This window comes from Pseudophryne corroboree, chromosome 5 (assembly GCF_028390025.1).
Source record: "Pseudophryne corroboree isolate aPseCor3 chromosome 5, aPseCor3.hap2, whole genome shotgun sequence".
NCBI lineage: Eukaryota > Metazoa > Chordata > Amphibia > Anura > Myobatrachidae > Pseudophryne > Pseudophryne corroboree.
Window position 1 is genome coordinate 832,645,978 of NC_086448.1, and position 72,089 is coordinate 832,718,066.

Sequence of the window (72,089 nt, forward strand, 5' to 3'; positions counted from 1 at the left end):
CACTTAGTACTTCAGTCCAAGTCGAGAAAGTTCCATTTACCACAACTCACTGCTCCCTATTATCTAACCAATTTTTTTATCCAAGTGCATATTGTGCTCCCTAACCACAGTTCTTGTAACTTATAGATAAGTCTCATGTGTGGTACTGTGTCGAAACTTTAGCAAAGTGTAAAAAGATTACATCCACCTCTTTACCCTGATCAAGGTTCGCACTTACTGTTTCATAAAAGCCTAATAAGTTTGTTTGACATGATCTATCCTTCACAAATCCGCGTTGGTTCCTATTAATAACCTTATTCACTTCAAGGAACTTCTGTATACTACTTACTGGTCTATAATTACCCGGTTCAGATTTACTTCCCTTTTTGAATATCGATCGGTACAACTTCTGCTATACGCCAGCCTTTGGGAACCATGCCTGATGTGAGTCACTGAAGATCAAAAATAGGCTTACATACCAATTTTATTTTAGCTACATTTGCAATACTAGTTTTAGTAATCAGTTTACCACTGGTGGTACTGGACGCTATTCTCCTAACTCTCCCAGTCACCAGTGTACTGCAACAGTCAGGCTTCCCCTCCTGCAGCCTGGGTAGTGTTACAGCACACCGGGGGTTAACTGTCTGACTTGCAGCACTGGGAATTGGCTTTCCTGGTCGCCCTGTGTGTGACGCTCAGTTCTGCAGCAGTCCACACAGGTCCTGGCTGCAGCAGATTTTTGTATACAGTCCCCCCAGTGCAGCCACAGAGGTGATCTGGGGCTGTGGTGCATTACACATCTCAAAATACATTTCTACATATTTCTGCGTCTTGCTGAGAAGCACCAGGGCTTTTACCATTAACTAGCATCAGTCGCTGGAGGCGGTCTGGGCTGTGGCACACATAAGTTTAATTCATGGCAAGACCCACCATCAGAGGGGAACTGATGGGATTGGAACCCCGGGCCTGGACAGAGAAGGGGGCCTGCCCCAGCTTCCACAACTGAGTGAAATAGAATAGTCCCGTCTTACCAAACTCCAGATGTACTCTTCATGCCCCTGCAATCTTGCTTCTGCTGTCCAGCAAGAAACTCCAAGTCCCAGCAGCACCTGCTGTTACAGAACCAGACGGTAGTATAAGGAGGCCTGCTGCAGCTCTTGTAATCATCAGGTGCTCTGGACAGGATTAGAAGAGTCCTGTTGGAAGGTGGAGGAGGAGGAAGAGGACCCAGCAAGATACGTGGATCTAAAGAGGACAATCGTAGAAATGGAAAACAGTGCAAACAGGACCACCCACTCAGCCACCCACCAAGGTAAGTAGAATTCTCGTGTATTCTAGTCAGGGCGTGGTCATGGCGCTCTCTCTCCCTCTGTTCCTCCTCTCTCTCTGTCTTTGGTGTCCCCCTATTCCTTTTCTCTCTCCCCATCTTACCCTATTCCTCCTCTCTCTCATCTCCCCCATTCCTCCTCTCTTTCATCTCCTCCTATTCCTCCTCTCTCCCATCTCCCTCTCTTCCTCCCCTCTGTCTCGTTTCCCCCATCCCTCCTCTCCCTGTCTCCCCATATTCCTCCTCTCTCTCTCCCCGTCTCCCCTTTATTTCTCCTCTCCCTCATCTCCCCTTTATTTCTCCTCTCTCTCCCGTTTCCCATTATTCCTCCTCTCTTCCATCTCCCCCTATTCCTTCTCTCTCTTTCCCCCTATTCCTTCTCTCTCTCTCCCCGTCTCCCATTATTCTTCCTCTCTCTCCCTTCTCCCCCTATATCTCCTCTCTCTCCCGTCTACCCCTATTCCTCCTCTCTCTCTCCCATCTCCCCCTATCCCTCCTCTCTTTTCTGTCTCCCCCTATTCCTCCTCTCCCTGTCTCCCCCTATTCCTCCTCTCTCTCCCCCATCTCCCCCTATCCCTCCTCTCTTTTCTGTCTCCCCCTATTCCTCCTCTCCCTGTCTCCCCCTATTCCTCCTCTCTCTCTCCCTGTCTCCCCCTATTCCTCCTCTCTCTCCCGTCTACCCCTATCCCTCCTCTCTCCTCTGTCTGCCCCTATTCCTCCTCTCTCCCATCTCACCCTATTCCTCCTCTCTCTCCCTCTTCTCCTCCTTTTCCTCTTCCCCCTCTCTCTCTCTCTCTCTCCCATCTCCCTCTATCCCCCCTGTCTCTCATTGAAATCTTTGCATACACACTGCCGATGTCGGACCAAGCCGAGTGATTTTTGTCTTCTGCACATGCATCTAGATATCTCGCCAGATTGAGGAGCATGGGTTTGAGGCGCACAGGTGGCACCTGGTCTCAGAAATATTTTGAAAATGTATTGGGCGTTCCTGGGCGGTGACTTAGCGCATACATAGAGATTGTCAGCCTTACATGAATGTTATGGGAGTGTCGCAGACATGTCGGTGAAAGTGGTTACGTACACAGAGGCTCACATAGGAGTCCGTACTCAGATGGAGAAACTGCACTTGCCATTAGGCTGCTGCAATTTCTGATGGTGCGGCCGGTGGTGGCGTCTAAAGACGCCTTAATCGCTATTTCAGCGTTTCTGGATGCTGTGACCGGGCGTCTCAGCCCCGGAACATTTGGACGCACAGATGTATACCAGGGAGGGGCTTAGTAGCCGCAGTTATATAAAGCCACAGACGGATGGCCGCCAATTGATACTGACATTGTCTGTGTCCGGGTCAGAATAAGTTCCTTTACATCTGCCCCACCTGCATGGCAACATGGTCTTACCAAGTGTATAGTAATTTGCTTTGCTCCCATCTCAGAATCAGCCGCAGAACGTAATTACAATAAGTGAAGACTGAACAAGGTGGTCAGTATTTTATAGCTATATATAAGAGAGGTATGAGAGACCTATATGGACTATATAAAAATAATTACATTTACTTTATTAATAAATCATATCTGCTGATAAAACAGGGAAATATGCAAAGAATAAATTCAGCCGGAAATAATAAATATAATACTTTAATTACTCACCGGCTAACTCCTGGCGTGCGCATTACCCTGGAAACCAGCAGTTGGAGAGTCGCTAGGGAGCGATGGCAGCTGGCACTTACCAAGTAAGAGATCTTGACAAAATACAGTAAGTTCTATTTTTATTCCAAAATGTCAAAGGAAAACTAAAAGGAGTAAATTAGAATATTTTTTAAAACTCTGAAAACATTTGAAATTTTTTTTTTTTAAATATGTGAGCGGGAACCATGGCAACCAGATATAGGGCGGGATGTACTAAGCATCACATCTACAATGCGATTGATCCCGCCGCTAATCGTTAATGGTGTGTACCTATAAATGTGATTAGAATTCCAGAGGACATCTCTCCCGATAAGAGCTGTCCTTTGCGATAGAAGAACTTCCGGGTTTCGGACCTGTTGGAGGTGCGGGTCTGCCTGTATTCTTAAAACGGCAATCATATTTACATGCCAAAACCAACCTGGCTATTACAGTTAGCCCATTATTTGTCATATCTTCAGCCCGGTCAAGGACCAAAGCGCAGAGGCACAACGAGACTAGCCAGTAGCAGTATAGCTCTGGGCACTAGGGTCATTAGGGCACCCTAGCGCTTAAGGTGTCTTGATTTATTGTGATTACCTTTGCATAACCATTAAGCTAGCTTATCTTACTAAAATAAATGACACAGACACAATAAGACGCGCACAACAACTGCGTAAGTTTTAAAAGGTCATTCATGTATTTATTAAGTGGAATGACCCTTCTGGTAAGGGATGGCAAGGAAAGCGCTTGATGACCAGCTCTAGCCAACTGATGTTATATAACAATGGCGGCCACTTAAACGCCTCATCTGGCCAAAAGCATAACCTGTATTGATAAGGCAAACACTACCCTTTACTATGGCATAGCGTGACCATTTCCTACGAAAATGGCCATCATCCCCCCGTCCGGGCAGAACTCACTAGCCGTCCTTGGAAAGGTTAGTTGCCCCTCAAAGACCATTTATGCCCCATGTGGCCGCTGGTCAAAAGCGCCTTCCCGCCGAAAGCCAAATCCGAGAGCATCATCAAAACAAAAAAGGGAAAAAGGGAAGGGCGGGCGGGATTTCCAGGTACCCAAGAGGAAGTGCTGCTGCTGTCTCCCTATATATATACCCCCTTAATGTTACCTCCCCTACACACCCTGATAGGCTAATGCAAACACAAACCAAACCCCTCAAGGGGGAGTCTAATCTAACTAGCAAAGCTCTCTCATTAACCCATCACAAACCAAAGACCCTTTATATAATTTCATGCCTATGCAGCCTTCATTTACTCTTCTCAGTGTGTAGTGCGCATGCGCAGGTCTCTGGGAGAATGGCCGCAGCACCATTTTCCTGGTGATTTCTGCAGTGATGCTGCTGCCGATGTGGCACTCTGGAGGGCAGTTATTGATAAAAAAAATGGGTGCAGGGTGTGCTGCGTGGGCCCCCTATTATGAATACGCCAGTGCGCAGAGGCCTGTTTACTGTTTTTACAAATGGTGGGACTTATGGGGCTCATACATTCACAACTTGTGATTAATCATGTCCTGATAAAACCTATGTTTTGTTTTCTCTCCCGAGCGGCCATAAACCAGACATGTGACCAATGCTGCATAAGCGGGGAAATGCCTTATATTTGCAGAAAGGGCTTAATTCAAGGTTGATTGCAAAACATAATTTTCCTCTAATGCAGGTGGGGCAGATGTAACATGTGCAGAGAGATTTAGATTTGGGGGAGGGGTGTTCAAACTGAAATCTAAATTGCAGTGGAAAAATAAAGCAGCCAGTATTTACCCTGCACAGAAACAATATAACCCACCCAAATCTAACTCTCTCTGCACATGTTACATCTGTCCCACCTGCAGTGCACATGGTTTTGCCCATTAGTGGATAATGTTGTTTTGCAATCAACCTTGAATTAGGACCAAAGTATTTTATATTTGCAGTTACTGATTCAGTGTATTTATGGCACCACGGTGACCCCTCACTGTGTGTCACCCGCTGACATGAAGGAGCTGGGTTACGATGTCATAGCCCAGCGACACCCACCCATGAGGAGACATCTCCTATATATTAGGCCAAATCTGTGACTCTGTGCCTGGCCGTAACGCTGGGTGGAGTCACAGCGGTGGGCGGAGTCAGCAAGTCTCTGCTCCTGCTGCCTGTCCATCTCTCTCTCCCCCCTCCCCCCACCCATCAGCAGCTCTGACTCCCCGGCCGCGGCACCGGGCCAACAACAACGGCTGATGCCGCCCCCGGCATACACATTAGGAGGGATGGGTGGCGCAGGAGAAGGCTTTCATAGCCCTCCCTGCCCCCCGTACACAGACCCGCCGCCTCCTCCGCACACATCCAGCTGTCCGCTCTCCTGCTGTGACAGGGGCCGAGTGCTGCAGTGACGTCATCTCCTGCAGCACTCTCCTCCTGTCACACAGCCGGTACACACTCTCCAGTCTCCGGGGGCTGCCAGCATCTACAGGCAAGCTGGAAACATCCCCGGAGCGAGAGAGAACATACCCGCGGTGGGGGGGGGGGGGGGGGGTTGAGAGATGTGTGTAATAGAACAGACTGCGCTCCGACACCCAGTGACGCCTCTGGACACTACTGTTTACCAGCCTGCAGCAGCCGCCCACAGCCTCAACGGTGAGTCCCTCTGGCCATCCTACCCACTGTATCTGTGTTTGGTCGCCACTTTACACAAGTCTCCCCTTCTGGTGCCCTCCCCCTCCACTACTTTCCCCCTCTCTTCATCAGCTTCCTCACTGGGGACCCTCCCTGCCGCCGCACGTCTCTATATCCCCTCCCTACCGCCCCGCGTCTCTCTATCCCCTCCCTACCGCCCCGCGTCTCTATATCCCCTCCATACCGCCCCGCGTCTCTCTATCCCCTCCCTACACCCCCGCATCTCCATATCCCATCCCTACCGCCCCGCGTCTCTATATCCCCTCCCTACCGCCCCGCGTCTCTCTATCCCCTCCTTGCCGCCCCGCATCTCTCTATCCCCTCCCAGCCGCCCCGCCTCTCTGTATCCTCTACCTGCTGCCCCGCGTCTCTATATCCCCTCCCTACCGCCCCGCGTCTCTCTATCCCCTCCCTACCCCCACGCATCTCTATATCCCATCCCTACCGCCCCGCGTCTCTATATCCCCTCCCTACCGCCCCGCGTCTCACTATCCCCTCCCTGCCGCCCCGCATCTCTCTATCCCCTCCCAGCCGCCCCGCCTCTCTGTATCCTCTACCTGCTGCCCCGCGTCTCTGTATCCCCTCCCTAACACCCTGCATCTCTGTATCCCCTCCCTACCACCCCACGTCTCTCTATCCCCTCCCTACCGCCCCGCGTCTCTGTATCTCCTCCCTACCGCCCCGCGTCTCTCCGTATCCCCTCCTTCCTACGCCTCTGTATCCCCACCCTACCACCCCGCGTCTCTCTATCCCCTCCCTACCGCCCCGCGTCTCTATATCCCATCCCTACCGCCCCGCGTCTCTCTATCCCCTCCCAGCCCCCCTGCCTCTCTGTATCCTCTACCTGCTGCCCCGCGTCTCTGTATCCCCTCCCTAACACCCTGCATCTCTGTATCCCCTCCCTACCGCCCCACGTCTCTCTATCCCCTCCCTACCGCCCCGCGTCTCTGTATCTCCTCCCTACCGCCCCGCTTCTCTCTGTATCCCCTCCTCCCTACGCCTCTGTATCCCCACCCTACCACCCCGTGTCTCTATCCCCTCCCTACCGCCCGCGTCTCTCTATCCCCTCCCTACCGCCCACGTCTCTCTATCCCCTCCCTGCCGCCCCGCGTCTCTCTATCCCCTCCCTACCACCCCGCGTCTCTGTATCTCCTCCCTACCGCCCCGCGTCTCTCCGTATCCCCTCCTTCCTACGCCTCTATATGCCCACCCTACCACCCCGCGTCTCTCTATCCCCTCCCTACCGCCCCGCGTCTCTCTATCCCCTCCCTGCCGCCCCGCGTCTCTCTATCCCCTCCCTACCGCCCCGCATCTCTCTATCCCCTCCCAGCCGCATCGCCTCTCTGTATCCTCTACCTGCTGCCCCGCGTCTCTGTATCCCCTCCCCAACACCCTGCATCTCTGTATCCCCTCCCTACCGCCCCGCGTCTCTCTATCCCCTCCCTACTGCCCCGCGTCTCTGTATCCCCTCCCTACTGCCCCACGTCTCTGTATCCCCACCCTACCACCGCGCTTCTCTCTATCCCCTCCCTACCGCCTTGCGTCTCTCTATCCCCTCTCTGCCGCCCCGCGTCTCTATATCCCCTCCCTTCCGCCCACGTCTCTCTATCCCCTCCCTACCGCCCGCATCTCTCTATCCTCTCCCTACCGCCCACGTCTCTCTATCCTCTCCCTACCGCCCCGCGTCTCTCTATCCCCTCCCAGCCGCCCCGCCTCTCTGTATCCTCTACCTGCTGCCCCGCGTCTCTGTATCCCCTCCCTATCACCCTGCATCCCCTCCCTACCGCCCCGCGTCTCTGTATCCCCTCCTCCCTACGCCTCTGTATCCCCTCCCTACCGCCCCGCGTCTCTGTATCTCCTCCCTACCGTCCCACGTCTCTGTATCCCCTCCCTACCGTCCCACGTCTCTGTATCCCCTCCTCCCTACGCCTCTGTATCCCCTCCCTACTGCCCCGCGTCTCTGTATCTCCTCCCTACCGCCCTGTGTCTCTCTATCCCCTCCCTACCGTCCCACGTCTCTGTATCCCCTCCTCCCTACGCCTCTGTATCCCCTCCCTACCGCCCCGCGTCTCTGTATCTCCTCCCTACCACCCCGCTTCTCTCTATCCCCTCCCTACCGCCCCGCGTCTCTGTATCTCCTCCCTACCGGCCCGCGTCTCTCTATCCCCTCCCTACCGCCCCGCGTCTCTGTATCCCCTCCCTACCGTCCAACGTCTCTGTATCCCCTCCTCCCTATCGCCCCGCTTCTCTCTATCCCCTCCCTACCGCCCGGCATCTCTGTCCCCTCCCAACCGCCCCGCGTCTCTGTATCACCTCCCTACCGCCCCGCGTCTCTGTTTCCCCTCCCTACCGCCCTGTGTCTCTCTATCCCCTCCCTACCACCCTGCGTCTCTCTATCCCCTTCCTACCGCCCCGCGTCTCTGTATCCCCTCCCCAACACTGTGCATCTCTGTATCCCCTTCCTAACACCCTGCATCTCTGTATCCCCTCCCTACCGCCCTGTGTCTCTCTATCCCCTCCCTACCGTCCCACGTCTCTGTATCCCCACCCTACCACCCCGCTTCTCTCTATCCCCTCCCTACCGCCCCGCATCTCTGTATCTCCTCCCTACCGGCCCGCGTCTCTCAATCCCCTCCCTACCGCCCCGCGTCTCTGTATCCCCTCCCTACCGTCCAACGTCTCTGTATCCCCTCCTCCCTATCGCCCCGCTTCTCTCTATCCCCTCCCTACCGCCCGGCATCTCTGTCCCCTCCCTACCGCCCCGCGTCTCTGTATCACCTCCCTACCGCCCCGCGTCTCTGTTTCCCCTCCCTACCGCCCTGTGTCTCTCTATCCCCTCCCTACCACCCTGCGTCTCTCTATCCCCTCCCTACCGCCCCACGTCTCTCTATCCCCTCCCTACCGCCCCGCGTCTCTGTATCCCCTCCCCAACACTCTGCATCTCTGTATCCCCTCCCTAACACCCTGCATCTCTGTATCCCCTCCCTACCGCCCAGCGTCTCTGTATCTCCTCCCTACCGCCCCGCCTCTCTGTATCCCCTCCCCAACACTCTGCATCTCTGTATCCCCTCCCTAACACCCTGCATCTCTGTATCCCCTCCCTACCGCCCTGTGTCTCTCTATCCCCTCCCTACCGTCCCACGTCTCTGTATCCCCTCCTCCCTACGCCTCTGTATCCCCACCCTACCACCCCGCTTTTCTCTATCCCCTCCCTACCGCCCCGCGTCTCTGTATCTCCTCCCTACCGGCCCGCGTCTCTCTATCCCCTCCCTACCGCCCCGCGTCTCTGTATCCCCTCCCTACCGTCCAACGTCTCTGTATCCCCTCCTCCCTATCGCCCCGCTTCTCTCTATCCCCTCCCTACCGCCCGGCATCTCTGTCCCCTCACTACCGCCCCGCGTCTCTGTATCACCTCCCTACCGCCCCGCGTCTCTGTTTCTCCTCCCTACCGCCCTGTGTCTCTCTATCCCCTCCCTACCACCCTGCGTCTCTCTATCCCTTCCCTACCGCCCCGCGTCTCTCTATCCCCTCCCTACTGCCCTGCGTCTCTCTATCCCCTCCCTACCACCCCGCGTCTCTCTATCCCCTCCCTACTGCCCTGCGTCTCTCTATCCCCTCCCTGCCGCCCCGCGTCTCTCTATCCCCTCCCTAGCGCCCTGTGTCTCTCTATCCCCTCCCTACCACCCTGCGTCTCTCTATCCCCTCCCTACCGCCCCGCGTCTCTCTATCCCCTACCTACTGCCCTGCATCTCTCTATCCCCGCCCTGCGTCTCTGTATCCCCTCCCTACCGCCCTGTGTCTCTCTATCCCCTCCCTACCACCCTGCGTCTCTGTATCCCCTCCCTACCGCCCCGCATCTCTGTATCCCCTCCCTACGCCCCGCGTCTCTCTATCCCCTCCCTACCGCCCTGCGTCTCTGTGTGCCCTCCCTACCGCCCTGTGTCTCTGTATCCCCTCCCTACCAATCTGCGTCTCTGTATCACCTCCCTACCGCTCTGCGTCTCTGTATCACCTCCCTACCGCCCCGCGTCTCTGTATCACCTCCCTACCGCTCTGCGTCTCTGTATCACCTCCCTACCGCTCTGCGTCTCTGTATCCCCTCCCTACCGCCCTGCGTCTCTGTTTCCCCTCCCTACCGCTCTGCGTCTCTGTATCCCCTCCCTACCGCCCCGCGTCTGTTTCCCCTCCCTACCGCCCTGCGTCTCTGTATCCCCTCCCTACCGCTCTGCGTCTCTGTATCACCTCCCTATCGCTCTGCGTCTCTGTATCACCTCCCTACTGCCCTGCGTCTCTGTTTCCCCTCCCTACCGCCCTGCATTTCTGTATCCCCTCCCTACGGCCCTGCGTTTCTATATCCCCTCCCTACCCCTCTGTATCCCATACACGGTCCATACCACTGGCTCCTTGATACCTCCCTGACAAACCCTCACCAGGAGTACAGGAGCCATAACCCCCAGCGGTGCCCCCCCTAGTTACCGGTATATCGGTGATGCTCCGCTCTGCCGCCTCCTCCCTATCCCTCACACAGCAAGTGCAGGGCGCAAGCCCAGCACCGAGCACATGACCGCACTGTCCATGCCCATTGGCCCTGGTACCAGCTCCAGCCATCGCCCCCTCCTCCTACTGCACCTGAGGGAGGCGCGCACATAGCGCATGCAGAGGGGACTGGAGCACCTGCGGCCGCGTGGAGACCTTGCGTGCGCAACATGTCCGTGTTGCTACACCTGAAGGATGGTACGGTGTAGAGAGAGGACACAGCTGCCCCTGCTCCGCATTGTACCAGCACTTCCCTCTGTGTCTAATGACACCATTTACCTCTTCATGCGGGTATGTCTATATCACATACATCCTTATCCGTGTCCTATATATTGTTACAAATAAAATGACATAGGTATAGGTCCCGCACCCCCCTCCCCCCACCTGCATCCACCTCCCCCTCCACTCGCAGCATCTACATACTCCCTGCCTCATCCGCGGTCCCCCCTGCACCCGCTACATTCTGTACATCGTGCCCTGCAGGCACTGTTCACGCCATCGCAAGGGGCTACGCCCCCTTCACCATTGGAAGCACTTTCGTCGTGCAATATTTAACCACTAACAAACCTAGGAATGCAGGTTATACTCATACAAATATTGAACCGCAGCAAGGCGTGCAGGGGTTAAGGGGGCATAGCCCCTTTCGACGGTGTGAAGAGCGCCCATAGGGCGCGATGAAGCACCTAGTTTTAAAATATTTAGCATATAGGTATTTTGCAAGTGCTTTTTTTAACCATAATTTACACCCATTTTGTCCCTAAATATATATAGGAGAGTCTGGGGTTACATGTGGTCTATATGCGTTACTTAGTACTAAAGGATTTGCGCCCCGTTCTGCCATCACTGAATGCTCTCACGCAGTTCCTTCTTGTACATGTTCTATGTGTTAATCTCTCTCCAGTTCTCCATTATTACCTTATCCTCAGCCTGCTGTACAGGATGCTAATGAGGGCACTTACCCTGCAGCCACCTCAGCCCCATTAATATTGGCACCCAGGTTAAAACGTTCATTTTTGCAGCTTCATCTCCACGTGGCTGACCTACTGCAGCGGGATAATTGCTCTGAGGCTCCCCGAGATCAGAGACGCTCCTGACAGCTGTAATTACACTTTATGGGAACAGTGAGATCCGGCAGCTCCTGTGATCTGAATTCATTACTCTACCGTGTGCTGCAATACTCCCGGAGTGTTCAACAATATTTACATGTTCAGCAACTCCTATTTTAATCTTTTTCAGTAGTTTTTCTATAAGAGTAAGGGGTCTATTCATGATGTTATTATTATTATTATTATTATTATTAGCATCAGTGATACTTTTGTATCAATTTCCCTGCGAGTAGCAGAGGAGGATACAAAATCGCGAGCAATTTAACATTGCTCCGGAGCAGGGACAGCGGACCCGCAGATCAGCTACGCACACGGTGCCTATCACTGGCACAGCACTAATGGCTCCAACTCGGCAGTGCTAGTGCAGCAGGCAGCAGAAGGAGCCATACGGAAGGCCGAGAGAGCGGGAACCTGCTGCATCTGAAGATGGCAAATATTGTCACAGTCAAGCTCCACAAATACAGTATTTTCAGAGCTTGAGGAATTTTGACCCCACACAATAGTATTGGGGCAGCGGGCCAGATTGGGACTAAAAGGTAAACATGAGATATCCCCTGTATTACAATTATAATGAATGTCCCTGAACTTCATTTCTACAAAAGTAGGTCATAAATTTCATTTTCACTAGAGAGGTGCGCGGACCCTCTATTTTTTTGTTTTGCCAAAACCACCATTATTCTGGTTTTGGTTTCCGGTTTTGGCAAAAAAAACCTCAAGTGTTTTGGTTAGTATTTAGATTTATTGAAAATTGATAAAAAAAACAGCTTAAATCATGTCATTTAGCCCTACAGTATTATTATCATCAATAACATTCATTTCCAGTTCATTTGATCACCTCACAGCTCACAATATTGGGGGGTGATTCCGAGTTGTTCGCTCGCTAGCTGCTTTTAGCAGCAGTGCACACGCTAAGCCGCCGCCTACTGGGAGTGAATCTTATTTTAGCAGAATAGCAAACGAAAGATTAGCAGAATTGCGAATAGAAATTTCTTAGCAGTTTCTGAGTAGCTCCAGACTTACTCCTACACTGCGATCAGTTCAGTCAGTTTCGTTCCTGGTTTGACATCATAAACACGCCCAGCGTTCGCCCAGACACTCCCCTGTTTCTTCAGACACTTGTGAGAGGTGGGACGGCGGGGTGCGTGTGGGCTGCTGCTGTGCAGGTGTAGACTCGGTACTCACCAGGCGCCGCTCTCTCTCACCTTCAGGTACCGGAACCTTCAACGGACCTGGAAATCTTCAGTCGGATCCGGACACAGCAATTCCCTCTCGGAGCTGACCGACGACCGAGCTGAGAAGAGAATAATATACCTTAAAGGGGGGTATCGACCCTTCTTCCTCTGGAACAGGGGATACCCCAGCGGTGACCGCGACCTTCACCGGTTGGGTGAATGGTCATCACCGGCACGAAGCCTCAGCCACCCAGATTTCACACACTCGCGCTCTCGCACGTAGTGTGATGAAAAGGGATTCTCACGTCCGTGAGCAATCCCGATTCCGGCGCTCGGGGACAGACAAGGGACAAACGCACACAGATGTTACTCACCGTCAGTTTCGCACTGCGAACGTCTTCTTCTCTTACAGGTCCCTGTAAGGAGATAAACAAACAAGCAAACAGCCGTGCAGGGCCTAACTCCAACCTAGTGTCACACCCTATACTAACTACAACGGCAGAGCCCTCAAACTAGCTCTGTGGGTGTGGTGCAACAAAACTAAACACACTTAACGAGCTCACACTTTGCCCCGCACGGTAACATACATCACGATACACAATGCAAGCGACGGTACGGTCCCTTTAGTTACCCGACTCAGAACACCCAGTAGTGGGGGCCGCACAGCTCACCCACCTACCGTACTCTCTCCTTAGGGCTCAGGCCGAGCGGGCCTGCCTACCTAACACCTCAGGGTGGCCTGGGCCTAGTTCCCGGTGCCACCTTTATTCACCTCGGGGGCACTTGTACACTGGGCCTAGCGCCCCCTAACTGCACACAGGCCGGAGGCCTGACTTCGCCCACGGGCCTAGCGCCCGCCTAACATGCTGCCCATTGGGTGACCTGGGCCTGGTGCCCAAGGTCACCTTATCGTATCCCTAATGGCCAAAAATACACTAGGGCCTAACGCCCTCTAACGCCCACAGGCCTATTGCCTGATTTGCCCCCGGGCCTAGTGCCCGCCTAACTGCGCACAGGGATAGGGTGGCTTGGGCCTGATGCCCAAACCACCTCATCAAATATTGGCCACGGGCCTGGAGGGCCCGACTAAATGCCCCCACGGGCCAGGAGGGCCCGACTATGTGCCCACGGGCCGGGAGGGCCCGACTACGTGCCCACAGGCCGGGAGGGCCTGACTGTGCCCACGGGCCTAATGCCCGAACACCCGGTGTTCTAGGGAGGAGAGAAGGGGGCACCTCAGAAGGGCCTACCTGCGGTGGAGAAGGAACTTCACAGCTCAATTGCTTCCCACCACTGCAGCGATTCTCGGCCAGGATGAATTCTTCTGCCGCTGGCCCGTCCTGGCCAGCGGCGTCGCCGTCTCCTCGCCGCGTCCAGCCGCCGCTGGACATCTTCCCGGAGCCCGACGTCTTCCGGCCTCTTCAGCGGCCACCGGAGCTCCTCTTCCCACGGCCGTCGTCTTCTTCTCGGCGCCGGACTATCTTCTGCGCTCCGGCGCGCCGACCATCTTCTCCGCTGCTCCCGCCCGTCCCCTTCGCCGCTCTTCGGCGCTGCCTTTTCTTCAGGCTCCCGCCCGGCGTCTGACGTCAGACGCCGGGGGCGGGGCCTGTGACGCGGCGAGCACCGATTGGCTCGCCGCGCCCCTCGGTGATTGGCCGGCGCCCCGCGAGCCGCGATTGGCTCGCTGGAGGCGCCGGATTCAAAAAGCCGCGGGCGGCGCTTCTGATTGGCTCCCCGCCGCCGACAGCCTGGTGCAGGGAAACATCCGATCCCTGCACCAGACACCCGCCGCCGCACACTCCGCGCTGGGGACAGACAAGCTGCCCCAGCGCTGCCCCCAGCTAGGGACAGCAACATGGATGTGCCCACAGGGCACATCTTTACACACTCCCGCATTTTTCCCAGAAACGCCAGCGTTTTTCCGCACAATCCCAGAAAACGGCCAGTTTCCGCCCAGAAACACCCACTTCCTGTCAATCACACTCCGATCACCAGAACGATGAAAAAACTTTGTTAGGCTGTGAGTAAAATACCAAACTTTTGTGCTAATTTACTTGGCGCAGGCGCACTGCGAACATTGCGCATGCGCAGTGTGCGACTAATCGCTCCGTAGCGAAAAAAACTAACGAGCGAGCAACTCGGAATCACCCCCATTGTTCACCAATAGTTGCCAAAGGCTGCAGTGAGCCGGCTAAACCAAGTGACAAAGCAGCGGCACAAACACACAGCAGTTACTTTAAAAGAATATAGCGTGTCTGTGAAAACACTGCGGCCCAGCAATGGCAGACAGAGCAGTTTAATAAACGATACGACTTCTTAGAGTGTTTTCATTAATCAAGAAGTAGATGAGGGCAGGACAGGGAAATGGAGCTGTAGTATGTAATGGAAGGAAGGGTAAGAATCAATTGATTGATTGAGTGATTGATTAATTGATTAAAAAAGGAAAAATAAAAGAGATCTGAAGCAATTTTAGTTTTTAAGAACAAGCATCTGTATGTGAGATTTGATTGCTTCATTTTGATTGAGTAATTCTGGCTGTTTAATTGCTCAAAATTGATTAATGAATTTTGATTTATTATTCATGAAAATTTAAAAAGAAAATTTAGGGAGAAATTTTTAGAAAATGTAAACAAAAAAAACACAAATCCTAATGTGAGGTTTGATATCTCTTGTCATTTGAATTGATTGATACATTTTGATTTATTATTCATTAAAACTGAAAAAAGAAAAAGAGAATTAAGGAAGTTAAAAATAAAAAAAAATGTCAGGCAAAAACTTTGGATGGATGGCCAACACCAGTGGTGCAAGTAGAAATGTTTTCCAATGTGTACTCTGAGCGTGCACCGAATGTCACACGTCACATCACCGGGGCCTGGCCGCGTGATACTCCCCCCCCCCTTCCCCCCATTGCCCTTTCTCTGCACTCAGGAGGCCAAACTGATTATCCATTTCCTGGGGCCTATTTACAAACTGCGTTATGTCCTCAGAACATTCACAACAGGCTGTTTGCGTAGTACCTGTGGGGTTATGTAATTGTAGAGAGAGAGAGCAGAGCGATGAGCTGCAACACAAAGGAAGTCATCTGTGGAATTGCTTTCCCACATCTTTGCAGCTCATTGGACTCTCATTCTGCAATTCCAACACCCCCGCACACAGTATGTACTATGGGGGGGCATTCTGACCTGAACGCTCGCTGCAGTTCTTCACATACGCCGGTGCCTGCTTGGCGATCGCCTCTGCCTGATTGACACGCAGAGGCGGTCGCTGGGCGGGAGGGGGCGGCGCGGCAGCGTTCGGACGCCGTTTTGTGGGCGCGGTCCGGCCAACACAGGCATGGCCGGACTATGTGGGGGTGGGCCGCTGTGACCCGGGCAGCGGCGAGTAACTTCCGGCCAGCCGCAGGTGCTGCGCTGGCCGGGAGTTACTCTACAAGTACAAAGGCATCACTGCTGTGCAATGCTTTTGTACTTGTGCTAGGGGGGGGGGGGGGGGCTGACATGCGGGGCGGACTACCCCTGTGCTGGGCGTGCCCCCGCATGCCTGGGAAGATGATCGTAGCTGTGCTAAATTTAGAACAGCTACAATCTGGTCGGAATGACCCCCTGTGTGCAATTGTAATATATTTGGCACAGGCAGCTTTGGCATGTTATCCTGGCGGCCGGGATGCCAGAAGTCACATGACCGACTGTGACATCCCAACACGGATGATCCCAACACCAGACAGGGTAAGTATTCCATGCCTCCCGGGTCACTAACCCTCACCCTCTTGGGGTGGAGGCTATTGATAACCCTTCAGGGGAGGTGGATATGGCTAACCCACGGAGGGTAGTGACTATGGTTAATCACCCCCCTCGTGCCTAACCCTCTTCACCCGAGCCCTGATCCATACCCCAATACTCCCCTTCGGGATGTCAGCTGTTGGTGTTGCAGCACTGGTCTCCTGAATGGTGGCAGGATATTGGCTCTGGTTGCATGACCGCTACCATCCTGACTACCGGGATGCAGAACGCATCCCAGCACAGGCACAGCATGTGTGTACCAAATAGAAATACACCTTACCTTTATGGTGGTTTCTCTGCGATGGGGAACCTCTGGAGAAATTGATCCTCTCTGGGCAGATGGTGTCTTCAGTCGGTAATCACTATTCATGTAGGAGATCCTATGGTCTGGAAGATGCATGTTTGTGTAGGAATATAACCAATGTCATCATCATACAAGTGAGGCTCAACCATGCCCTCTGTGTCTCCTCCAGGCTCCTGTCCTCTGTGTCTCCTCCAGGCTCCTGCCCCTGTGTCCCCTCCAGGCTCTTGCCCCTGTGTCCCCTCCAGACTTCTGCCCTCTGTGTCCCCTCCAGGCTCCTGCCCTCTGTGTGTCCTCCAGGCTCCTTCCCTCTGTGTGTCCTCCAGGCTCCTGCCCTCTGTGTGTCCTCCAGGCTCCTGTCCCTGTGTCACTTCAGGCTCCTGCCCCTTGTGTCACTCCAGGCTCCTGCCCCCTGTGTCACTCCAGCCTAATGCTTTGAGTCCCATCCATTCCTGTGTCTTTCCAGCTACATGCCCCCTATGTCACTCAAGCCTTGTGCCCCTTGTGTCGCAACCAGCCTCCTGCTCCGTGACACCTCCAGATTCCTGCATCATTCCAACTTCCTGCCCCCTGTGTCGCCCCCGGCCTCCTTCTCCATGTCCTATTAATCCCTGTATCTTTTCAGCTGCATGTTCCTGTGTCACTCAAGCCTTGTGCCTCTGGTGTCACCTCCTGCTCCTTCTGTCACCTCCACATCCCTGCATTCCAGCTTTCTGTGCCCTGTGTTGCCTTCAGCTTCTTGTGTCACCTTCTGCCCCATGTCCCCTCTAGCCTCATGTATCTCTCCAGCCTTCTGCTCCCTGTGTCACATCCTGCCCCATGTCCCCTCTAGCCTCATGTATCTCTCCACCCTTCTGCTTCATGTGTCACCTCCTGCCCCATGTCCCCTCTAGCCTCATGTATCTCTCCACCCTTCTGCTTCATGTGTCACCTCCTGCCCCATGTCTCCTCCAGCCTCATGTATCTCTCCACCCTTCTGCTCCCTGTGTCACCTCCTGCCCCATGTCTCCTCCAGCCTCATGTATCTCTCCAGCCTTCAGCTTCCTGTCACCTTCTGCCCCATGTCCCCTCTAGCCTCATGTATCTCTCCAGCCTTCTGCTCCCTGTGTCACCTCCTGCCCCATGTCTCCTCCAGCCTTTGTCCCTCCAGCATCCTGCCCCATGTCGCCTCTAGCTCCCTGTGCCACCTCCAGCCTCTGGCTCCCTCTGTTACCTCCTGCCCCATGTCCCCTCCAGCCTCCTGCTCCCTCTGTTACCTCCTGCCCCATGTCCCCTCCAGCCTCCTGCTCCCTCTGTTACCTCCTGCCCCATGAGCCTCTCTTACCGTAAATCTCATAGTTAAGACGAGTCTGTCTGGTTTTTTTTAAAATAATAATTAAAAACTGTAGTTGCTCTGAAAACAGATATTATAATACATATAGATTACTTTCGCCAACATTCCACATTAAGATTCCAGCATGGGCCCTCATTCCGAGTTGTTCGCTCGCTAGCTACTTTTAGCAGCCGTGCAAAGGCATAGTCGCCGCCCACGGGGGAGTGTATTTTTACTTTGCAGCCGAGCTGCACAAACACATTTTGTGCAAAACAGGACCAGCCCTGTAGTTACTTACCCAGGCCCTCATTCCGAGTTGTTCGCTCGCAAGCTGCTTTAAGCAGCTTTGCATACGCTAAGCCGCCGCCTACTGGGAGTGAATCTTAGCTTATCAAAATTGCGAACGAAAGATTCTCAATATTGCGAAAAGACTTCTCTGTGCAGTTTCCGAGTAGCTCGAGACTTACTCTTCCAGTGCGATCAGTTCAGTGCTTGTCGTTCCTGGTTTGACGTCACAAACACACCCAGCGTTCGTCCAGACACTCCTCCGTTTCTCCAGCCACTCCCGCGTTTTTCCCAGAAACAGTAGCGTTTTTTCAAACACTCCCATAAAACGGACAGTTTCCGCCCAAAAACACCCACTTCCTGTCAATCATATTACGATCACCAGAACGAGGAAAAAACCTCGTAATGCCGTGAGTAAAATACCTAACTGCATAGCAAATTTACTTGGCGCAGTCGCACTGCGGACATTGCGCATGCGCATTAGCGACTAATCGCTCCGTTGCGAAAAAAAAAATAACGAGCGAACAACTCGGAATGACCACCCCTGTGCGATGATTCTAGCGACGGAGGTCCCGGAATTGACATCAGACATCCGCCCTGCAAATGCTTGGACACGCCTGTGTTTTCCCAAACACTCCCAGAAAACGGTCAGTTGACACCCATAAACGCCCTCTTCCTGTCAATCTCCTTGCGATTGGCTGTGCAAATGGATAGATCCATTGCACAGCAGCGATGCTCTTTATACCCGTACGAGGCACGTGCGCATTGCGGCGCATACACATGCGCAGTTTTGCCATTTTTTTACCTGATCGCTGCGCTGCGAAAATCAGCAGCGAGCGACCAACTCGGAATGACCCCCATGGTCTTGATTTGAATACATCGGCACAACGTGACGCTTCTCATGATAAATACGAGTAGCCAGAAACGCTGCGTTATTAATGTTTCCTCGGGTTAATTACAGAAGCGTATGGCTCTTGTCGTCTAATCAGGGAGAAAACTATAATATATGTAAATGTATTCATAGATTCACAGTTTTACTTTCTCCTGCTCTCACCATAATCTTTGTGTTTCTTTATTGCCTTATTGCTTTCTCCAGATTACCGCTGAATAATTCATCCGCTCTCAGGGCCAGTCATACGTTATCTTCCATATTAACTCCTCGGCTGCAAGGGAAATCCAATAGGGAAATCATCATGGATGCCTACCGAAAGCATGCCCCAAGCATGCCCCTTAAACACACATGGCAGGCGGTACACGCAGACGCTGCATGGCAGATATTTTAGTGGCATTTAACTGACGTCGTTTTTCCCTATAAATTGAATTGTTTGGTTTATTTTTACATTTTTGTGATTTTTTTTTTAAAGTTAAAGTACCTGTTCCATGACAAAACCGTAACCCCACGATGACCGCTACGCAGAGTTCACTGATAATAAGCGGGAGACACGTTTCTTCCAACAGGAGAAGAAGCGTGTCACACATCATGTTCAGAAGAACCACGGGACAAAGCAGGACCCCCAAATGAAATACAAAACAGACCATGGAGTTTTAGGTGTGTGCCAGGGAAAAGATAACTTGGGGTCATTATGTCGGCATCTTTGCCCTTATGGTTGACACCAACTAACAGCTCTGACTTGCTATGTCTAAGAAAGGGCAGGAGGAGGAGCAGGTCTGCACCTACAAGAACTGGTTGGCTGGCTTCTATGTATTTGCAGCCTGCTATTTGTAGACGCACCAAGAAGAGGCTATAAATATTCTGAAAATACCTCTATTTGACTCATGGCATGTACTGGCAGTCCAGGGGTGCCATGTGGCGTCTTTATGCTGAGCAGTTCCGGCGGCAGTAAGACTCCCTGTTATCACATTTGGTTGCAAAGATGTGGAGGTTTGGCTTGAGGTCACACAACCTCTGGTTGTTGGCCCTGATGGTCAGTTGGGTAGGAAAGGCATGCACCAGTCCCCTCCTGCATTAAATGGGTCAGTCATCCACCCTTTTCATAAATGTGAGGCTGTTCTACTGCCAGTGAGCCTGCGGTCAGGACTGGGCCTCGTGAGGCTTCCTCCCTCGTCAAAATGGATACCATGTCCAAATGGCTGGCTTGTAATCCCAATAAAGGTGTCACAACCTTTTTGTATAAAGGTTTTTGCATGGATTTTGCCCACATAATTTAGAGCTCACCGAAAATATTCCAGACGCGGTGCATGCTAAGGTGTTGAATGGGATCTTGTAGGGATGGATGAGCAGCCTCTTTGTTACAGAACCCCATCCATATAGAATCTTGTTCTTTCACCAGTTTGGGTTGTTTCTAAGAAGGAACGGGGAAAGTTTAGGCTCATACAATTTGTTCCATTTCAGAAACAGCAGACAGAGAGGGCACCCCTTTCATATACAGCAGACCGAGAGAGCACCCATTTCAGATACAGCAGACAGAGAGAGCATCCATTTTGTGATGTTAGTGTATTAGAATGCTTAATATTTGTAGACACTCCCTTACAAATATGTGTAAGCCTGAATCTTCAGTGATGGTCCCTAGGACCAGGGGGATGCTGGGAAGTGGGTGGTCCAGTGTGCAGTGTGCCTGGAGTTGGTGATGGAATAAACAGCACAGCAGTGAACTCACATGTCTCTGTGTCCTTATGACTGGATTTACAAACATATGAACAAAACATGGTGTCAGAAGAAGTTTAACTTGGACTGCTAGTGCTCTCAGAATGTGAAAGAATCCTGCAGCAGTCTGTGGCTGTGATACTCAGTGTCTGCAAAGCCTACCGTGTGCTCCTCTCTTCAAACAGTGAGTAACCATGGATAAACTAGCTTCTCCAACCAGCATGCTGATGTCTGGTAACTTGTCTGAAAACTGGAAAAGATTTAAGCAAAGGTTTAATATATATCTTGCTGCATGTGGAGCTGATACAGAGGCTGACAAAACTAAGGCATCCATTTTCCTCCATGTGATAGGAGAGGATGTGCTGGACATTTATAATAGTTTTCAGTTTGATGAGGGGCAGAATGTGGTGCTATCTTCTATAATGCAATAGTTTGAAGATTACTTTGTGCCAACGAAAAATGTGACATGTGAAAGATTTAAGTTTTTCACATGTGATCAGAAGTCTGGAGATGGCTTTGATCAGTATGTTACAGAGCTGCAATCACTCAGTAAAACCTGTGAGTTTAGTGATTTAAAGGATTCACTAATTAGAGATCGTATTGTCTGGGGAATACCTGATAATGGACTCAGAGAGAGACTGCTGAGAGAGCAAGACCTAACACTAGAAAAGGCAGTGACTATGTGCAGATCTGCAGAAATAACTAGATTTCAAGCCAAAACGTTACACAAGGAAGTTGATGGTACTGTACATGTAGCGCAGAAGACAGAGCCAAGCAAACCTCCATCCTCAAGAATTAAGCCGTCTAAGCCACAGTCCAATAAGGAAATTTGTAGTAGATGTGGAAATGCTCACAATCCTAAAATGTGCCCTGCTTATGGTAAAACCTGCATGAAATGTGGTAGACTTAATTACTTTGCCAAATGCTGTAAAATGAAAAGTGTAACAACCAAAGTGCATGCTGTTAAACAAACAGAGGAATTCTTTGTGGATTGTATTGAACTTTGCAGTGCAGATAAGAAAGAATGGATTGTCCCTTTAACTGTGAACGAGATTGTCATTCCCTTTAAGCTTGATACTGTTGCGCATGTGAATTTAATATTGTTTCAAGACTATAAGACTTTTAGAGTAAAATCTAAAATTCATCCAGCCAAAGTGAAAGTTGCAGGGTACACTGGGGAGGAAATTCCTGTGAAAGGTACATGCTTAGTGACACTGAAATATAAGGGACAACAGTTTAATACATCTCTACTGATTGTGGATAAAAATGTGCAACCGATTCTAGGATTAAGTTCCTGTGAGAAACTAAGCTTGCTAAAGAAAGTTTTTATGGTGACATCACAAGTAGAAGATGACTGCAAATCAATGTTTACAGAATACAAAGACTTGTTTGAATGTCTAGGTTGTTTGCCTGGAGAGCATAAAATAAATATAGACACGCAAGTTTCTTCAGTGATACACCCCTGTAGAAAAGTGCCATTTGCGCTGATAGAATAACTGAAACAAGAGTTAAATCGTATGGAAGCCTTGGGTGTGATACAGAAAGTTGATGAGCCTACTGAATGGGTAAGCTCCTTAGTAATTGTTGAAAAGAAAAATGGACAACTCCGAATATGTCTAGACCCCATAGATTTAAACAAAGCTATTAAACGAGAACATTTGAAACTACCAACCAGAGATTAAATCATGTCGCAATTTGCGGGAGCAAAATGGTTCAGTAAATTGGACGCATCATCAGGATTCTGGCAAATGAAGCTAGATGAGGCCAGCTCAAAGCTTTGTACATTTAATACACCAGAAGGTCGATACAGATTTCTTCGACTACCATATGGAATATTGTCTGCTCCAGAACTATATCACAAAAAGATACACATGATTTTTGAACATATTCCAGGTGTTGAAACAATGATGGATGACATTATTGTCTTGGGATCTACAAAGGAAGAACATGATTCCAGATTGAGACAAGTAATGGAACTTGTCAAGAAAGTGAATCTAAAGCTAAACAAGGACAAATGTGAATTTGGCATGAATACACTTACCTTTATGGGCGACGTGGTCTCGGATCAAGGTGTAAAACCAGACCCAAGGAAAATATCAGCCATAGTGAACATGGAACCAGAGCCGTCTTAACAGCAGTGTAGGCCCCTGGGCACGGCAATGCACTGGGGCCCCTACCCACCCATCAGTGGTAAGGGTGGGGGTAGGCAACTTTGATGTCCTGCGAGGGGTAGGGGGGGTTCTATCTTTCGCTCAGCATGTAGGACCTGGAGAAATAATTTCTGCTAATTACTCCTTTACTGCACAAATGGGGCGGAAAAGAGAACACTAAACTGTAGAAGGGGGCATTGGGCTGAATGAAGAAGCCCTGATACATGACTTCCAGGGTGGTAGGGGGTGTTTAAAACATAGGGGAGGGGTGGATAGTGGAGTGGGCTTAATATTCATCATTTTACGGGGGTCAGGGCAACTTGCTTTACTGTAGATATCTCCAGTTCCTGGAAATAGATTTCTTAGCTTTAATGGGATAAAAAATACTAGAGTGTCTCACCTGTCAGGAGGTACTTGGGTCTTGGGGATCAGACTTCAGTAGCCAGAGCAATCCACCAACAAAAATATAAAACTGCATATTAGGCGCGTGGAGCTGGAGCAGGGACCAGCTGCTTGAAGGCCGATATCTGTGGTTCTGGGCAAAGTGCAGAAAAGCTGTCTGGAGTTGGTGATGGAATAAACAGCACAGCAGTGAACTCACATGTCTCTGTGTCCTGATGACTGGATTTACAAACATATGAACAAAACACCTCTCAGATATAGCAGACAGAGAGAGCACCCCTTTCAGAAACAGCAGAGAGAGAGAGAGCACCCCTTTCAGATATACCACACAGAGAGAGCGCCCCTTTCAGATACAGCAGACAGAGAGAGCACCCCTTTCAGATACAGCAGACAGAGAGAGCACCCCTTTCAGATACAGCAGACAGAGAGTTCACCCCTTTCATATACAGCAGACAGAGAGAGCACTCCTTTCATATACAGCAGACAGAGAGAGCACCCCTTTCAGATACAGCAGACAGAGAGAGCACCCCTTTCAGGTACAGCAGACAGAGAGAGCACCCCTTTCAGGTACAGCAGACAGAGAGAACACCCCCTTTCAGATACAGCAGACAGAGAGAGCACCCCTTTCAGGTACAGCAGACAGAGAGCACCCCTTTCAGATACAGCAGACAGAGAGAGCACTCCTTTCAGATACAGCAGACAGAGAGAGCACCCCTTTCAGATACAGCAGACAGAGAGAGCACCCCTTTCATATACAGCAGACAGAGAGAGCACCCCTTTCAGATACAGCAGAAAGAGAGAGCACTCCTTTCAGATACAGCAGACAGAGAGAGCACCCCTTTCAGATACAGCAGACAGAGAGAGCGCCCCTTTCAGATACAGCAGACAGAGAGAGCACCACTTTCAGATACAGCAGACAGAGAGAGCGCCCCTTTCAGATACAGCAGACAGAGAGAGCATTCTTTCAGATACAGCAGACAGAGAGAGCACCCCTTTCAGATACAGCAGACAGAGAGAGCATTCTTTCAGATACAGCAGACAGAGAGAGCACCCCTTTCAGATACAGCAGACAGAGAGAGCACCCCTTTCAGATAAAGCAGACAGAGAGAGCACCCCTTTCAGATACAGCAGACAGAGAGAGCACCCCTTTCAGATACAGCAGACAGAGAGAGCACCCCTTTCAGATATAGCAGACAGAGAGAGCACCCCTTTCAGAAACAGCAGAGAGAGAGAGAGCACCCCTTTCAGATATAGCACACAGAGAGAGCGCCCCTTTCAGATACAGCAGACAGAGAGAGCACCACTTTCAGATACAGCAGACAGAGAGAGCGCCCCTTTCAGATACAGCAGACAGAGAGAGCATTCTTTCAGATACAGCAGACAGAGAGAGCACCCCTTTCAGATACAGCAGACAGAGAGAGCACCCCTTTCAGATAAAGCAGACAGAGAGAGCACCCCTTTCAGATACAGCAGATAGAGCACCCCTTTCACATACAGCAGACAGAGGGAGCACCCCTTTTAGATACAGCAGACAGAGAGAGCACCCCTTTCAGATACAGCAGAGCGAGAGAGAGAGAGAGCACCCCTTTCATATACAGCAGACAGAGAGAGCACCCCTTTCAGGTACCGCAGACAGAGAGAGCACCCCTTTCAGATACAGCAGACAGAGAGAACACCCCTTTCAGATACAGCAGACAGAGAGAGCACCCCTTTCAGGTACAGCAGACAGAGAGAGCACCCCTTTCAGGTACAGCAGACAGAGAGAACACCCCCTTTCAGATACAGCAGACAGAGAGAGCACCCCTTTCAGGTACAGCAGACAGAGAGCACCCCTTTCAGATACAGCAGACAGAGAGAGCACTCCTTTCAGATACAGCAGACAGAGAGAACACCCCTTTCAGGTACAGCAGACAGAGAGCACCCCTTTCAGATACAGCAGACAGAGAGAACATCCCTTTCAGGTACAGCAGACAGAGAGTTCACCGCTTTCATATACAGCAGACAGAGAGAGCACCCCTTTCAGATAAAGCAGACAGAGAGAGCACCCCTTTCAGATACAGCAGAGAGAGCACCCCTTTCAGATACAGCAGACAGAGGGAGCACCCCTTTTAGATACAGCAGACAGAGAGAGCACCCCTTTCAGATACAGCAGACAGAGAGAGCACCCCTTTCAGATACAGCAGATAGAGCACCCCTTTCACATACAGCAGACAGAGGGAGCACCCCTTTTAGATACAGCAGACAGAGAGAGCACCCCTTTCAGATACAGCAGAGCGAGAGAGAGAGAGAGCACCCCTTTCATATACAGCAGACAGAGAGAGCACCCCTTTCAGGTACCGCAGACAGAGAGAGCACCCCTTTCAGATACAGCAGACAGAGAGAACACCCCTTTCAGATACAGCAGACAGAGAGTTCACCCCTTTCAGATACAGCAGACAGAGAGAACACCCCTTTCAGATACAGCAGACAGAGAGAGCACCCCTTTCAGATACAGCAGAGAGAGAGAGAGAGAGCAGTCCCTTTCAGATACAGCAGACAGAGCACCCCTTTCAGATACAGCAGACAGAGAGAGCATCCCTTTCAGATACAGCAGACAGAGAGAGCACCCCTTTCAGATACAGCAGAGAGCACCCCTTTCAGATACAGTAGACATAGAGAGCACCCCTTTCAGATACAGCAGACAGAGAGAGCACTCCTTTCAGATACAGCAGACAGAGAGAGCACCCCTTTCAGATACAGCAGACAGAGAGAGCACCCCTTTCATATACAGCAGACAGAGAGAGCACCCCTTTCAGATACAGCAGAAAGAGAGAGCACTCCTTTCAGATACAGCAGACAGAGAGCACCCCTTTCAGATACAGCAGACAGAGAGAGCACCCCTTTCAGATACAGCAGACAGAGAGAGCACTCCTTTCAGGTACAGCAGACAGAGAGAACACCCCTTTCAGATACAGCAGACAGACAGAGCACCCCTTTCAGATACAGCAGACAGAGAGTGCACCCCTTTCAGATACAGCAGACAGAGAGAACACCCCTTTCAGATACAGCAGACAGACTGGGCACCCCTTTCAGATACAGCAGACAGAGAGAGCATCCCTTTCAGATACAGCAGACATAGAGAGCGCCCCTTTCAGATACAGCAGACAGAGAGAGCACCCCTTTCAGATACAGCAGACAGAGAGAGAGAGAGAGAGAGAGAGAGAGAGAGAGAGAGAGCAGTCCCTTTCAGATACAGCAGACAGAGCACCCCTTTCAGATACAGCAGACAGAGAGAGCACCCCTTTCAGGTACAGCAGACAGAGAGAGCACCCCTTTCAGATACAGCAGACATAGAGAGCACCCCTTTCAGATACAGCAGACAGAGAGAGCACTCCTTTCAGATACAGCAGACAGAGAGAGCACCCCTTTCAGATACAGCAGACAGAGAGAGCACCCCTTTCAGATACAGCAGACAGAGAGAACACCCCTTTCAGATACAGCAGACAGAGAGAGCACCACTTTCAGATACAGCAGACAGAGAGAGCGCCCCTTTCAGATACAGCAGACAGAGAGAGCACCCTTTCAGATACAGCAGACAGAGAGAGCACCCCTTTCAGATACAGCAGACAGAGAGAGCACCCCTTTCAGATAAAGCAGACAGAGAGAGCACCCCTTTCAGATACAGCAGAGAGAGCACCCCTTTCAGATACAGCAGACAGAGGGAGCACCCCTTTCAGATACAGCAGAAAGAGAGAGCACCCCTTTCAGATACAGCAGAGAGAGAGAGAGAGAGAGAGAGAGAGAGCACCCCTTTCATATACAGCAGACAGAGAGAGCACCCCTTTCAGGTACAGCAGACAGAGAGAGCACCCCTTTCAGATACAGCAGTCAGAGAGAACACCCCTTTCAGATACAGCAGACAGAGAGTTCACCCCTTTCATATACAGCAGACAGAGAGAGCACCCCTTTCAGATACAGCAGACAGAGAGAGCACCCCTTTCAGGTACAGCAGACATAGAGAGCACCCCTTTCAGATACAGCAGAAAGAGAGAGCACTCCTTTCAGATACAGCAGACAGAGAGAACACCCCTTTCAGATACAGCAGACAGACAGAGCACCCCTTTCAGATACAGCAGACAGAGAGTGCACCCCTTTCAGATACAGCAGACAGAGAGAACACCCCTTTCAGATACAGCAGACAGACTGGGCACCCCTTTCAGATACAGCAGACAGAGAGAGCACCCCTTTCAGATACAGCAGACATAGAGAGCGCCCCTTTCAGATACAGCAGACAGAGAGAGCACCCCTTTCAGATACAGCAGACAGAGAGAGAGAGAGCAGTCCCTTTCAGATACAGCAGACAGAGCACCCCTTTCAGATACAGCAGACAGAGAGAGCACCTCTTTCAGGTACAGCAGACAGAGAGAGCACCCCTTTCAGATACAGCAGACATAGAGAGCACCCCTTTCAGATACAGCAGACAGAGAGAGCACTCCTTTCAGATACAGCAGACAGAGAGAGCACCCCTTTCAGATACAGCAGACAGAGAGTTCACCCCTTTCAGGTACAGCAGACAGAGAGAGCACCCCTTTCAGATAAAGCAGACAGAGAGAGCACCCCTTTCAGATACAGCAGAGAGAGCACCCCTTTCAGATACAGCAGACAGAGAGAGCACCCCTTTCAGATACAGCAGACAGAGAGAGCACCCCTTTCAGGTACAGCAGACAGAGAGAGTAGTGTTCATTATAGCACCCTGCACCTTTCAAAATCCGTGCAGTTCCTCTTCCCTGCCTGGGGTGTCGCTCTCTGCTGTGGTGCTTCTCAGCACACTGATCTGTTACTCAGTGCTGTGATACAGAGCTGTGTGTGCTGAGAAGCTCCAGAGCAGAGAGCGACACCTCAGGCCGGAAAGAGGAACTGCACAGGATTTGAAAGGTGCAGGGTGCTAGAATGAACACTAAGAGAGCACCCCTTTCAGATACAGCAGACAGAGAGAACACCCCTTTCAGATACAGCAGACAGAGAGTTCACCCCTTTCAGGTACAGCAGACAGAGAGAGCACCCCTTTCAGATACAGCAGACAGAGAGAACACCCCTTTCAGGTACAGCAGACAGAGAGTTCACCGCTTTCATATACAGCAGACAGAGAGAACACCCCCTTTCAGATACAGCAGACAGAGAGAGCACCCCTTTCAGGTACAGCAGACATATTAGAGAGCACCCCTTTCAGATACAGCAGACAGAGAGAGCACTCCTTTCAGATACAGCAGACAGAGAGAACACCCCTTTCAGGTACAGCAGACAGAGAGAGCACCCCTTTCAGATACAGCAGACAGAGAGAACACCCCTTTCAGGTACAGCAGACAGAGAGTTCACCCCTTTCAGATAAAGCAGACAGAGAGAGCACCCCTTTCAGATACAGCAGAGAGAGCACCCCTTTCAGATACAGCAGACAGAGGGAGCACCCCTTTCAGATACAGCAGACAGAGAGAGCACCCCTTTCAGATACAGCAGAGAGAGAGAGAGAGAGAGCAGTCCCTTTCAGATACAGCAGACAGAGCACCCCTTTCAGATACAGCAGACAGAGAGAGCATCCCTTTCAGATACAGCAGACAGAGAGAGCACCCCTTTCAGATACAGCAGACATAGAGAGCACCCCTTTCAGATACAGCAGACAGAGAGAGCACTCCTTTCAGATACAGCAGACAGAGAGAGCACCCCTTTCAGGTACAGCAGACAGAGAGAACACCCCCTTTCAGATACAGCAGACAGAGAGAGCACCCCTTTCAGGTACAGCAGACATAGAGAGCACCCCTTTCAGATACAGCAGACAGAGAGAGCACCCCTTTCAGGTACAGCAGACAGAGAGAGCACCCCTTTCAGGTACAGCAGACAGAGAGAACACCCCCTTTCAGATACAGCAGACAGAGAGAGCACCCCTTTCAGGTACAGCAGACATAGAGAGCACCCCTTTCAGATACAGCAGAAAGAGAGAGCACTCCTTTCAGATACAGCAGACAGAGAGAACACCCCTTTCAGATACAGCAGACAGACAGAGCACCCCTTTCAGATACAGCAGACAGAGAGTGCACCCCTTTCAGATACAGCAGACAGAGAGAACACCCCTTTCAGATACAGCAGACAGACTGGGCACCCCTTTCAGATACAGCAGACAGAGAGAGCACCCCTTTCAGATACAGCAGACATAGAGAGCGCCCCTTTCAGATACAGCAGACAGAGAGAGAGAGAGAGAGAGAGAGAGAGAGCAGTCCCTTTCAGATACAGCAGACAGAGCACCCCTTTCAGATACAGCAGACAGAGAGAGCACCTCTTTCAGGTACAGCAGACAGAGAGAGCACCCCTTTCAGATACAGCAGACAGAGAGAGCACTCCTTTCAGATACAGCAGACAGAGAGAGCACCCCTTTCAGATACAGCAGACAGAGAGAGCACCCCTTTCAGATACAGCAGACAGAGAGAACACCCCTTTCAGATACAGCAGACAGAGAGAGCACCACTTTCAGATACAGCAGACAGAGAGAGCGCCCCTTTCAGATACAGCAGACAGAGAGAGCACCCTTTCAGATACAGCAGACAGAGAGAGCACCCCTTTCAGATACAGCAGACAGAGAGTGCACCCCTTTCAGATACAGCAGACAGAGAGAACACCCCTTTCAGATACAGCAGACAGACTGGGCACCCCTTTCAGATACAGCAGACAGAGAGAGCACCCCTTTCAGATAGAGCAGACATAGAGAGCGCCCCTTTCAGATACAGCAGACAGAGAGAGCACCCCTTTCAGATACAGCAGACAGAGAGAGAGAGAGAGAGAGAGAGCAGTCCCTTTCAGATACAGCAGACAGAGCACCCCTTTCAGATACAGCAGACAGAGAGAGCACCTCTTTCAGGTACAGCAGACAGAGAGAGCACCCCTTTCAGATACAGCAGACAGAGAGAGCACTCCTTTCAGATACAGCAGACAGAGAGAGCACCCCTTTCAGATACAGCAGACAGAGAGAGCACCCCTTTCAGATACAGCAGACAGAGAGAACACCCCTTTCAGATACAGCAGACAGAGAGAGCACCACTTTCAGATACAGCAGACAGAGAGAGCGCCCCTTTCAGATACAGCAGACAGAGAGAGCACCCTTTCAGATACAGCAGACAGAGAGAGCACCCCTTTCAGATACAGCAGACAGAGAGAGCACCCCTTTCAGATAAAGCAGACAGAGAGAGCACCCCTTTCAGATACAGCAGAGAGAGCACCCCTTTCAAATACAGCAGACAGAGGGAGCACCCCTTTCAGATACAGCAAACAGAGAGAGCACCCCTTTCAGATACAGCAGAGAGAGAGAGAGAGCACCCCTTTCATATACAGCAGACAGAGAGAGCACCCCTTTCAGGTACAGCAGACAGAGAGAGCACCCCTTTCAGATACAGCAGACAGAGAGAACACCCCTTTCAGATACAGCAGACAGAGAGTTCACCCCTTTCATGTACAGCAGACAGAGAGAGCACCCCTTTCAGATACAGCAGACAGAGAGAACACCCCTTTCAGGTACAGCAGACATATTAGAGAGCACCCCTTTCAGATACAGCAGACAGAGAGAGCACTCCTTTCAGATACAGCAGACAGAGAGAACACCCCTTTCAGATACAGCAGACAGAGAGAACACCCCTTTCAGGTACAGCAGACAGAGAGTTCACCCCTTTCAGATAAAGCAGACAGAGAGAGCACCCCTTTCAGATACAGCAGAGAGAGCACCCCTTTCAGATACAGCAGACAGAGGGAGCACCTCTTTCAGATACAGCAGACAGAGAGAGCACCCCTTTCAGATACAGCAGAGAGAGAGAGAGAGAGCAGTCCCTTTCAGATACAGCAGACAGAGCACCCCTTTCAGATACAGCAGACAGAGAGAGCATCCCTTTCAGATACAGCAGACAGAGAGAGCACCCCTTTCAGATACAGCAGACATAGAGAGCACCCCTTTCAGATACAGCAGACAGAGAGAGCACCCCTTTCAGATACAGCAGACAGAGAGAGCACCCCTTTCATATACAGCAGACAGAGAGAGCACCCCTTTCAGATACAGCAGACAGAGAGAGCACCCCTTTCAGATACAGCAGACAGAGAGAGCACCCCTTTCAGATACAGCAGACAGAGAGAGCACTCCTTTCAGATACAGCAGACAGAGAGAGCACCCCTTTCAGATACAGCAGACAGAGAGAGCACTCCTTTCAGGTACAGTAGACAGAGAGAACACCCCTTTCAGATACAGCAGACAGACAGAGCACCCCTTTCAGATACAGCAGACAGAGAGTGCACCCCTTTCAGATACAGCAGACAGAGAGAGCACCCCTTTCAGATACAGCAGACAGAGAGAGCATCCCTTTCAGATACAGCAGACAGAGAGAGCACCCCTTTCAGATACAGCAGACATAGAGAGCACCCCTTTCAGATACAGCAGACAGAGAGAGCACCCCTTTCAGATACAGCAGACAGAGAGAACACCCCTTTCAGATACAGCAGACAGAGAGAGCACCCCTTTCAGGTACAGCAGACAGAGAGAGCACTCCTTTCAGATACAGCAGACAGAGAGAGCACCCCTTTCAGATACAGCAGACAGAGAGAGCACCCCTTTCAGATACAGCAGACAGAGAGAGCACCCCTTTCAGGTACAGCAGACAGAGAGAGCACCCTTTCAGGTACAGCAGACAGAGAGAGCACCCCTTTCAGATACAGCAGACAGACTGGGCACCCCTTGCAGATACAGCAGACAGAGAGAGCACCCCTTTCATATACAGCAGACAGAGAGAGCATCCCTTTCAGATACAGCAGACAGAGAGAGCACCCTTTCAGATACAGCAGAGAGAGCACCCTTTTCAGATACAGCAGAGAGCTCCCCTTTCAGATACAGCAGAGAGAGCACCCCTTTCAGATACAGCAGACAGAGAGAGCACTCCTTTCAGATACAGCAGACAGAGAGAGCACCCCTTTCAGGTACAGCAGACAGAGAGAACAACCCTTTCATATACAGCAGACAGAGAGAGCAACCCTTTCATATACAGCAGACAGAGAGAGCAACCCTTTCATATACAGCAGACAGAGAGAGCAACCCTTTCATATACAGCAGACAGAGAGAGCAACCCTTTCATATACAGCAGACAGAGAGAGCACCCCTTTCATATACAGCAGACAGAGAGAGCGCCCCTTTCAGATACAGCAGACAGAGAGCAACCCTTTCAGATACAGCAGACAGAGAGAGCACCCCTTTCAGATACAGCAGACAGAGAGAGCGCCCCTTTCAGATACAGCAGACAGAGAGAGCAACCCTTTCAGATACAGCAGAAAGAGAGAGCACCCCTTTCATATACAGCAGACAGAGAGAGCGCCCCTTTCAGATACTGCAGAGAGAGCACCCCTTTCATATACAGCAGACAGAGAGAGCAACCCTTTCATATACAGCAGACAGAGAGAGCACCCCTTTCAGATACAGCAGAGAGAGCACCCCTTTCAGATACAGCAGACAGAGAGAGCACCCCTTTCAGATACAGCAGACAGAGAGAGCACCCCTTTCATATACAGCAGACATAGAGAGCACTCCTTTCAGATACAGCAGACAGAGAGAGCACCCCTTTCAGATACAGCAGAGAGAGCACCCCTTTCAGATACAGCAGACAGAGAGAGCACCCCTTTCAGATACAGCAGACAGAGAGAGAGCACTCCTTTCAGATACAGCAGACAGAGAGAGCACCCCTTTCAGATACAGCAGACAGAGAGAGCACCCCTTTCATATACAGCAGACAGAGAGAGCACCCCTTTCAGATACAGCAGACAGAGAGAGCAACCCTTTCAGATACAGCAGACAGAGAGAGCAACCCTTTCAGATACAGCAGACAGAGAGAGCGCCCCTTTCAGATACAGCAGACAGAGAGAGAGCGCCCCTGTCATATACAGCAGACATAGAGAGCAACCCTTTCAGATACAGCAGACAGAGAGAGCACCCCTTTCAGATACAGCAGACAGAGCACCCACCACACAACACAGTACTGGAGACGGACACGTCCGTCCAGTACACTCTCCACAACCGGAGTGAAGATGGCGTAGATTCACAGGGACTTATGTAGAATCCAAAACCCGAGAGAATCCGACAGTGGGAAGATGACCTTCAGTGTCACTTTGGGGACTGAGTAAGGTGGGAAGCCTCATGCCAGACTCGGATTGCCAGCTCGGATTGTAATGTTTGGGTGGGTTTGGTTCCCCGAGAACCGAACCCGTTCATCTCTACAGTATACGTTTAATTATTACATTTTGAAACACAACATTGCCTGTCGCTATGTTATGCGTCAGTCCGTGTGAATATATGCCGCACTTATGGTACTGTACCTCCAGGCTAGTTGATATTTTCTGCAGACAGGAAGGGCTGTGTACAAAAATCTATGAGTCCGGGTCGTGATTGCGTTGTGACATGAGGCGCCGCTGCCAGCCGTTTCCACCAACGCCAACTCCACCTCGCGTCCTATTGAATCACTGTCAGCATATGAATTCGGGTAAGTAGACATGTTCCCTACAAGAGTCACATTTCTTACTATACAATGATTACTGAGACATCTGAGGCATCTGTAACCTGCTGGAACATACAGTGGTGCTGAGTATTGCTGATGTGTGTCTAGCATCAGGGGCAAACGCAGGATTTACAGGGGGGGGTTTCCAGAGAGGGGTGGAGCCAAGCGTGGGGGTTGAGACTAAGGTGAACCAGCATATAACTGGTCCGTTAAACAAGTGTAGATACTGTAGATACATAAATGCTATACAGTATAAACATGTATGGAATGGATCATGTTGGAGGCTATACACACACATATACATTTTTTATATATATATATATATACACACACAGGATCCGGTCAGGATTCTGGCAGTCAAAATACCAACACCGGAACCTAGACACTAATCAGAATGCCGGCACCAGCATCCCGACACCCGGGATCCCAAATGATGATGATACACTGCCGGGGCCGCCGGAGAGGTAAGTCATGGTGGTAGGTGGTTAAGTTTAGGCTGTGGAGGGAGGGATAGGCTGCAGGGAAAGGGGTTAGGTTTAGGCTGCTGGGAGGGTGGGTTAGGTTTAGGCTGCGGGTGGGGGGGGTAGATTTAGGCTGCGGGTGGGGGGGTTAGATTTAGGCATCCCTGGTGAGGGTAAAACTGTGTAATGTATACAGTATACTTACCTTCCGCCTGTCGGGATTCTCACAATCTGGATGCAGCGGTCAGTATTCTGACCGCCGGCACTCAGAACCCAACCCAACCCATACATTATATATATATATATATATATATATATATACACACACAAATATATACACACACACACACACACACACACACACACACACACATATATATATATATATATGTATACACACACAGCAGGTACATATATACCCAGAGGGTACATTATATATATATATATATATATATATATATATATATATATACACACACACACACACACATATATATGTACCTGCTGTGTATATCTATGCATGTATGTACCTAGTGTGTGTGTGTATACTATATATATATATATATATATATATATATATATATATATACACAGTAGGTACATACATAGATATACACGGCAGGCACATATACACACACATTTATTTATATATATATATATATATATATATATATACACATATATACACAGTATATATATATATATATATATATATATACACACAGCACAGCAGATGGATGGATACATACATACACAATAGCAGCAGCAGCGTTGGACAGTGGACGAGGGACAGAGGGAGGCAGAGATAAAGCTGCACAGCAAGGACGGATCTTCCCTCTCCACTGCAGACTAGTCTGTCTGCATAACCCGCGATTCGCGGGTGTTTGAAGAGGGGGCGGAGCCAGTGCTAAAGGGGCGGGGCTTAATCGCGGGCCGCGGTCGGTGACCCGTTACAGGGGGAAAAAATTGGTCTGTCAGGGGGGGTTTCTGGGTACTCAGAAACCCCCCCCTGCGTGCGCCACTGAGCATTCTCTGATGGGTCAGTGATGTCTGTCCCCATATGGGGGGTGTTAGAGTAACATAAACCTGAGGTCTGTGGCTCCCCGGGAGATGGATGGTTAAATAATATCACAGGATAGAGAAAGTGGGAAATAATGATGTATCCCTTTGGGAATATGTCAGATCTGAGTATGGATTATTTCATTTTCTGCACCGATACCTCCAATCTATTCCAAAATCAGTCATAAAGCACATTCCCTGCTCCGCTCTCTCCCCGCACAGGCTGCCGGATTCTGCTCTGCTGATGTCACAGATCTGATTTCTGCTTCACAGCAAAGTTCAAGTTTAAAAACAAGTTGTGTGTAAATGAGAGATTTCATGCTACTAGTAACAGCGATATAATTACATTATATTCATCTGTACAGTATATCCCGTTTTAAGATTGCGCTAGACACAGCACACTACTGCAACTGCGTCATGTACGAGATGGTTGGGTAGCGCAGAACTTCAGTAATGGGCCACAGTCATTGGTGTGCACAGAACATTTTATTAGGTGGGGGGAATAGGGGCATGTTTAGCACCACCTATTGGGCGCGTCATCGCCTATTGCCACTCATTGCAATATAAATAAATTACCGCAAGGGGTGTGGCCACTGCAAATGAGGGCGTGTCAACATGACAATGTATAACAGTACACGGCACTGGGTATAATGCACCTTTAATGAGCGACCGATGACGAATGATTAAGGAACGATGGGGGCTGTGTGGCCTAGCGCCCTCTGCGGTCCAGGCCTGTCGCTTGCCTAACCGGAAGTGTACTTGCCTAACAATGGGGCCTCGGCCTAACGCCGCATGGTGGTGGGACAGTGGAGTTTGAGGTGAGGCCAGGGTTGGACTGGCACACAGGGGTACAGGGAAAACCCCGGTGGGCCCCTCTGCCCGGGGCCCCACCTCCTCCTTTAGGGATCAGGTCTCAGACTATGCAATTGAATTAAACATTATACATATTTTTCTTAATAATGCACAGGACTATGGTGGAGATTCTACAGTGCATTGCTGTGATTAATGTGGTGCATTATCATGCGTGCATTAGCAGTATTACAGTACTTACTATATATATATATTTATCAAGGGGCTCAGATCTAATGGTTAGACAAACCAATGTGATGGCTGGCCACACCCTCTCTGGAGCCTATCCACACGCCTAAGTATGGACCCCTAACACAGCATTTCCCCAGTGGGCCCTTCATGCCCCAGTCCGACACTGGGTGAGGCAAAGGGCCAAAGGAGAATGATCCCCCGACGTCCCAGCAGCCGTGCATCCGTAGTGTAGCAGGAGCAGTATCAGGAACTCCTGCAGACGTGGCCTCAGCAATCACCAGAGGAGCAGGGGATCCATCTCCTCCCTGTCTCGTCCCCACGTGCAGCCCGCGCCCTACTCTCCCGCACCGTACCTTTAAAACCCCGGCTCTGATTTGCAGCCCGCGTTGCCCGGTGATGACGCACCACACCACGTGGGAGCGCCCGGTGACTCGGGGACCACCGCCGGCTTCCGGCCTGGCCGCAGCTTCCGGCCTTATGACCTGGGAGGGGAGGGTGCCTGGCAACGGCATCCGGCCTGCGTCCCACACTTACATGGTCCAGAAGATGCCTGTTTGTGCAAGAATATAACCAAGATCATCATCATGCATCAGAGGTTCAACCAGACTCATGTCACCTCCTGCCCCTGCGTCTTTCAGCCACACCCTCATCTCCTCCCTGCATCTCTCAGCCACACCATCTCCTCATCTCTCACCCCACCCTTATCCCCTCCCTGCATCTCTCAGCCACACCCTCATCTCCCACCTGTATCTCTAAGCCACACCCTCATCTCCTCCCTGCATCTCTCAGCCACACCATCTCCTCATCTCTCACCCCACCCTTATCCCCTCCCTGCATCTCTCAGCCACACCCTCATCTCCCACCTGTATCTCTAAGCCACACCCTCATCTCCTCCCTGCATCTCTCAGCCACACCATCTCCTCATCTCTCACCCCACCCTTATCCCCTCCCTGCATCTCTCAGCCACACCCTCATCTCCCACCTGCATCTCTCATCCACACCCTCATCTCCCTGCATCTCTCAGCCACACCCTCATCTCCCACCTGCATCTCTCAGCCACACCATCTCCTCATCTCTCACCCCACCCTTATCCCCTCCCTGCGTCATCTCTCATCCACACCCTCCTCTCCTCCCTGCATCTCTCATCCACACCATAATCTCCAACCTGCGTCTCCTTGCCATGCATCTTTCCAACCCACCTCACTTTGTGTCCCTGTCTCCCCCTTCACTCTGTACCTCTCAGCCTCCACCTCCCTTCATTCTGTGTCTAGTGCCCACAGCAGTAGTGCCCCTTACACATTGCCCACACAGTAGTTGTGCCCCTTACAGAATGCCCACACAGTGGTTGTGCCCCATACACAGTTCCTACACAGTAGTTTTGCCCCTTACAGAATGCCCACACAGTGGTTTTGCCCCTTGCATAATGCCCACACAGTGGTTTTTCCCCTTACACAGTGCCCACACAGTGCTTTTGCCCCTTAAACAATAACCACACAGTGGTGCCCCTTACACAATGCCCTCCTCCACTGTGGCGTTGAAGTGGAACACGAGGAGAGTGAGAGGGTGTGCGAGGAGAGAGAGAGCATGGGCAGGCGCGCTGAGGAGAGAGAGAGGGTGTGCGGGGAGAGAGAGCATGGGCAGGCGCGCTGCGTGACATCACATCACACATTTCTCTTGGTTTTGTATGGAGGATTCTCCATCTTGTCTCTGTGTCATTATTATTTATACTGACCAGACGTCACTGTCTCAGAGAGCAGCATATTTGAGACTGAAAAACGGATGAATGGAAAATGTCTAATATTCCTAATCCTATAAAGGTGTTTCTGCATCTTGTACAGAGCAAAGTCATAGCTTGTGCATCATCAGCAAACTGTAATAATGTCTACACGCTGCAGATTGGTGTACTCATACACAGCGGCAGGACTAGTGATATCATACCAAGTATAACTGGCATGGAATGCTCTGCAGTTATAGCTTATTGTCCAGTATCAGATTATTTACACCTTCCATGTCCCATTGCAGCTTACAATCTATGGGCCTAATTCAGACCTGATCGATAGGCTGTGTTTTCGTACAGCCTGCGATCAGGTCTAAACTGCGCATGCGTATGCACCACAATGCGCAGGCGCGTCGCACGGGTACAAAGTGGATCGCCGCTCAGTGATGGGTTTGTGCGAAGAATCCAGGAAGAAGGCGTTTGTGGGTGTCAACTGACCACTTTCTGGGAGTGGTTGGAAAAACTTAGGCGTGTCCAAGCGTTAACATGGAGGGTTCCTGACGTCAATTCTGGTCCCGGACAGGCTGAAGTGATCGCAGCGGCTGAGTAAGTCCTGGGCTGCGCAGAGACTGCACAAGATCTGTTTGTACCGCTCTGCTACACATTCGTTCGCACACTTGCAAAGCTAAAATACACTCCCCTTGTAGGCGGCGACTATCTGATCGCAGCGCTGCAAAAACCGCCTGCTAGCAATCAGGTCTGAATTAGGCCGTGTGTCAGAAGCCAGTATGGTTTTGGATTGTGGGAAGAGAACCATGCACATTCCATACAGATAGTACTCCGGTTGGAATTGCATCCATGATCTCAGTGCTGCGAGGCAACAATGCTAATCACTACACAATCGTGCTGCCCCATAACCCATTAGGATCTTAAGATGTGGAGTCAGCTGTGGGGGAAGACGGAAATGCTTATTACCACCGAGCTGCAACTGAGAGCTTGGAAACTGAAAAGTGCATTTTACCTTTATATTCCAATATACTGTAAATCCTTTCATTTTTTGGTGCTAGCGTCCACTGGGAAGGGATCTGAATATTTGGGGATTTATTATTTTATTCATCTAAATTTTGCAATATTTATATTAATGCAAGTCATTTAATATTTACTTGTGGAGTCAGATATATTAATCTCATCCTAGCGTGCATCCACAGTGCCCCCTATTGGCAAGTTACAGTATCACGCTGACAGGTGCTGTGTGTACAGTATAGTGCACTCTGAGATGTCACCTGCGGCCCCATTGCCCCTATTACCCTGTTACAGCCTGTTAGATTTGTATAAAATCCTGCAGATAAGTTTTTACAGATTTATCTTTCTTTGATGAAATGTATTATTGTTACATATTACTGAGATTACTGTCAGGTCTTATGAAGGTTAGAGCTCCGCACATAAAGGGGATCAGGTTGGCTATCGCTGGCAGGGCCAGGGACATTGGGCGGATCTGGGTACTCAGGGGGCGTGGCCACCGGCGGGGGTACTACTACACCCATTCATGGAAAATCCAACTATGGTGCGTGTCAAGGTGGTTGAAGCATCAGGTGGGGTACGCACATTCCTTGTATTCCTGTCCCTAGTCTTTGTACCCACCGCCAAACCCCTCCCTGGGTAGCACACACCAGACGCAACCGGGTCACCCTTTCACACTGAACTGGGAACAGGGTCACGCCGTCTTGCCCCAGCAATAACCAGGGTTCTCCGCTTGGTGGGAAGGGGGTATAACTGCACTTGCTCCTTTTCGCTTTGTTCCCACCTCATTATCACCCCCATAATATTCGGTGTAAAGTCTGCGTATTTATCCTCTACAAACATAAAATAAACACAAAATGACGAGTAAATCCTCACAACGTGGGTAATTAATAGACACCAAACATTGGGCTAATTCATTGTGCAACCTAACAAACCCGACATTCGATAACGATAAACATGTATCCTCGTACAACTAGCCTCAATACATACCTCCCAACTGTCCCAACTTTGGCGGGACAGTCCTGGTTTTCACGGTCTGTCCCGCTGTCCCACCTGTGGGTCGCAGTGTCCCACGGGTGGCAGGGCAGTTGGAGATTTCCTCCCCCCCACCCCGTCACGCGCTGCTCTGAGCATGCGCACAGCGTCTATTCCCCGACAGGGAGGGGCAAGTAGCCAGCAGCTCACTGAGTGCTGTTTATGCCCCCGTACTGATGGAAATGGGGGACGTGGCCTGTGAGCGCGACTCTCGTCGCGTGGTCACGCCCCTACCAAAAAGGACAAACACCCATCAGCTAAGCCACACACCCTAATTTCGGCCGCATGGCAGACTCGCGCGACCAAGTCCCTCCTTGCCAAGTTTAGAGGTTGGGAGGTATGTCAATACACCATGTGACGCGAGACGCCCGGCACGAGTGGGCCGCCAGTTGCCGTGTAACTCTGCCAGTGCCCTCCATTTCTCAGCTAAACAATGGTACAGATGAGGTTTCTACTCTGCTATTTAGATTTCAGTTTGAAGTGAACACACCGCACCCAAATCTAACTCTGTCTGCACCAGAGGCATGCAGTTAGAGGAGGTAGGAGGCAGTGCCTCCCCTGTCATTAATGATTAAAATAATACACAGAAGATATTTATGACACATATTCTGTATCAATTCATAAATATCTCCTTTATATTAATGTAATCATCGTGGCGGTACCCATTTCAAAAACGGCGCCTCAGCGTCATTTTTGAAATTCGAGATGGCCACCGCTAGCCAATCACGGCTCGCCGCATCATCACCTTACCCCCTCTGGCTGACTTATATAAGTCAGTGCGAGGCAGCAGCATCAGTCTGACGGTGGAGGAGGAGCATTGAAGAGCTCCTGAAGACAGAAGACGTGTGGAAGTCCTGGATGGGCGGCGGTCATGAAAAGAGCTTAAAGGCCGCCGCCCACCAGGTGATACCCTGAATAATAAAACTTTTTAAAAAAATGTGTGGTGTTTTTATTTTAATATTTTCTTTACAGGCGGACTACGGGTGCCAGCGGGCCCTTTATGTCCGGTCATGGTGGCACTTGTGGTTCTCCAAGTGCCGACATGCTGGGGCAGGCATGCTGGGACCTGTAGGCCACCTGTAAAGAACAATATTAACAATGAACCCCGCACCCACCGCCACCAGGGGTGTGGTCATAGCACTGCGCTATCAGCCCAGTGCTAGTTGTTGCTCGGGAGGGGGGACCCCATTTAATTTTTTGGGGGCCCCACTTTCCGAGGAATTCCAGCCCTGGGCTGACTGGCTATGGGGGTGTTTAATGTGATGGCAGGGGAACCCCACACTGAGTGTCTCCCCTGCTATGGCATTACCCCCCCTGGCTGGTTCTGCCTAGTGCTAATTTAGTGATTTATGGGGGAGTACACTTTTTTTTTTTACTATTTGGATTGGGGGGGGGGGGGAGGGGGGGTCGGTTGGTTAGCTGCCAGTGCCTCCCCAGCCACTGACCGCACCGCATGTCACTGCTCTATCTCATAGTAATTAGTTTTTCGGTTCTACAGATCCATCTTAGGCTGCAATGGCTAATATCCGCTACCGGGGACAAGCTCTGGAATGCTTCACATTCCGACGCAAGGTACATTCGGCAATAAAGCCGCCCCATGCAATCCTATGGGGGCTACTTTAGAAGTTAACTAAGTGTGGACAACAAATTGAAATACTGTAAGACGACCTGATACAGAACTAATGTCGTAGATATTTATGTAAAAAAAAAACTTAAAACCTGTATTTTTAAAGTTTAAAACGATTCTTAAAATCATTATTGTTTCTTGTAGAAAACCTGTGTATATCAGCGGCTGGAATGAAGACGCCTCACACTTTATATCAGTGAGAGGCTGATGCTCTGTGTGCACAGCTGGCGGCTTATCTGCGGCTGGGTCTCCGGCACACATTGATTGCACCCCCAGCTGCTGGTGTGTCACTGAGAGGAGGCTTAATAGCTGCGGGATCCATCAACAGGTTCAGCTGAAGCTGCAATCTTACAGTCCCAGCCGGACGGGCTTTTTCCGAGCCTCCTGTCAGCTATCGAGCCGCCGTCTGCCACGTCCCCCCCACAGTATCACAGCGCAGAGTTTATCTGGTTTCTCCAGCCTCCTCGTCTTCCCCTCGCTCCTTCACTGCTCCAAACCTGACAGCTTATTTCTTACCGGAGTCATTGCGTTTCATGGCAGCTCCGATACCCCTGTGATCTCCAATAAAATAAGATAAAAACACCTGCGCGAATGTCATGATACATAATAGACCGGTTTATGGGCCACGGTGGAAGCGAGAGATGATTTTATTTCTTTATTTTTATTACCTGAACTAAAGGTATTTATTTATTAACAGTTTCTTATATAGCGCAGCAAATTCCGTTGCACTTTACAACTGGAAGGTATAAAAACGTTTTCCCATCAAACGCTGGTGTGGGGATCGGCAGGACGTTGCACGGCTCCGGCTGGCCATAAACCATTGACAGGGCCACAGATAGGAATGTCTTTTTTCATGAGTCGCACGCACGAAACCCTGGCGAAATTCCGTCCGCCCCTGTTCTGAGTCGGTTGGACCACGGCTACTGTATTGCCCCCACCCTCTGATCTAGATCAGCAGACATCACTAGTATTGTCATCACGGTTATATGCACTTACACGTTCCCTATGCTGAGTGCGAGAGATAGGACTGGAATAGGTGAGCACTGGTGAACGCACAAATATGGGGTAACGCTGACTATATACCCGTGCTACAGTACTGTTATTTGTGCAGTGGTGCACACAGGGGGGGTTTCTGAGTACCTAGAACCCCTGCCCATCCCCCCCTTACTCATATACTGTTCATGCAGTCTCACCAAACAGCCCTCGCGGTATGCCAGGTCCAGTGCAACTCTGCTAGTACCTACCTGGTGTCTCTTCTTCATCTTTTTCTACTTGATAATGCATCGTAGTTGCAATGCTGATTAATGTGATACGCTGCACTTGTACAGTATGCAGTATCTGTGCACAGCTGAGTCTGAATCTGCATATGAACTGCTATGATGCAGCGGCTGCAGCTTTTGTTCCACACCAAGTTACTTTACACTGCGTATACAGACTCAGCTGCACACCGATGTACGAGTGTCATGCAACTTGTATTGGCCGGCCGAGTGACCCATGTGGTTGCACAAGCTGCAGTTCCTACAAAGACCAGGAAATCTCCGTCTTCCAACAGCGATCCTGGCCTCGGCACTCCCCCAAAACGGCAGCGGCACGCCTCTGTTTTGGTAAACGGTAGCCATCACCACCCCGGAATGGCATATACACAGTACAGGTTCGGCGCAGGCACAAAGTACAGAACATCGGTACATTGCTACATGTGCCTCAGATCCGACAAGCTCCGAATTAGGGCGCTCATTCCGAGTTGATCGTACGCTGCCGATTTTTGCAGTGCAGCGATCAGGCTACTACTGCGCATGCGTATGCACCGCAATGCGCACGCGCGTCGTACGGGTACAAACAGCATTGTTGCTGTGCAATACTTCTAGCGACGATTCCATTCGCACAACCAATCGCAAGGAGATTGATAGAAAGAGGGCGTTTATGGGTGTCAACTGACCGTTTTCTGGGAGTAGTTGGGAAAACGCTGGCGTGTCCAGGTGTTTGCAGGGCGGGTGTCTGACGTCAATTCCGGGACTGGACATGCTGAAGTGATCGCAGCGGCTGAGTAAGTTCAGACCTATACAGAAACTGCAAAAAACTTTTTCGTCTCGCTCGGCTGCACAGGCGTTCACACACTCGCAAAGAAAAAATACACTCCCCCATGGGCGGAGACTATACGTTTGCACGGCTGCAAAAAGTAGCTAGCGAGCAATCAAATCGTAATGAGGGCCTAGGCCCCCAATACATACGGTTACCCTGGAACACGTTTACAGAGGTGCTGCAGGAGGTAGCTTTTGGTTCAAAAAGGTCCCTCCTTTGTCATCTGTTCACTCTGGAACCAGCGGCGCTGCCTGATGACGTTACACGTTGAGTCGTCTGGAGCAAGATCCAGCAGATATGTGCAAATTTCCTTAAGTAGTTTCTCCATCATCTCCCAGCAATCCGTGACTATAGGATTTTACACTGAGGACTGGCAGCCTCCTCTCAGCTGGATAGGGGCGGGCTGGGTAGAACGTATTTATTAATAGTCATTTATATAGCGGCAGCATATTCCGTTGCGCTTTATAACTGTATACCAAACAGTAACAAAATGAGACCGGGCAATAATAACACACAGGCAGAGAGGTAGGAGGGCCCTGCTCGAGGCTTACACTACACTGGGAAATAGGAATGTGATACACAAGGACAGGTGCTAGTGCTACATATTTCATATCGGGTCAGCCATATTGGTGAGCTGTATGATCCAGAGATATTATGAGGTAAGTGAAGAGTCGCTGCCGGTAGGTGACACTGATTGGCACATTCCCAACTCCTCAAAAGCTTTCCTAATTAAATATGAAATAAGGACATTTCCTCTATATTGCTTTAGCCCCTCGCAGATTGTGAGACCGGCAAGCGCGTTGTGTAAGTAAATATGACATCAATGCTGCTTTCTGCCGCAGAACATGATGCGTAAATGTGAGACAGTGATTTACTTTCCCAATTTGCCCAGTTTCCATTCCAGGTAAAACAAATAACAGGTTCCCTGCAGACAGCCCAGAAGGCAGCGGAACGTTCTGCATTTCCATTACGTTAATAAGCTCCCTTTATCTGAGAGCTGTCAGCCCCCATGTGAGGAGACACATGCAGAACGCGCTTCTCTGATCCCTCACTTCTCTCGCAGATTTCAGCTCTCCCTGAGGAGGACGCCACAACAGACATCTACATTAGCTGCTTATCCGAGCAGCGCTTGTATACAGCCGAGAGCGCCACATGCTTGTATCCATCAAGGAGAATTCTGTCCTCTGTGCTAAACCCAGGCCTGCCATCACAAATTGTGGGGTCCGAGACTAACAAAAGAGATAGGGCCTTTCCCCACCAAAAAATAAGATTCTGCCACACCACTCCACATCTATGTGATGTCATATATTGTGATATTACATTATATAGATGGAGTGTTGCGGACCTTCCCCTCTCTGTAAGGGCCCAGGACACCAGTCCCCGCAGTCCCCCCCTGAGGGCTGCCATGGCTAAACCTTCCATAGTCCCAGAAAGCAGCAATCGCACAGAAGAGGAGTTGAAGAGAGAAGTGTGGTGAACAGATTATATTAAATTGCTGCTTCCTTATACCTTAACTAACCGCACCCGCGATGTATTGTAAATAGATGGGACACATGTGGGAACCCCAATTTCCTGACTCCTAGGGCTGCTGGAATATGCTCACTGAATGGATAACAAGAGCATTGCAGTGTTCCATAGAGGCTTATCCTGAGACGTCACACCAATGAGCTGCAGTTTATAGTATTGATGTTATTGCTATAACTATTGAGGCTTTGAAGATTTCCCCCTCTTTCATGCAGCTGATCACAGTCAAGTTTGGGGACTGGTCTTATTTGCATACTGTACGCAAGTAATTTTGTTAACATTGCTTTTAGTGTTTACCTGCCTGAGTGCAATATGGAGGAGCAATATGGATTCCATTAAATATTATAGCTCAAGACTTGTAGAGCGAGGGTTGTCAGCTAAAGCAAAATGACAGCCATTTTGTCCAGTTGAAATGATCGTATCCCAGTGACGTAGCTGTGCGATCCTTTAGCCCCCCCCCCCATCATGTGATGATGTCATGTCACATAGGACGGGATGTACTAAAGGGAGAATACACAAAAAAACATGTTTTCTGTGTTTTTACTGCATTTCCATATGTACTAAGTCTGGGACGGCAGGGTAGCGGGGACGTGCAGTCAGGAGGCAGTGCCTTTACTTTCATTAATGATTAAATTAAAACAAAGAAGATACTTATGACACATTCTGTGTCATAAGTATCTCCTTATATTAATGTAATAATTTTTTTCAATTTAAATACCTGTTTAATTTGTTTTAGGAGGCACCGCAAACTGTGCCTCTTGCTGCCAATTATAAATGGGCGGAAGCAGGGGCTGAAAAAGCCCATTACAAATAACAGTGTAAGCGGCACCTATAGAAGTGCCTCAGTGCAGGGACGTGCTTTCAGCTCATATGAAAGCACGCCCCTGTCACTGAAGCCGATGTGATTGGGCAGCAGATTCAGCACTGACAGTGACTGTATCCGGCTGTCACTGTCAGTGCTGTACAGGGAGGAGAAAGTCACAGTGTCAGCTGCAACTGGAGTGACGTAACTGCCGGAGTCAATAGAAACGGATCCTCCTAAGTGTCAGACGACCCTGCTCTGCTGTGTAATAATTTCCTGATGGTATGCAGCAGTCATGTGTACGCAAGCCTGCTGGGCGGGTAGTTAATTAAAAAAATGACGGCTCCTCGGCGGCCTTGCACTCTTCTCCGGGTGGGAACTATGAGGGTGGCGGAACTCACTGCGCGCCGATCCCCGGGAAGGGTTTCCTTGCGGTACCCGTTGCCTGGCATGAGTGATGGCCGCAGTGGGCGTGGTCAGAGGTGAGAACACGTCGCTTGTTGCCCTGGCTGCTGTGGGGTAAGTAGTAAGTGTTCCTGTAGTACGTACCCCCCATAGATCATGTGCCAGTGTAAGCCCCCCGTGGAGCTGCTACACAGCAACACTGGGAGGTATAGTAAGAGCCAAGTCGTTTCCATGGCAGCACAGTGCTTACACTACACATGGGGATGCAGTATGTGCAATAATATGGGGGAATGCTGACACTTGTAGTTCCCCCACAGATGAAGAGCGCCAGGGTGCCCCAGTTATTCCCAGCTCAGCCCCCTATAGTAGTTGCATATGATTAGCATACAGTGCTGCCTGTGCTCTATCATTACTGAATAGGATGTAGCCTACATACAGCTGGGACACCTTCATCTGAATAGCTGGAAAGTAGTGCAGCAAAGGGCTGTACAGTGGCCCTCATTCCGAGTTGTTCGCTCGGTATTTTTCATCGCATCGCAGTGAAAATCCGCTTAGTACGCATGCGCAATGTTCGCACTGCGACTGCGCCAAGTAACTTTACTATGATGAAAGTATTTTTACTCACGGCTTTTTCTTCGCTCCGGCGATCGTAATGTGATTGACAGGAAATGGGTGTTACTGGGCGGAAACACGGCGTTTCAGGGGCGTGTGGCTGAAAACGCTACCGTTTCCGGAAAAAACGCAGGAGTGGCCGGGGAAACGGTGGGAGTGCCTGGGCGAACGCTGGGTGTGTTTGTGACGTCAACCAGGAACGACAAGCACTGAAATGATCGCACAGGCAGAGTAAGTCTGGAGCTACTCTGAAACTGCTAAGTAGTTAGTAATCGCAATATTGCGAATACATCGGTCGCAATTTTAAGAAGCTAAGATTCACTCCCAGTAGGCGGCGGCTTAGCGTGTGTAACTCTGCTACATTCGCCTTGCGACCGATCAACTCGGAATGAGGGCCAGTATGCTGGACATTTAGCTGTTAGGTGTGGCGGTGGTGCCGCAGGCCTGGATAATGGTAAAGGGAAGTAACATAAAGGAACTGTGCCTACATAATGGTGGCTGAGCCCAGGGCCACTGATAATGCAGACAAATGGACAGGGTGAAGTGAGCTGCAGTGCTGATCCCATGTGATTGGTGCCTGGATGTAGTGACGTTACAGTAGGTGGAGCCGCAATTGTCGATGGGGAGTGGAGACGGCGCCGAAGTGATTGATTGCACTGCCCGCCTGTGATCTTTCTCCCCAACCCAGCGCTGCTTGCTGTCTGAACAGAACAGCGAGGCAGCTGAGACCTGACAGCGGGGAGCGCCAACGGAGGCGTCCCCATTCAGCATTCTGCAGATAGAGGACCCTGATCTCTGTTGTGCTGCACCCCCTGTGTTGAACTCTTATCTGAACTATCTGTTGTGCCACTGCCCTGCTTTCTTTCAGTTTTTATGTCACTCCCCCCAGGCTTCTGTGTGCACATCACTATTGATACCCCCCTCCCCCCAGGCCTCTGTGTGCACATCACTATTGACTGGATTTTTTTTTTTAAATTAACAAAAAAGCTAAAACCTCATAATTTTGGCCTTTTTTGTTTCTATAGAATTATTAACCTCAATGACATTAATTTCCACTCAATTTTAACCACCTCACAGCTCACAATATAGTTTCCCTCCAGATTAGATCAAAAGGCTGCAGCGAGCTATCTGGCTAAGTGACAGTGAGGTGAGGCCTAGCGGCAAAAAGACATTGAAAGAAGAATTTAAAAAATATTAATTGATTAATTGATTATGGTAGGCAACTGTTTGATCCATGTTATCCATATAGTTGAACTCAAGATTCACAAGTTTTACAAGTAAAAAGAGCAATTTTTTTAATGCCTTTTTCACAAATGACAACTCGCAGCGGTGAATCACCCTCCTTATATTTATTATGTCAACAATAAAAGAAGCATAAAAAAAGATTGATTGATTGATTGATTGATTGATTGATTGATTGATTGTGGTAGGCATTGGCAACTGTAGGGTCCACTAGGGAAGACACTGATGTTAATGACTCTGTGAGGCCAAGAAGCAAAAAGACAATAAAAGATTAAGACAATCACCAATACCCCCTAAAAATGGAGAAAATAATGTAAATAAAACAAGTGGTGCAAGTGGATTGACCATTGGGCCCTGCCACCAACTTTTATGTTTGATATTAAAAAAGACATGCAGTTTAACAAACCTAGCACTTCAGTGACAGGAAATTACACTTTTGTGGCTGAAGTGCTTGGTTTGTTTGGGCCCCCACAAAACAATCACTAATGAGGAGGTTAATGAGGACGGTGTTAATAATGACATTATAATCTTATAAAATCAATTTCATGAACTCGCTGCAAATGATGTAACATGGAAGGGGTGCCTTGATGGTTAACGTCACTACCGCTACTAACTTTGGCCTCACAAATGGAGCAGATGCCTTCACAAACATTGTCAGGATTAGGGTATAAATTATTCAACACCCAAGAGGTGTTTTTTTTTGGTCTTATGCCCAGGCATCACAATGGCTTTATTTTTATCACAAGAAAGAACTGCAGCCACTGGTGGCTGATTTACTCAAACAACATCATCAACATCCTCATCTTCAGTGTCAGATATTAGTAGTATTGTACACACATATCCTTGTGCTACTTCCACACGAGCATACTCAATTTCTATTATGTCCTCATCACCATCTTTACTTGCACTTCTCGCCACATGTTCAGCTGGTGCAGAAATGGTGGAAGGAGGTGAAAGAAGCTTCTCTATGAGGACAGTGTGAGAAATGTTAAGGGGGTACACACAGAGATATCCGTGCTTAAAATCTAAGCAATCTGACTAGATTCCTTAGAAGTTAAGCACGGATCTCTCCATGTGTATCCCCTACAACTATGCGCGGCCGCGTGCGGCGCTATTGCTGGTGCTAGGTACAATCTAGCAGGTCGCTCATTTCACTGCTGGGTGAAATGAGCTGCCCCCCCCTTCCGCCCCCCTCGCTCAGCACACATCATGTTGTGCTGAGCGGGGGAGAGAGATGTGTGCTGAGCTGTCACTGATAGTTCGCTCAGCACACATCTCTGCCCATGTGTACGGGGCTTTAGACTCACACATAGCTGACATCTCTAGACTCTCCTCAGATTTGTGATGGTTCTGAACACACAGTTTGTTCTACTGCCTTAGTCGTTTTAACTTTTTTTGCACCCCTTTCTAGACTCTGAGGGAAAAGGTCTTGCATCATCATGACAGGCAGAAGAAAATGTCTCACTGACAGTTGTAGAACTAACACTCATAAATAAAGGTCAAGGCATGAGCCTTTCCTTGTACTAGATGTGGTGAGTGGCATGTTGCCAAATTTATGTTTTTAATATGCACTAACCTTTCCTTTTATTAGAGGTGGGTTTTTTCTTTACTACTGTAATATACTTTTTTTTCTCTACTGTTACAATATTTATTTTTTCTGTATCCTTGGGCATTAGCTTTAGTAGATGACATTGAAGGACTTGTATCATCATGACTGGTGGCTGCAGCTGCAGCACTAGTATTTGCTTGCTGCTCCTTGTCTTCTCTCAACTGATCATCATGATCCATATTTATGAACAAAAATTATGATTTATTAGTATTATTAATTTACTGTACTTGAAACTTTTTTTTCAAAACTCACCACTCACCACAGAGTCACAGTACTTGTATGTTATGGATATACAGTGGGGTATAGTCTGAATTGTAACAGTACTTGTATGTTATGGATACACAGCACAAAAGAAATTGTGTCACTTTTTTTGTTCATTTTTTTAAACTTTTTACATTTTTTTAAACATTTTATTTACTTTTCTTGACACTTGACTTTTTAAACTTTTTTTTCACTTTTTACCTTTTTTTAACACTGGAGCAGATGGACACTGGACATGTGTGCCATCAGCACTGGAGTGGATGGACACTGGACATGTGCATCATCAGCACTGGAGAGGATGGACACTGGACAGGTGCATTGTCAGCACTGGAGCGGATGGACTCTGGACAGGTGTGTCGGCAGCACTGGAGCAGATGGACACTGGACAGATGTGTCGGCAGCACTGGAGTGGATGGACACTGGACATGTGCGTCATCAGCACTGGAGCAGATAGACACTGAACATGTGCATCATCAGCACTGGAGAGGATGGACACTGGACAGGTGCATTGTCAGCACTGGAGCGGATGGACTGTGGACAGGTGTGTCGGCAGCACTGGAGTGGATGGATACTGGACATGTGCATTGTCAGCACTGGAGTGGATGGACACTGGACAGGTGTGTCGGCAGCACTGGAGCAGATGGACACTGGACAGGTGCATTGTCAGCACTGGAGCGGATGGACTGTGGACAGGTGTGTCGGCAGCACTGGAGCAGATGGACACTGGACAGATGTGTCGGCAGCACTGGAGTGGATGGACACTGGACATGTGTGTCGGCAGCATTGGAGCAGATGAACACTGGACAGGTGTGTCGGCAGCGCTGGAGCGAGTGGATACTGGACAGGTGTGTCGGCAGCACTGGAGTTGATGGACACTGGACAGCCACTTTAAATGGACGCAGCACAGCCACTTGTATGGAGTCTGGACAGGTGTACTACGTTTGACCGGCGGTCAGGATGCCGGCGCCCAGCATACTGGCACCAGGATCCCGACCACCGGAATGCCGGCAGGGGGGTGAGTGCAAGAGAGCCCCTTACAGGCATGCTGCGTTCGCCATGCTGCGGGCACGGTGGCATGTGCCACGCTATTTATACTCCCTCCAGGGGTGTCTGGACGCCCCAAGAGGGAGAATAGTTGTTGGTATACCGGCTGTCGGGATCCGGGTGCCGGTATGCTGAGCGCAGGGATCCCGACAGCCGGTATATCGATTGCCACCCGTTTGGACACAGACTGCACACAGCACAGCCAATTGAACAAGGAGAGTACAGCGCAGCGCACAGCCACATGCATGAGAACAGAGTAAAATGGTTGGCGAGTCCCCGTCGCCGGTCCCTTATATGGCATCCAAAACCGGCAAGAAGCCAGCACCGGGATGATGACGTTTTGCCCCAATTTGGAATCCGGGTTTGGTGGGAAACCCAGAGCCATGGCTCAGATTGACTTAGATACCAGAAATTCTGGCGGTCTCGGACTCCACAATATCTGAACCGCTCATCTCTAACTGGGAGTGGCCATTTTGTAGGCGGAACCAGGGGTTAAAGGGAGCCAGAATGAGGCGAAACTGCGTTCCGTCAGTTCCACATGGAGAAGAAACGTAGTTCCGCCTCCTCCGGCTCACCTCACCCGATGTGTGCCAGCGCCGCACAGGGAAATGCAGGGCGCCCGCTGAGATTGTGTTACCAGCGGCGCCCGGCTCTCCCTGCACAGCGGAAGCCGGCGGCAGGAGCTCACCACTAAGCTCCGGCTTCCGGCTCTGTCAGTGCGCACTATGAGAGAGACGTCATGAGATCTCTCTCATAGTGCTAGGGAGCCGGACGCCAGGTGATCACAGCGGGCAGACGTGGGAGCGGGGTTTGGTAAGTATGGTGATTTTTTTTTTTTTTAAACGTGTGCATTAGCAGCGCGGCTACAGGGGGCAAGATACAGGGGGCTAATCACAGGGGTCAAGCTACAGGGGGCAAGCTACTGCGGGATAACCACAGGGGGCAAGCTACTGGGGGATAACCACAGGGGGCAAGCTACAGGGGGCTAACCACAGGGGGCAAGCTACAGGGGGCTAACCACAGGGGGCAAGCTACAGGGAGCTAACCACAGGGGGCAAGCTACAGGGGGCTAACCACAGGGGGCAAGCTACTGGGGGATAACCACAGGGGGCAAGCTACAGGGGGCTAACCACAGGGGACAAGCTACAGGGGGATAACCACAGGGGGCAAGCTACAGGGGGCTAACCACAGGGGGCAAGCTACAGGGGGCTAACCACAGGGGGCAAGCTACAGGGGGCTAACCACAGGGGGCAAGCTACAGGGGGATAACCACAGGGGGCAAGCTACAGGAGGATAACCACAGGGGGCAAGCTACAGGGGGATAACCACATGGGGCAAGCTACAGGGGGATAACCACAGGGGGCAAGCTACAGGGGGATAACCACAGGGGGCAAGCTACTGGGGGCTAACCACAGGGGACAAGCTACTGGGGGATAACCATAGGGGGCAAGCTACTGGGGGATAACCACAGGGGGCAAGCTACAGGGGGCTAACCACAGGGGGCAAGCTACAGGGGGATAACCACAGGAGGCAAGCTACATGGGGATAACCACAGGGGGCAAGCTACAGGGGGCTAACCACAGGGGGCAAGCTACAGGGCTACAGGGGGCTAACCACAGAGGGCAAGCTACAGGGAGCTAACCACAGGGGACAAGCTACAGGGGGATAACCACAGGGGGCAATATACTGGGGGCAAGCTACAGGGGCGCATTACTAGTGGGGCGCATTACTACTGGAGCGCATTACTACTGGAGCGCATTACTACAGGGGTGCACTACTACTGGAGCGCATTACTACTGGAGCGCATTACTACTGGGGCACATTACTACTGGAGCGCATTATTACTGGAGCATTACTACTATTGCTGGAGCGCATTACTACTGGAGCGCATTACTACTGGGGCGCATTACTACTGGAGCGCATTACTACTGGAGCGCATTACTACTGGAGCGCATTACTACTGCGGTGCATTACTACTGGAGCGCATTACTACTGGGGCGCATTACTACTGGAGCGCATTACTACAGGGGTGTACTACTACTGGAGCGCATTACTACTGGAGCGCATTACTACTGGGGCGCATTACTACTGGAGCGCATTATTACTGGAGCATTACTACTACTACTGGAGCGCATTACTACTGGAGCGCATTACTACTGGGGCGCATTACTACTGGAGCGCATTACTACTGGAGCGCATTACTACTGGAGCGCATTACTACTGGAGCGCATTACTACTGCGGCGCATTACTACTGGAGCGCATTACTACTGGGGCGCATTACTATTGGAGCGCATTACTACAGGAGTGTACTACTACTGGAGCGCATTACTACTGCGGCGCATTACTACTGGAGCGCATTACTACTGGGGCGCATTACTACTGGAGCGCATTACTACAGGGGTGCACTACTACTGGAGCGCATTACTACTGGAGCGCATTACAACTGGGGCGCATTACTACTGGAGCGCATTATTACTGGAGCATTACTACTACTACTGGAGCGCATTACTACTGGAGCGCATTACTACTGGGGCGCATTACTACTGGAGCGCATTACTACTGGAGCGCATTACTACCGGAGCGCATTACTACTGGAGCGCATTACTACTGCGGCGCATTACTACTGGAGAGCATTACTACTGGGGCGCATTACTACTGGAGCGCATTACTACAGGGGTGCACTACTACTGGAGCGCATTACTACTGGAGCGCATTACTACTGGAGCGCATTATTACTGGAGCATTACTACTACTACTGGAGCGCATTACTACTGGAGCGCATTACTACTGGGGCGCATTACTACTGGAGCGCATTATTACTGGAGCATTACTACTACTGGAGCGCATTACTACTGGAGCATTACTACTACTACTGGAGCGCATTACTACTGGAGCGCATTACTACAGGGGTGCATTACTACTGGAGCGCATTGCTACAGGGGTGCATTACTACTGGAGCGCATTACTACTGGAGCGCATTACTACTGGGGCGCATTACTACTGGAGCGCATTATTACTGGAGCATTACTACTACTACTGGAGCGCATTACTACTGGAGCGCATTACTACTGGAGCGCATTACTACTGGGGCGCATTACTGCTGGAGCGCATTACTACTGGGGCGCATTACTGCTGGAGCGCATTACTACTGGGGCGCATTACTACTGGAGCGCATTACTACAGGGGCGCATTACTACTGGAGCGCATTACTACTGGAGTGCATTACTACTGGGGTGCATTACTACTGGAGCGCATTACTATTGGGGCGCATTACTGCTGGAGCGCATTACTAATGGGGCGCATTACTACTGGAGCGCATTACTACTGGGGCGCATTACTACTGGAGCGCATTACTACTGGAGCGCATTACTACAGGGGTGCATTACTACTAGAGATGTGCACTTGAAATTTTTCGGGTTTTGTGTTTTGATTTTGGGTTCGGTTCCGCGGCCGTGTTTTGGGTTCGACCGCGTTTTGGCAAAACCTCACCGAATTTTTTTTGTCGGATTCGGGTGTGTTTTGGATTCGGGTGTTTTTTTCAAAAAACACTAAAAAACAGCTTAAATCATAGAATTTGGGGGTCATTTTGATCCCAAAGTATTATTAACCTCAAAAACCATAATTTACACTCATTTTCAGTCTATTCTGAATACCTCACACCTCACAATATTATTTTTAGTCCAAAAATTTGCACCGAGGTCGCTGGATGACTAAGCTAAGCGACCCTAGTGGCCGACACAAACACCTGGCCCATCTAGGAGTGGCACTGCAGTGTCACGCAGGATGGCCCTTCCAAAAAATACTCCCCAAACAGCACATGACGCAAAGAAAAAAAGAGGCGCAATGAGGTAGCTGTGTGAGTAAGATAAGCGACCCTAGTGGCCGACACAAACACCTGGCCCATCTAGGAGTGGCACTGCAGTGTCACGCAGGATGGCCCTTCCAAAAAACACTCCCCAAACAGCACATGACGCAAAGAAAAAAAGAGGCGCAATGAGGTAGCTGTGTGAGTAAGATAAGCGACCCTAGTGGCCGACACAAACACCTGGCCCATCTAGGAGTGGCACTGCAGTGTCACGCAGGATGTCCCTTCCAAAAAACCCTCCCCAAACAGCACATGACGCAAAGAAAAAAAGAGGCGCAATGAGGTAGCTGTGTGAGTAAGATAAGCGACCCTAGTGGCCGACACAAACACCTGGCCCATCTAGGAGTGTCACTGCAGTGTCACGCAGGATGGCCCTTCCAAAAAACCCTCCCCAAACAGCACATGACGCAAAGAAAAAAAGAGGCGCAATGAGGTAGCTGTGTGAGTAAGATAAGCGACCCTAGTGGCCGACACAAACACCGGGCCCATCTAGGAGTGGCACTGCAGTGTCACGCAGGATGGCCCTTCCAAAAAACCCTCCCCAAACAGCACATGACGCAAAGAAAAAAAGAGGCGCAATGAGGTAGCTGTGTGAGTAAGATAAGCGACCCTAGTGGCCGACACAAACACCGGGCCCATCTAGGAGTGGCACTGCAGTGTCACGCAGGATGGCCCTTCCAAAAAACCCTCCCCAAACAGCACATGACGCAAAGAAAAAAAGAGGCGCAATGAGGTAGCTGTGTGAGTAAGATAAGCGAACCTAGTGGCCGACACAAACACCTGGCCCATCTAGGAGTGGCACTGCAGTGTCACGCAGGATGGCCCTTCCAAAAAACCCTCCCCAAACAGCACATGACGCAAAGAAAAAAAGAGGCGCAATGAGGTAGCTGTGTGAGTAAGATAAGCGACCCTAGTGGCCGACACAAACACCTGGCCCATCTAGGAGTGGCACTGCAGTGTCACGCAGGATGTCCCTTCCAAAAAACCCTCCCCAAACAGCACATGACGCAAAGAAAAAAAGAGGCGCAATGAGGTAGCTGTGTGAGTAAGATAAGCGACCCTAGTGGCCGACACAAACACCGGGCCCATCTAGGAGTGGCACTGCAGTGTCACGCAGGATGTCCCTTCCAAAAAACCCTCCCCAAACAGCACATGACGCAAAGAAAAAAAGAGGCGCAATGAGGTAGCTGTGTGAGTAAGATAAGCGACCCTAGTGGCCGACACAAACACCGGGCCCATCTAGGAGTGGCACTGTAGTGTCACGCAGGATGGCCCTTCCAAAAAATACTCCCCAAACAGCACATGACGCAAAGAAAAATTAAAGAAAAAAGAGGTGCAAGATGGAATTGTCCTTGGGCCCTCCCACCCACCCTTATGTTGTATAAACAGGACATGCACACTTTAACCAACCCATCATTTCAGTGACAGGGTCTGCCACACGACTGTGACTGAAATGACGGGTTGGTTTGGACCCCCACCAAAAAAGAAGCAATTAATCTCTCCTTGCACAAACTGGCTCTACAGAGGCAAGATGTTCACCTCATCATCATCCTCCGATATATCACCGTGTACATCCCCCTCCTCACAGATTATCAATTCGTCCCCACTGGAATCCACCATCTCAGCTCCCTGTGTACTTTGTGGAGGCAATTGCTGCTGGTCAATGTCTCCACGGAGGAATTGATTATAATTCATTTTAATGAACATCATCTTCTCCACATTTTCTGGATGTAACCTCGTACGCCGATTGCTGACAAGGTGAGCGGCGGCACTAAACACTCTTTCGGAGTACACACTTGTGGGAGGGCAACTTAGGTAGAATAAAGCCAGTTTGTGCAAGGGCCTCCAAATTGCCTCTTTTTCCTGCCAGTATAAGTACGGACTGTGTGACGTGCCTACTTGGATGCGGTCACTCATATAATCCTCCACCATTCTTTCAATGGTGAGAGAATCATATGCAGTGACAGTAGACGACATGTCCGTAATCGTTGTCAGGTCCTTCAGTCCGGACCAGATGTCAGCATCAGCAGTCGCTCCAGACTGCCCTGCATCACCGCCAGCGTGTGGGCTCGGAATTCTGAGCCTTTTCCTCGCACCCCCAGTTGCGGGAGAATGTGAAGGAGGAGATGTTGACAGGTCGCGTTCCGCCTGACTTGACAATTTTCTCACCAGCAGGTCTTTGAACCCCAGCAGACTTGTGTCTGCCGGAAAGAGAGATCCAAGGTAGGCTTTAAATCTAGGATCGAGCATGGTGGCCAAAATGTAGTGCTCTGATTTCAACAGATTGACCACCCGTGAATCCTTGTTAAGCGAATTAAGGGCTCCATCCACAAGTCCCACATGCCTAGCGGAATCGCTCCGTGTTAGCTCCTCCTTCAATGTCTCCAGCTTCTTCTGCAAAAGCCTGATGAGGGGAATGACCTGACTCAGGCTGGCAGTGTCTGAACTGACTTCACGTGTGGCAAGTTCAAAGGGCATCAGAACCTTGCACAATGTTGAAATCATTCTCCACTGCGCTTGAGACAGGTGCATTCCACCTCCTATATCGTGCTCAATTGTATAGGCTTGAATGGCCTTTTGCTGCTCCTCCAACCTCTGAAGCATATAGAGGGTTGAATTCCACCTCGTTACCACTTCTTGCTTCAGATGATGGCAGGGCAGGTTCAGTTGTTCTTGGTGGTGCTCCAGTCTTCTGTACATGGTGCCTGTACGCCGAAAGTGTCCCGCAATTCTTCTGGCCACCGACAGCATCTCTTGCACACCCCTGTCGTTTTTTAAAAAATTCTGCACCACCAAATTCAAGGTATGTGCAAAACAAGGGACGTGCTGGAATTTGCCCAGATTTAATGCACACACAATATTGCTGGCGTTGTCCGATGCCACAAATCCACAGGAGAGTCCAATTGGGGTAAGCCATTCCGCGATGATCTTCCTCAGTTGCCGTAAGAGGTTTTCAGCTGTGTGCGTATTCTGGAAAGCGGTGATACAAAGCGTAGCCTGCCTAGGAAAGAGTTGGCGTTTGCGAGATGCTGCTACTGGTGCCGCCGCTGCTGTTCTTGCGGCGGGAGTCCATACATCTACCCAGTGGGCTGTCACAGTCATATAGTCCTGACCCTGCCCTGCTCCACTTGTCCACATGTCCGTGGTTAAGTGGACATTGGGTACAACTGCATTTTTTAGGACACTGGTGAGTCTTTTTCTGACGTCCGTGTACATTCTCGGTATCGCCTGCCTAGAGAAGTGGAACCTAGATGGTATTTGGTAACGGGGGCACACTACCTCAAGAAATTGTCTAGTTCCCTGTGAACTAACGGCGGATGCCGGACGCACGTCTAACACCAACATAGTTGTCAAGGCCTCAGTTATCCGCTTTGCAGCAGGATGACTGCTGTGATATTTCATCTTCCTCGCAAAGGACTGTTGGACAGTCAATTGCTTACTGGAAGTAGTACAAGTGGGCTTACGACTTCCCCTCTGGGATGACGATCGACTCCCAGCAGCAACAACAGCAGCGCCAGCAGCAGTAGGCGTTACACTCAAGGATGCATCAGAGGAATCCCAGGCAGGAGAGGACTCGTCAGAATTGCCAGTGACATGGCCTGCAGGACTATTGGCATTCCTGGGTAAGGAGGAAATTGACACTGAGGGAGTTGGTGGGGTGGTTTGCGTGAGCTTGGTTACAAGAGGAAGGGATTTACTGGTCAGTGGACTGCTTCCGCTGTCACCCAAAGTTTTTGAACTTGTCACTGACTTATTATGAATGCGCTGCAGGTGACGTATAAGGGAGGATGTTCCGAGGTGGTTAACGTCCTTACCCCTACTTATTACAGCTTGACAAAGGCAACACACGGCTTGACACCTGTTGTCCGCATTTCTGTTGAAATACTTCCACACCGAAGAGCTGATTTTTTTGGTATTTTCACCTGGCATGTCAATGGCCATATTCCTCCCACGGACAACAGGTGTCTCCCCGGGTGCCTGACTTAAACAAACCACCTCACCATCAGAATCCTCCTGGTCAATTTCCTCCCCAGCGCCAGCAACACCCATATCCTCCTCATCCTGGTGTACTTCAACACTGACATCTTCAATCTGACTATCAGGAACTGGACTGCGGGTGCTCCTTCCAGCACTTGCAGGGGGCGTGCAAATGGTGGAAGGCGCATGCTCTTCACGTCCAGTGTTGGGAAGGTCAGGCATCGCAACCGACACAATTGGAGTCGGACTCTCCTTGTGGATTTGGGATTTCGAAGAACGCACAGTTCTTTGCGGTGCTACTGCTTTTGCCATCTTGAGTCTTTTCATTTTTCTAGCGAGAGGCTGAGTGCTTCCATCCTCATGTGAAGCTGAACCACTAGCCATGAACATAGGCCAGGGCCTCAGCCGTTCCTTGCCACTCCGTGTGGTAAATGGCATATTGGCAAGTTTACGCTTCTCCTCCGACAATTTTATTTTAGGTTTTGGAGTCCTTTTTTTACTGATATTTGGTGTTTTGGATTTTACATGCTCTGTACTATGACATTGGGCATCGGCCTTGGCAGACGACGTTGCTGGCATTTCATCGTCTCGGCCATGACTAGTGGCAGCAGCTTCAGCACGAGGTGGAAGTGGATCTTGATCTTTCCCTAATTTTGGAACCTCAACATTTTTGTTCTCCATATTTTAATAGGCACAACTAAAAGGCACCTCAGGTAAACAATGGAGATGGATGGATACTAGTATACTTATGGATGGACTGCCGAGTGCCGACACAGAGGTAGCTACAGCCGTGGACTACCGTACTGTGTCTGCTGCTAATATAGACTGGATGATAATGAGATGAAATCAATATATATGTATATATAATATCACTAATACTGCAGCCGGACAGATATATATATTTATTGTGTAATGACTGATGACGGACCTGCTGGACACTGTCAGCTCAGCAGCACCGCAGACTGCTACAGTAAGCTACTATAGTAGTATGTATAAAGAAGAAAGAAAAAAAAAAAACACGGGTAGGTGGTATACAATTATGGATGGACTGCCGAGTGCCGACACAGAGGTAGCTACAGCCGTGGACTACCGTACTGTGTCTGCTGCTAATATAGACTGGATGATAATGAGATGAAATCAATATATATGTATATATAATATCACTAGTACTGCAGCCGGACAGGTATATATATTTATTATGTAATGACTGATGACGGACCTGCTGGACACTGTCAGCTCAGCAGCACCGCAGACTGCTACAGTAAGCTACTATAGTAGTATGTACAAAGAAGAAAGAAAAAGAAAAAACCACGGGTAGGTGGTATACAATTATGGATGGACTGCCGAGTGCCGACACAGAGGTAGCTACAGCCGTGGACTACCGTACTGTGTCTGCTGATAATATAGACTGGATGATAATGAGATGAAATCAATATATATGTATATATAATATCACTAGTACTGCAGCCGGACAGGTATATATATTTATTATGTAATGACTGATGACGGACCTGCTGGACACTGTCAGCTCAGCAGCACCGCAGACTGCTACAGTAAGCTACTATAGTAGTATGTATAAAGAAGAAAGAAAAAAAAAAAACACGGGTAGGTGGTATACAATTATGGATGGACTGCCGAGTGCCGACACAGATGTAGCTACAGCCGTGGACTACCGTACTGTGTCTGCTGATAATATAGACTGGATGATAATGAGATGAAATCAATATATATGTATATATAATATCACTAGTACTGCAGCCGGACAGGTATATATATTTATTATGTAATGACTGATGACGGACCTGCTGGACACTGTCAGCTCAGCAGCACCGCAGACTGCTACAGTAAGCTACTATAGTAGTATGTATAAAGAAGAAAGAAAAAGAAAAAAAACCACGGGTAGGTGGTATACAATTATGGATGGACTGCCGAGTGCCGACACAGAGGTAGCTACAGCCGTGGACTACCGTACTGTGTCTGCTGATAATATAGACTGGATGATAATGAGATGAAATCAATATATATGTATATATAATATCACTAGTACTGCAGCCGGACAGGTATATATATTTATTATGTAATGACTGATGACGGACCTGCTGGACACTGTCAGCTCAGCAGCACCGCAGACTGCTACAGTAAGCTACTATAGTAGTATGTATAAAGAAGAAAGAAAAAAAAAACCACGGGTAGGTGGTATACAATTATGGATGGACTGCCGAGTGCCGACACAGAGGTAGCTACAGCCGTGGACTACCGTACTGTGTCTGCTGATAATATAGACTGGATGATAATGAGATGAAATCAATATATATGTATATATAATATCACTAGTACTGCAGCCGGACAGGTATATATATTTATTACAATAGGGGAAAGCTTATCGGCGCTTAACCGCGATACCGAGTTATACTAGGATGTAGACCAGAGTAGTATGAATAAAAGAGTTCTCCTTATTCAGACACTCCCTTAGATATATATGGGCGTCCGCTATACCTTAAAGAGAGAAGCGTTGGTAAAGTGCTTCATGTACAGAGTAAAAAATAGAAGGGAATAAGGTAATTTTCAGCGACCAATGGTGTCCTATAATTTGGCGGAGACTCAGTAAAAAAAAATTTTTTATATAAAAAATTAAAAATTTAATATACTGTAATTATCACCAACATAAAAATAAAAGCGAGTGGCCCTATACTAGGAGCCAGCAATTAAATGAGAAATCAATGTAACTAATTAAAAAGGTGTATAAAAAGTGCATACAATTAATAAAGGACAGGAGAATACATCCCTAACAATAAAAAATTGGAAGTAAGATCAACATAAAAAAAGTATGAAAAAATGGTTCTTAGCTTTTTTGAGAGGATATATATCGTAACACCCAACGCGTTTCGTCCTCTTAGGACTTCATCAAGGGGTCTATATATATTTATTATGTAATGACTGATGACGGACCTGCTGGACACTGTCAGCTCAGCAGCACCGCAGACTGCTACAGTAAGCTACTATAGTAGTATGTATAAAGAAGAAAGAAAAAAAAAAACCACGGGTAGGTGGTATACAATTATGGATGGACTGCCGAGTGCCGACACAGAGGTAGCTACAGCCGTGGACTACCGTACTGTGTCTGCTGATAATATAGACTGGATGATAATGAGATGAAATCAATATATATGTATATATAATATCACTAGTACTGCAGCCGGACAGGTATATATATTTATTACAATAGGGGAAAGCTTATCGGCGCTTAACCGCGATACCGAGTTATACTAGGATGTAGACCAGAGTAGTATGAATAAAAGAGTTCTCCTTATTCAGACACTCCCTTAGATATATATGGGCGTCCGCTATACCTTAAAGAGAGAAGCGTTGGTAAAGTGCTTCATGTACAGAGTAAAAAATAGAAGGGAATAAGGTAATTTTCAGCGACCAATGGTGTCCTATAATTTGGCGGAGACTCAGTAAAAAAAATTTTTTTATATAAAAAATTAAAAATTTAATATACTGTAATTATCACCAACATAAAAATAAAAGCGAGTGGCCCTATACTAGGAGCCAGCAATTAAATGAGAAATCAATGTAACTAATTAAAAAGGTGTATAAAAAGTGCATACAATTAATAAAGGACAGGAGAATACATCCCTAACAATAAAAAATTGGAAGTAAGATCAACATAAAAAAAGTATGAAAAAATGGTTCTTAGCTTTTTTGAGAGGATATATATCGTAACACCCAACGCGTTTCGTCCTCTTAGGACTTCATCAAGGGGTCTATATATATTTATTATGTAATGACTGATGACGGACCTGCTGGACACTGTCAGCTCAGCAGCACCGCAGACTGCTACAGTAAGCTACTATAGTAGTATGTATAAAGAAGAAAGAAAAAAAAAAAACCACGGGTAGGTGGTATACAATTATGGATGGACTGCCGAGTGCCGACACAGAGGTAGCTACAGCCGTGGACTAACGTACTGTGTCTGCTGATAATATAGACTGGATGATAATGAGATGAAATCAATATATATATATATATATATAATTATATAATATCACTAGTACTGCAGCCGGACAGGTAAATATATTTATTATGTAATGACTGATGACGGACCTGCTGGACACTGTCAGCTCAGCAGCACCGCAGACTGCTACAGTAAGCTACTATAGTAGTATGTATAAAGAAGAAAGAAAAAGAAAAAAACCACGGGTAGGTGGTATACAATTATGGATGGACTGCCGAGTGCCGACACAGAGGTAGCTACAGCCGTGGACTACCGTACTGTGTCTGCTGATAATATAGACTGGATGATAATGAGATGAAATCAATATATATGTATATATAATATCACTAGTACTGCAGCCGGACAGGTATATATATTTATTATGTAATGACTGATGACGGACCTGCTGGACACTGTCAGCTCAGCAGCACCGCAGACTGCTACAGTAAGCTACTATAGTAGTATGTATAAAGAAGAAAGAAAAAAAAAACCACGGGTAGGTGGTATACAATTATGGATGGACTGCCGAGTGCCGACACAGAGGTAGCTACAGCCGTGGACTACCGTACTGTGTCTGCTGATAATATAGACTGGATGATAATGAGATGAAATCAATATATATGTATATATAATATCACTAGTACTGCAGCCGGACAGGTATATATATTTATTACAATAGGGGAAAGCTTATCGGCGCTTAACCGCGATACCGAGTTATACTAGGATGTAGACCAGAGTAGTATGAATAAAAGAGTTCTCCTTATTCAGACACTCCCTTAGATATATATGGGCGTCCGCTATACCTTAAAGAGAGAAGCGTTGGTAAAGTGCTTCATGTACAGAGTAAAAAATAGAAGGGAATAAGGTAATTTTCAGCGACCAATGGTGTCCTATAATTTGGCGGAGACTCAGTAAAAAAAATTTTTTTATATAAAAAATTAAAAATTTAATATACTGTAATTATCACCAACATAAAAATAAAAGCGAGTGGCCCTATACTAGGAGCCAGCAATTAAATGAGAAATCAATGTAACTAATTAAAAAGGTGTATAAAAAGTGCATACAATTAATAAAGGACAGGAGAATACATCCCTAACAATAAAAAATTGGAAGTAAGATCAACATAAAAAAAGTATGAAAAAATGGTTCTTAGCTTTTTTGAGAGGATATATATCGTAACACCCAACGCGTTTCGTCCTCTTAGGACTTCATCAAGGGGTCTATATATATTTATTATGTAATGACTGATGACGGACCTGCTGGACACTGTCAGCTCAGCAGCACCGCAGACTGCTACAGTAAGCTACTATAGTAGTATGTATAAAGAAGAAAGAAAAAAAAAAACCACGGGTAGGTGGTATACAATTATGGATGGACTGCCGAGTGCCGACACAGAGGTAGCTACAGCCGTGGACTACCGTACTGTGTCTGCTGATAATATAGACTGGATGATAATGAGATGAAATCAATATATATGTATATATAATATCACTAGTACTGCAGCCGGACAGGTATATATATTTATTACAATAGGGGAAAGCTTATCGGCGCTTAACCGCGATACCGAGTTATACTAGGATGTAGACCAGAGTAGTATGAATAAAAGAGTTCTCCTTATTCAGACACTCCCTTAGATATATATGGGCGTCCGCTATACCTTAAAGAGAGAAGCGTTGGTAAAGTGCTTCATGTACAGAGTAAAAAATAGAAGGGAATAAGGTAATTTTCAGCGACCAATGGTGTCCTATAATTTGGCGGAGACTCAGTAAAAAAAAATTTTTTATATAAAAAATTAAAAATTTAATATACTGTAATTATCACCAACATAAAAATAAAAGCGAGTGGCCCTATACTAGGAGCCAGCAATTAAATGAGAAATCAATGTAACTAATTAAAAAGGTGTATAAAAAGTGCATACAATTAATAAAGGACAGGAGAATACATCCCTAACAATAAAAAATTGGAAGTAAGATCAACATAAAAAAAGTATGAAAAAATGGTTCTTAGCTTTTTTGAGAGGATATATATCGTAACACCCAACGCGTTTCGTCCTCTTAGGACTTCATCAAGGGGTCTATATATATTTATTATGTAATGACTGATGACGGACCTGCTGGACACTGTCAGCTCAGCAGCACCGCAGACTGCTACAGTAAGCTACTATAGTAGTATGTATAAAGAAGAAAGAAAAAAAAAAAACCACGGGTAGGTGGTATACAATTATGGATGGACTGCCGAGTGCCGACACAGAGGTAGCTACAGCCGTGGACTAACGTACTGTGTCTGCTGATAATATAGACTGGATGATAATGAGATGAAATCAATATATATATATATATATATATATAATTATATAATATCACTAGTACTGCAGCCGGACAGGTAAATATATTTATTATGTAATGACTGATGACGGACCTGCTGGACACTGTCAGCTCAGCAGCACCGCAGACTGCTACAGTAAGCTACTATAGTAGTATGTATAAAGAAGAAAGAAAAAAAAAAAAACCACGGGTAGGTGCTAGGTGGTATACAATATTATATATATATTATATACAATTATATATATATATATATATAGAATATACGGGCATCCGCACAGAACTGTATCACTAGAAGACAACACGGTGGTGCTCAACTCCAAGGAATTTCGGGTTCCTGATAATAGTCTTTTGAAAAAAGAGGGCACTCACCAACAATTTCTTAAAAGAAGGTCAGAAGGTCATTTATTGATACATTCGTAGGTCGACGTTTCGATCACATCCCAGTGATCTTTGTCAAGACAACAAAGCAGTGTTGTGTGGTGACAGGGCACCAGAAGCAGTGTGTCAGACATGTTCACATACACAGGTATTTATACCATCATCAATTTGAGTGAACCAGCCCCACCCACATGTGTCACTTCCTGTCAGGTAGTCAGCTGTAATCAGGCATTAAAGCCATTTAATATAGTTCAATGTTTGTGTAAAAGAAAAAAGTACTAGTCCTGAGTATAGCACCTCAAAACAAAGATAACATGTACTTTCAAACGTGCTAATATTGTTCAAAAGCGCCGGAAACATGAAACAGGAAGTGTCCGTGCGTTCCAACGGCTCTTGGAACGCACGCGCTAACCGGAAGTGACTCGCGTGTACCGGAAGTGTTGTTTAAAGGGCCGAACACATGAAAACAGGAAGTGTCAGTGCGTTCCAGCAACACATGGAACTCACACATGTACCGGAAGTGACTCGCGTCTACCGGAAATGACGCCTTAACCATCACAGCCGGAGGGATATTAACATTAGATTAAAGGAGTGATGCGCGTTGTCGTGACAACACAGAATCGCATCAGAGGGGCAATATTACCTAATCGTTGTCATGGGGATAACACATAACATTGGGTCAGCTGGAATGGCAAATAGATGATGGTGCACAATATCCTCCAAAAATAAAAATAAAAATAAAACATAACTTTTAATAATACCATTAAAACATAACAAACATAGTAATAATAAAATGATATATATCTCGGGCCCCGGAGACATAGGGCTTTTATGAGGCCGCCATAATTATGGCTGGCATCAGGAGAGCCACAATGTACTAAAAACATATGGCCACACATATATCAAATACATCTGAATAAAATGTTGAAATACACCATGACTATAGAACATATGTTTTTAGTACATTGTGGCTCTCCTGATGCTAGCCATAATTATGGCGGCCTCATAAAAGCCCTATGTCTCCGGGGCCCGAGATATATATCATTTTATTATTACTATGTTTGTTATGTTTTAATGGTATTATTAAAAGTTATGTTTTATTTTTATTTTTGGAGGATATTGTGCACCATCATCTATTTGCCATTCCAGCTGACCCAATGTTATGTGTTATCCCCATGACAACGATTAGGTAATATTGCCCCTCTGATGCGATTCTGTGTTGTCACGACAACGCGCATCACTCCTTTAATCTAATGTTAATATCCCTCCGGCTGTGATGGTTAAGGCGTCATTTCCGGTAGACGCGAGTCACTTCCGGTACATGTGTGCGTTCCATGTGTTGCTGGAACGCACTGACACTTCCTGTTTTCATGTGTTCGGCCCTTTAAACAACACTTCCGGTACACGCGAGTCACTTCCGGTTAGCGCGTGCGTTCCAAGAGCCGTTGGAACGCACGGACACTTCCTGTTTCATGTGTCCGGCGCTTTTGAACAATATTAGCACGTTTGAAAGTACATGTTATCTTTGTTTTGAGGTGCTATACTCAGGACTAGTACTTATTTCTTTTATACAAACATTGAACTATATTAAATGGCTTTAATGCCTGATTACAGCTGACTACCTGACAGGAAGTGACACATGTGGGTGGGGCTGGTTCACTCAAATTGATGATGGTATAAATACCTGTGTATGTGAACATGTCTGACACACTGCTTCTGGTGCCCTGTCACCACACAACACTGCTTTGTTGTCTTGACAAAGATCACTGGGATGTGATCGAAACGTCGACCTACGAATGTATCAATAAATGACCTTCTGACCTTCTTTTAAGAAATTGTTGGTGAGTGCCCTCTTTTTTCAAAAGACTATTATCAGGAACCCGAAATTCCTTGGAGTTGAGCACCACCGTGTTGTCTTCTAGTGATACAGTTCTGTGCGGATGCCCGTATATTCTACATTTTGGCAACGTGTATGATCTACTATTGCTATCATCCAGCACCTGTGGACTTAGTTCCTTTCTTTTTCCCCATGAGATTTACAAAAAAAATGTCTTTTATGCATGTGTTGGTTGTTACAGTGCTCTAAGTTGCATAATGTACCAGCTTGTTCCGTTGAACCTGTTGTTTTTAACTGTATGCCTGTTTTAAGTTTTGACTTAGACATTACTTCCTATTGTTTCATTTCTGACCATTCCATGAGACTTGACCAAGATTTATTGTCATTTGTCTAATACTTTGGTGGTTTAGTAATAGGCCTGCTATGTCACTTGGGGCAAGTAATATACTTGATGAGGCTACGCTGAATCTAGCACAAAATAATTTTGTCTCACTCACTGATGATGACGCTGAAAAAGTTTTGTTTGATCATCGTGATTTTCAGAGATTACCAGATGATACACCCATTGACTTGTATCACAAATTGTTGAAATTAAGAAAAAGGGAAATAGATCTTACCCTGCATGGACAATTTTTGTCTTGATTACTATAGGAACAAAAAAAATCCCTCGTGGTTTTAGAGTTAACAATACTCCCACCATCGGGCGGAACAATTTGTCATTTTGCACACGTTGGTGTGGAGTATTGAATAAATGCTCTCTTGATTTAATTCTTCTTGTGATAGAGGAAGTGGGTACCGAACTGGGTAAGGTCAGGCAAGAACTCACTGAGTTTAATACACTACATCTTAACACACTTACACGTGAGAAATCAGAGAATTGGATTGATAAACTTAAAGATCAAGTATCTACATATCAACGTGACCTTATTGCCTTTAAAAGGAAAAAATTAGACACTGTAAACTCTGACTATTCTAACCACCAGGTTTACAGGTGGTTGAAAGGGGATACTAGAAATTCCACACGCAGATTCCAACACAATCCCCGATTCAGATCCCAGAGGCAGTACGATAGCTCCTCTCAATCCAACTCTGACAGTGAATTTACTGATTCTAGACCACCCAGGGGTGATTTTTTAGGTCGGGGTACCCGCAAAAACACTACTCCCCCGGAAAGACGTCCCCCAAATACCCGACAAGGAGGGGCGGGAGGAAACACAAAAAAAGCCAAGGGTACAAAGACCTAACAACTGTCTTTAATTTGTCGACTGTATCCCTCACCACTACTGAAATGGAAGTCCTTTCTTTGGGTCTATCTTTCGTCCCCACAGTAAGACACGATGCTTTCCAATGGTCTGTTGATCACTTTAAGTTTGGCAGGAAACTTAGGCTTAGGGAATTTTTTTCTAACCAGCTCTGTGAGACCCCTCGGGATCGCACTTTTTCAAAACCCAGCAGTTTTGACCCTATTTCCCACAATCCTAGTATTAAATCTTTTCTTAGACTTACTGAACATGAAATGAAACAACATAGGGGTGATCATATATATGATAACCTCAATAAACAACAGAGGCTAGCACTCCAGTCACTTAAGAAAAATGATCAAATTGTGATCCGCCCAGCCGATAAAGGCGGGGCGATAGTGGTGCAGGATTGGTCTAAGTACAATAGAGAAATAATGCAACAACTGTCAGACACCCAGACCTACTGTAAAATCACCCCTAATCCCATGCCAGGGATAAAAAAACTCGTGGACTCTACCATTTCAATGGGTCTCCAGAATAATTGGATTGATGCCCAGATTGCCATGTATCTCACTGTTGATCATCCGGTGTGTCCGATCCTTTACACATTGCCGAAAATTCACAAATCCCTTGATACCCCCCCTGGACGCCCCATCATCTCGGCCAATGATTCTCTTTTACAACCGATTGCTCGATTTGTAGATAGCTTTTTACAACCACTTGTGAGCAATATGTGGAGTTACATCAGGGACACTGGTGATTTTCTTGATAAAATCTATAAGATTGGTGACATTCATGATGATGTGTTATTGGCATCTATGGATGTCAATTCACTGTATACAGTGATCCCCCACCCTGCTGGACTTGAAGCACTGAGGATGGCGCTGAGTGGTGGTGCTCATGACGGTCCCCCCGTTGAATTTCTGATAACACTGGCAGAACTTGTCCTCAGTAAAAATAATTTCTGCTATGGCACTGACTTTTATCTCCAGTGCAACGGGATCGCCATGGGTTCCAACCTGGCGCCAGCGTATGCTAACCTATTTATGCACCAGTATGAGAATACACATATTGTCCCAAAATTTGGAGATAAGTTGGTATATTTTGGCCGTTATATTGACGACATCTTTGTTTTGTGGAGGGGCACGGAGTCCGAGTTTCATGGAATGGTTCAGTATCTGAATTCAATTGATAGTCCCATTCGGTTCACCTATGAAATACACCATGACTATATTAATTTCCTTGATGTTACGATTTTCCGAGAAGGTACTCACCTAGGATCTACCCTGTTTCGCAAACAAACAGATAGGAATACATTACTGTTTGCAACAAGTCACCACCCAGAAAGCCTAAAAGAAAGTATGCCTATCTCTCAATTCTTACGTGTGTTACGAAACAATTCCTCAATGGCCACTGCTGATCAACAGCTCTCCGAAATGTCTGAGAGATTTCTTGCGAGAGGGTACTCACCGAAGGTTGTCTCCAGATGCCTTAGGAAGGCTAAGGTCAAATACAAAAACAAAAATATTGGTCAGAAACCTGCATCAAGACTTGAGCCTGGCCGGCTTATCTTTACTTCTACGTTTGACACAAAGACCAAGAATGCTGAGAAAGCAATCAGGAAACACTGGCCTATAGTTGCAACAGATGCCAAACTGGAGGGTCTGAGCCAAAGACCTCCTATGCACTCCTACCGTAGAGGGCCTAATTTGCGACAGTTGCTGATGCGTCCAACCCTGCAACCACAAATCGCGAATCAAACATGGCTGACGAGGAGGAAAATAGGCTATTTCCGGTGTCCGGACTGCACAACATGCAGATCTATGATGAGTGGATCCTCTTTTGCTCACCCACAAAGTGGTAAACGAATCCCAATCAAATATAAGCTGTCGTGTACGTCTGATTTTGTGATCTACATTATCATCTGCCCCTGTGGGCTTTACTATGTGGGACTTACGACACGGTGTTTCCGCGAACGTATGGCGAACCACCGTTATTCAATCAGACAGGCTCTGGAGACCAACAAAACGGACAAACCAGTAGCCAAACACTGGTTACAACACAAACACTCAGTTTCAAGTCTCAAATGTATGTTAATTGACCATATCCCACCCTCGATCCGAGGTGGTGATAGGGAATTGAAATTGAAACGACGTGAATCACGGTGGATCTTCGAGTTAGAGACACTTATCCCACAAGGTTTAAATGAAGCTAACCCATATGGGATCTTTTTGTGATGTTCTATAGTCATGGTGTATTTCAACATTTTATTCAGATGTATTTGATATATGTGTGGCCATATGTTTTTAGTACATTGTGGTTCTCCTGATGCCAGCCATAATTATGGCGGCCTCATAAAAGCCCTATGTCTCCGGGGCCCGAGATATATATCATTTTATTATTACTATGTTTGTTATGTTTTAATGGTATTATTAAAAGTTATGTTTTATTTTTATTTTTATTTTTGGAGGATATTGTGCACCATCATCTATTTGCCATTCCAGCTGACCCAATGTTATGTGTTATCCCCATGACAACGATTAGGTAATATTGCCCCTCTGATGCGATTCTGTGTTGTCACGACAACGCGCATCACTCCTTTAATCTAATGTTAATATCCCTCCGGCTGTGATGGTTAAGGCGTCATTTCCGGTAGACGCGAGTCACTTCCGGTACATGTGTGCGTTCCATGTGTTGCTGGAACGCACTGACACTTCCTGTTTTCATGTGTTCGGCCCTTTAAACAACACTTCCGGTACACGCGAGTCACTTCCGGTTAGCGCGTGCGTTCCAAGAGCCGTTGGAACGCACGGACACTTCCTGTTTCATGTGTCCGGCGCTTTTGAACAATATTAGCACGTTTGAAAGTACATGTTATCTTTGTTTTGAGGTGCTATACTCAGGACTAGTACTTATTTCTTTTATACAAACATTGAACTATATTAAATGGCTTTAATGCCTGATTACAGCTGACTACCTGACAGGAAGTGACACATGTGGGTGGGGCTGGTTCACTCAAATTGATGATGGTGTAAATACCTGTGTATGTGAACATGTCTGACACACTGCTTCTGGTGCCCTGTCACCACACAACACTGCTTTGTTG

The 72,089-nt window shown here is 48.5% G+C and overlaps 1 long non-coding RNA gene across 3 annotated transcripts; it reads right to left on the bottom strand.

The window, feature by feature from the left end:
- Positions 1 to 16,510: 16,510 nt before the first annotated feature.
- LOC134929512 (uncharacterized) lies at positions 16,511 to 35,125 on the bottom strand. Of its 3 annotated transcripts, none has more exons than XR_010178607.1 (5): positions 35,039 to 35,125; positions 33,646 to 33,789; positions 20,300 to 20,426; positions 19,178 to 19,286; positions 16,511 to 16,612 (listed from the first exon to the last, which is right to left on the bottom strand). It is a non-coding gene; the product is annotated as an uncharacterized LOC134929512 (long non-coding RNA). The 3 variants fall into 3 exon arrangements; XR_010178605.1 differs by having other exon boundaries at positions 35,035 to 35,125; XR_010178606.1 differs by lacking the exon at positions 20,300 to 20,426 and having other exon boundaries at positions 35,035 to 35,125.
- Positions 35,126 to 72,089: the final 36,964 nt, after the last annotated feature.